The sequence below is a fragment of the Apium graveolens genome, chromosome 4, assembly GCF_009905375.1.
Source record: "Apium graveolens cultivar Ventura chromosome 4, ASM990537v1, whole genome shotgun sequence".
Lineage (NCBI taxonomy): Eukaryota > Viridiplantae > Streptophyta > Magnoliopsida > Apiales > Apiaceae > Apium > Apium graveolens.
The window spans coordinates 299390928-299463016 of NC_133650.1; the positions used below are offsets into that span (position 1 = coordinate 299390928).

At 34.0% G+C, this 72089-nt stretch overlaps 2 protein-coding genes across 7 annotated transcripts; both read left to right on the top strand.

Moving 5' to 3' along the window:
• Positions 1–15752: 15752 nt before the first annotated feature.
• On the top strand, positions 15753–23518 carry LOC141721352 (uncharacterized). Of its 6 annotated transcripts, none has more exons than XM_074524266.1 (12): positions 15753–16030; positions 16931–17266; positions 17568–17704; positions 18644–18757; positions 18860–18928; positions 19199–19366; positions 19996–20131; positions 20585–20748; positions 20826–20952; positions 21107–21187; positions 21397–21483; positions 21848–23518. In XM_074524266.1, the coding sequence occupies exons 2-12, from the start codon at positions 16964–16966 to the stop codon at positions 23147–23149; spliced, it is 2688 nt and encodes an 895-aa protein (XP_074380367.1). In that variant the 5' UTR covers positions 15753–16030; positions 16931–16963; the 3' UTR covers positions 23150–23518. The 6 variants fall into 6 exon arrangements, with proteins under 6 accessions (XP_074380367.1, XP_074380366.1, XP_074380368.1 ...); XM_074524265.1 differs by having other exon boundaries at positions 15754–16030; positions 19987–20131; XM_074524267.1 differs by lacking the exon at positions 19199–19366 and having other exon boundaries at positions 15754–16030; positions 19987–20131.
• A 1378-nt stretch (positions 23519–24896) lies between these two features.
• Positions 24897–30879, top strand: LOC141717248 (uncharacterized). The gene is made up of 15 exons (XM_074519340.1): positions 24897–25083; positions 25301–25395; positions 25536–25649; positions 26136–26240; positions 26537–26608; positions 27641–27753; positions 27943–28083; positions 28592–28660; positions 28804–28891; positions 29042–29113; positions 29203–29303; positions 29648–29765; positions 30134–30193; positions 30298–30408; positions 30567–30879. Exons 1-15 carry the CDS (start codon positions 24963–24965, stop codon positions 30675–30677), a joined length of 1491 nt encoding a protein of 496 aa, XP_074375441.1. The 5' UTR covers positions 24897–24962; the 3' UTR covers positions 30678–30879.
• Positions 30880–72089: the final 41210 nt, after the last annotated feature.

The following is a 72089-nucleotide window of genomic DNA, read 5'->3' on the forward strand; positions in this document are numbered from 1 at the left end:
ATGAAAAGGATAATCTTGCTCTGACTTCAGGAAAAGTTCTTAAAAGAACCTCTGACATGGCTCAAGTTGTTCAGAGTCAAGAAATTGTAAGTTCTGATATTCAGAAGAAGCAAGTAACCTCTGACATAGCTCAAGTTAACTTGATATCAGAAGATAGACCAAAGACACTCTTACCAGGATTCACTAAAGCAAAACAGACTCAATCTTTGAAGACTACTGCAAGTGGTTTTGAAGCAAGAGTAGTTACTGGAAAGGAAGCAAGAGATAAAAATGGATTGGGAAGTGCTGATGAAAGAAGAATACATAACACTACCAATGATCCAACTTCCTTGAGTGAACCAGGTATTGGAGCAACTCCTGAGAGATTGAATCAACTGGAATCTGTACAGATGGTTTACCATACCTACTTGAAAGAATACATCTTGTTGTATTTCATGACAGATGGTAGGGTTTATCATATAAGACAAAATGCCATTCCATTGAAGTATTTTGAAGAATTGGAGCATGTACTATTCTTACTTCAAGTGGATGACAGAATAACAGGAACTGCTACAAACTATTTGAAAGAACAGATTCAGAGACAGAAAAGACTTTATTCTGTTAAGTCTGACAGCACATACGTTCCAAAGTACAAAGATCACAATGGTGATATAGTTGAAATGAAGCCCAACACTGCTAAGATTATAACTACCTTTCTGGGGTACAGGGCTGTTGAATTCAATCTTGAGTCTGATAAAGCTTATTTGATCAGACTGGATCAGTATATAAGAAAAGCAAAGATCAATGATCTCAGAGCTGCAATCTTTCAAATTGGTGAAGATACTGCAGAGCTTAAAGATGCCAAAAGGAGAATTATTGATGAACTCAGATATGCCGAGAGATGTTTGTTGAAGAATTATCTCAGAACAACTCCTGACATCAGAGAGATCAGATGATGAAGCCAAGTCGAAGATCTACAACTGCTTAAATTCTGATATTTGTACAGACTGAAGTTGTTATCAGAAGTTGAATATTGGTAAAGCTTTAAGGACTGTAAGTTGTAGTTATCTAGTCTAATTCTCATGCATTTGTACTTAATATTTTTGACATTATCAAATATATGTTAAACTTGTATATTATGCTAATTTACAAGTTGGGGGAGATTGTTAGATATATTTGATAATGTCATGGCTAATATAATTTATGTTTAGATTTCAGATCTTACTTAACAGGACAAATCAGTACTTAACCGTTGATCAGTACTTATACTGGAAGTCAGGACTTAAGGATATCAGTACTTATATTATCAGGAGATAATCATCAGAAGTTAGATATCAGAACTTAAGTGCTGAAGGACGATCAGATAAGGACAGTAGCTGATTAAAGGAAAGAAGATCAAGATAAACATAAGAAGAGATATGCATGAAGAAGGAGTTCCGTGAAGAATGGAATACTTGGAAGAAAAGATATCTGATTGATATATTTTAGGAAGCAGAATTATATTTCATATCAATTAGCGATTATCTTGTAACTGTGTAGTATATAAACACAGACATAGGGTTTACACTATAAGTGTTATCATATTCGAGAAGATTATTCATTGTAACCCTAGCAGCTCTCGTGATATTTGTTCATCACTGAGAGGTAACAGTTCCATACTGTAACAGAGTTTATTGTTTCAATAAAGTTTGTTTTCTGTTACTTAAGATATTAAAGTTCGATTTGATCGTATTATACACTGTATTCACCCCCTCTACAGTGTGTGTGACCTAACAGGTTAAATACAATCATTTTAAAAAAAACAATTGGAAAAGGTAAGTTTGATTAAAAGAAATTGTAAAAAGATGAATTTAATTTTTATCATATAAAATAAGAAATACATGTAGATTACATTTAAGTATAAATATTAAATGCGTTTTGTTTAATTTTGTAAAAGGGAAAAATTACGTATTTTCTTTTAAAAAATTTAGAGTACATGAATTTTACAAAAAAAAAATAGGAAGAAATATATTAATAATAATTATTATTATTATTATTCAAAATTGAAAAATAAACCATTTAAATAAATTTAATAGTATTATTACAAAAAAAATATAAAGTATTTTTTTCAAAGTCATTACTAAAACCGAAAAATTATGAAATATTGTCACAAACACGACAAGATGCAAACTGTGACTGATTGTCCTTTAAGAAATTTAGAGTATATTAATCCTATAAAATATAAAAATGAGGAAGAAATATCATATAAAACATAAAAACAAGAAAGAAATATAATAATAATAATAAAACTATTACAATTTAAAATTGACAAATCTAATAAAATATATTATATACTATATGTATTTCATCTACTCTAATATTCCATTGTAATACGTAATAATTTGAATAACAAACACAATAGATAATTAATTAAGAAATTAAACTATAATTACACATTCATAAATGATATAAAATAATATTAAAATATTTTATATATAATACAGGTAACAATTATCTTAATAAAAATAAATCTAAGTAAAAATTAACAAATTATATATTAATTAGTTTAAAGTAGATCATTTGTTTAAAAAAATGGAATATATAAGTTCAATTAAAAATATTTATAGAAAGATAATTTTAATTTTATCATATAAAATAAGAAACACATTTAGATTATATTTAGGTACTAATCTTACAGGTTTTGTTTTGAGTTTGTAAAAAAGGAAAGTGACGGAATATGCTTAAAAAATTAAGAGCACATGAATTTTATAAAACATAAAAATTAGGAAAAAATATAATAATAATCATAAAAACTATTATAATTCAAAACTAAAAAATAAACTAACAAAAAAAATTAATAGTACAATCACAAAAAAAATGTAAAGTTTGTCAAAATCATTACAATAAACAATTTGATTTAAAATATTTGTGAATAGATAATTTTTATTTTTTTTATAAAATAAGGAACACATTTAAATTATATTTAGGTATAACTATTACACGTGTTTTGCTTTATTTTGTAACAAGAAATATTACAGTTTGTTTTTTAAAAAAAAAATTGGAGCACATTAATGGCAAAATTACAGTTTGTCTTTTGAAAATTGAGAGCACATGAATCCTATAAAAACATAAAAATTAGGAAGAAATATATTATTAATAATAAAATTATTACAATTCAAAATTAAAATAACAATCTAATAAAATATATTTAAAAGTACTATGACAATTAAGTTAAAATATTTTTTTCAAAATCATTATTAAAACCGAAAAATTATAAAATATTATTACAAACGCCGCAAGATTCAAATCTAAACAACTTTCTAATTTTTGATCAAACTCCATTAAGAAAAATATATATAAATAAATAAATAAATATGTAAACATATTATTTGATATGATTAAAATATTTTATTTACAAATTTATAATGTGAAAAAAATCAAACAATGAAAAAAATAAATTATAACATATATGTTATATTTAGGTTATCCATGTCAAATATAATAATACAATAATAATTAAATATATAAGTACAAAAAGTACAATATTTTGAAAAATACATTATTCATGAAGAACAAAAAACTTATTTAGGAAAAAAAATTATTTTATTAAAAATTAGGTAAATAAAGAATAAATATGCATCCCGTGCGTGAAGAAAAGACATAAGCTTACACAACAACAAACACACCTATAATTACACAACACTCACTACACATAATAATAATTTTAATGGCATTTAGCAATTGATAAAATTTAAATCTAATAACATTTCGACTCAATAATACAACAAAAATTTACATAAAGCAAAAATGAATTCAAACAAAAAAATTGTAAAATAAGAAATTAAAGGTAAGATGTTAAAATGTTGTAATAAGTTAAAATCTAAAGTAAAACTAAAACACATTACAAATTTGTATATTAAATGTTATAATAAGTTAAAATTTAAAATAAAACTAAAACACATTACAAATTTGTCATTGAAAATACACCTAAATGGGTGAATAGGTGATTCTGGCTAACTAGGATTTCCTTTAAATTTTACCCCATAAGATTTTATAAACAATTCAATAATCTGACAATGATAGTAATGAAGACTAAATGCAATGCAGAAAAATAAATAGAACACACAAGAATTTTAGTCAGGTTCGACCCCTAAGCCTATATGGTCTACGTCCTGGTCCCTTACCAACTTGGTAAGAGAATATATTATTGATCAATGAAAGTTACAACTACAAGATACAACAACATATCTCCCTTTATCCCACTTGCTGATAATGGCTTGCTGAAACCAATTTAAGAACCTGCTCTCTAAGTACTATACTACTGCTTAGTACAAACTTCTCTAGCAAGTACCACTAAACCCTTGTTTCCCTTAGCCAACTTATCCAGCAACTAATCAATACAATTTGAACAATACAAATCAATGATAAAAATTACAACTCAAACTATAGACTCTCTCTAAGATAAACACGTGTATATAATTAGAGCTCGAGAGTGTTTTAGAAACAATAAAGGTCAGGAGTTGTATGTGTTCTTGCTTACAAATCGTCAGTCATAAAACTGCAAGAAACCACATATATAACCACACATTAACGTTTGAAACATTCTCAATAAATTACAACGCCTAGAATCCAATTCTACTATTTAAGATCGTTGGGATGGTTTCCAACGTTCATGTGTACGTTAGATAGAAGAGAAACAAAGATGAACAACGTTCAGAAAACATCTCTTCTATATTGTAGAGTATAAAACATTTTAACAGAAAATAGAAGATAAAATTTGATAGAAAAACAAACTCCTATAATTTAGGAAATCAATTTGAATAAGTTAAAATGAATTATACTTGAGCTCTATACATATAATGCACGTATATTTATTAAAGAAGTCCTTACAACTGATATAAAAGAAGTTCCCATTAAATCTCCATGAAATTCGACTTCCTTGTTGAATCTAGACTGTGCATCTTAGCTTGCTGTTATTCTGAAAATCATGATCATAGCTTGCTGAAATAGATCAGTGTCTTATGATAGCTTGCTGTCAAGATACTTAAATGACAAAGTCATTATGCTTAGATTACCTGCAAACAAGCTTAAATAACAGTATGATAGCTTGTTGTGTTGATCATCAAAACTAAGGGATTTACAATCTCCCCCTTTTTGATGATTACACACATCTAGGAGAATTTATAAAACTCCCCCCTAAATCTATGCATATCTCAAAATATAAATTAACACTTAAGATATCACAATCAGTATAATAAATGACTTAACAGATTCCCAAAATCAGTAGTAACAGCATATGCATAAACAAGTCTTAAAAACAAAAACAACCACCAACAAGTTAACCAAACCACATAAACAGATAATCATCAAATCAAGTACCAGATGCAACAAGTCTTAAAAACCACAGAAAATTAAATAAAAACTAAGTCAAGTTCATAAATTGATTACTTAAAAGAAATTCTCCTAAGTTCTCCCCCTTATATCATCAAAAGCAGATTAGTCTTCCTGAGCAGAATTGACAGCTGCATCTTCTTTTGGTGAAAGGAACGCATCTTACTTCTCCTGTTGTTCCAAATCTTCAGCAGTATCCACAAGATCATCCAAGCCAGTGTCTAAATCTGCATTTGACTGAGAAGCTGAAGGTTTCTGAGCAGACATGAAGTTCAGCAAAATATCCCTTAAGCCCTTAACCTCTGTCTTGAGCTGGTTGATTTGTTCAGTGGTGGCAGCAACATGTCCAAACAACAAGGTATTATCATCTTGAATACCTTTTAGCAGCTGCATCATCTCAGCAGTTGGAGTAAAGTTTGAAGGCTCATCTACAGCAGGAGACTCAGGAACAATGGGGCAAAATCCTAACTAACTCTCCATTGTCAATTTGTAAATTAGACCGAGCTAACACTTTAGCATCCAAAACTTCCTTAACACTCACCTTAACAACACTCTTAAGTTCAATCTTAAAGAATTCAAACACCTTGGTAAGCATCAAATCATAAGGGAGTCCAATTCAGATATCATATTCTTGAGAACCAAATGAGACAAATCAAAAGCCCTACCAGCTAGGATCATAGAAACCAGGGTTACATCTTGATAACTAAAAGTTGATTTATTCCCACCCCTAGGACAAACATTAGCCCTATAGATTTTAAACAACAAATGTGCCATAGGAATTACTTGAGTGGTGGAAGGGGGCTGAGGGTTTTCTTCAACAGTAGCATCAGATCCTAACAGCAACTTAAATTGATCCATCACAGAAAAATCAGGAAATGACACATATCCTTTTCCAGTAAAAATATCAACCTTAGAGGGATTTTCAAACTTGATGATTGAACTTAAAATTAGAGGGTTAAGCCTATTTTTCTTGTCATGCACAGTAGTAATACAGTTTCCATTCTTATCTTCAATCAAATTAGCATAGAATTCTCGGATTAAATCGGGATAGTAGACTTTAGGCATTTCGACAATAAAAGATTCCATACCCAAATTCTGAAACAAAATTAAAGGACCGGAGTTTTGAAAAATCTTACCAACAATCGGGATTCCAGGTATAATAGGACGCACATCCAAAGCATTTTCAGTGAATCGTTTTTGAAGATCAGGAGAATCAAATGCTAATGATTGCTTAAGCTTCTTCAAATCAGGAGTGTGAGAGACTTCTCCATCACTCTCGTGACCCAAATCAACCACTGTCGTATCTATCTTGGAGGAAGTACGCTTGCCCAGTATTTCAGAGTTTCTAGTAGCACGAACCATTTTGATGAACTGAACCGGTGATTTTGAGAGAAGATGTTTGATCGGAGCGGCGGTAGTTAGAGAAAGCTGAGAAGCGGTGTGTAATAAAACCCTAACCCGTGCTATTTTAATGTTATTTAGGGAAGAGTTTAGGATAAAGATTAAAAACAAATTATAGTTATCCAAAAATCTAACAAGATTAAAAACAAATTATAGTTATCCTAAAATCTAACACTTATCAATATAACAATTTTTATATCTATCTAATTAACCACACTCAACACTTTAATCTCTTAACAAATAAATCAATACATCATGCAGATAGTTAAACATAAATAAACAGATAATGACATATAAAAAATTAAATTAAACAAAAAAATGTCATTTAGATAATCATCATAGTAAGCTAACATGAAAAATGATAGTAAGCCAACATTACCAAGTTTCCAATGATAGCTTTCCATTATATACTGCACATGCCAAGTTCCCTTCGAATGGTAGAAAATCTTTCTTCGCCAATGGGTTTTGTAAAAATATCTGCCAATTGATATTCAGTAGGCACAAAAACTAATTCGATCTTACCTTTGGCAGCATTATCTCTCAAGAAATGATGACGAACATCAATATGTTTTGTTCTTGAGTGATTCACCGGATTCTTTGATATGTTGATGGTGCTAGTGTTGTCACAATAGATTTGAACTCTGTCACACTTGATTCCAAAATCTCGTAGAGTCTGAATCATCCACAAAATTTGAGAGCAACAGCTACCAGCTGCTAAATACTCACCTTCTGCTGTGGATAATGCAACTGAAGTTTGTTTCTTACTTTGCCAAGATACGAGACTTTGTCCTAAGTATGTACAAACACCATTTGTACTCTTTCTATCAGTTTGACATCGTGCATAGTCAGCATCACTATACCCCACAAGATCAAATGTGCTTGTAATAGGATAAAATAACCCAAGAATAATAATCCCACTTAAATATCGAAATATTCTTTTAACTACATTTAAGTGTGATTCCTTAGGTTTAGCTTGAAAACAAGCATAAACACATACACTATACATGATATCAGGCCGAGAAGCAGTAAGATATAAAAGATTACCAATCATACCTCTATACTTCTTGCTATCAATATCTTTACCTTTCTCATCCGATGTCAGCTTGTTGTTTTGGTTCATTGGAGTAGATTTCGGCTTGACATTGTCAGAACCAAACCTGGTCAGCAAATTCTTGACATATTTTGATTGATGCACATAAATTCCATCTTTAGATTATTTAATTTGGATCCCCAAAAAATAATTGAGCTCACCCATCATGCTCATGTCAAATTCACTGCACATACACGTAGAAAACCACTCACACATAGAATCATTAGTGGATCCAAAGATTATATCATCTACATATATCTGAACAATCAAAATATCATTACCATTTTGCCTTATAAATAAAGTAGGATCGATTTTACCTCGAATGAAGCCATTTTTTATCAAAAACTTATTAAGCCTCTTGTACCAAGCCCTTGGTGCTTGCTTTAAGCCATATAATGCCTTCTTGAGCTTGTAGACATAGTCCGGATGTTGTTCATGTTCAAAACTAGGGGGTTGCTTGACATAAACTTCCTCTTCCAGAAATCCATTAAGAAAAGCACTTTTAACGTCCATTTGATGTAGCTTGATCTTCTTGTAGCATGCATAAGCAAGAAGCATCCTAATTGATTCCAATCTAGCTACTGGAGCATAAGTTTGATCAAAGTCAATGCCTTCTTGTTGATTATACCCTTGTGCCACAAGCCTTGCTTTATTTCGAGTAACGGTACCAAATTCATCCACTTTATTCCTGAAAATCCATTTTGTACCAATGACTGAAGCATTCTTTGGTAGCTTGAAAAGTTCCCAAACATCACATCGTTCGAATTGATTGAGTTCTTCTTGCACAATCGTGATCCAATTTTCATCTTCAAGTGCTTCTTTGACATTCTTGGGTTCCTCTTGTGCTAGAAATGCAGCATAAGCACAAAAATTTGTAGTGCCTTTTCTTGTCTTGAGTCCATCAGTAATATCTCCAATAACCTGTTCTGGAGGATGATTCTTCACTGTCCGTGTAGCTTTTGGCAATGAATGCCTTGAGATATCTTAATGAGAGGTCTTCCTTATCTTAGATGGAGGAGCTAAGTCTTCACCATCATAGATTGGCATTTTATCCTTTACTCTATTTCCTCTAGGACCATCAAGAGTCATCTTTGCCATCTTTACAATTGCATCATCAACTAGAGTAGACGTTTCTGCTTGCTGATTTCCAGAGCCAGTTTCAATTTTAGCTTGCTTTTTTCCAGAATCAGTCTTTGTTTCAGCTTGTTGTTTTGGAGTAGCCTTCTCTGTTTCAGCTTGATGTTGTCCAGCTTCACCTGCATCATCTTCCTCGTCACTTGGAAGATCATTGTTAGGTTCTTGAAAAGTAACATCTATAGATTCTTCAACAATATGCTTAGACAAATTATAAACTCTATAGGTTTTACTATTCATAGAATAACAAAAAAAATAGCTTCATAAGATTTAGCATCGAATTTGCCATAATTGCCAATTTTCTTGAGCACAAAACATTTTGAGCCAAAGATTCTTAGGTAACTGATGTTGGGCCTCTTTTTCTTTAGTAATTCATATGGAGTCTTGCCCAAAATAGGTCTTATCAATACTCTATTAAGAACACAGCATGCTGTGTTGACTGCTTCTGCCCAAAAACTTCTATGTAGCTTGCTTTCTTGCAATAATGTCCTTGATGTCTCTTGCAATGACCTATTCTTGCGTTCCACCACACCATTTTGTTGTGGAGTCCTTGGAGCCGAGAATTCATATGATATTCCTCTTTCTTCATAATAAGTAACAAATTCTTTTTGGAATTCACCACCTCGATCCTCCTTATACCTACAAGCTTTGTATTGAGCTTATTCTCAAGTAATTTAATTAGTTTCTCGAACTCATTAAAAGCAACATCTTTAGTTATAAGAAACAATACCCATATAAAACGAGAATAATCATCAACAATTACAAAACCATATTGCTTACCTCTAATACTTTTATAAGCTTCTGGACCAAATAAGTCTAAATGCAAAATTTCTAAGGGTTTAGAAGTAGATACCATCTTCTTTGCTTTTTTGAGTACTTCTAATTTGCTTGCCTAATTGGCATGCCGAACACACCTCAGTCTTGACATACTTGATTTTGGGTAAACCTCTTACTAACTTCTTCTTTGAAAGCTTGTTATGCAAGTCCATGTGAGCATGACCCAATCTTCTATGCCAAACATAAGGATCTGTGTCTATTGCAGCAAGACAACAAGCTATTTTCTGCAACTCAAAGTCCAAAATATATATATATATTTCCTTCCCTTCTAGCAACTAGGGGGACTTTGTTAGTACTAATAGTAATAATACACTTCTCAAGACCAAAATCAACCTTATGACCATTATCATATAACTGACTTATACTAAGCAAATTATATTTTAGGCACTTAACATATTGAACTTTATCAATTGAAATGTGTTTATTACCTATTTTACCTTTTCCAAGGATTTGAAGAGTTTTGCTATCACCAATAGTCACTCTTCCACCCTTTTTCATCTGAAGACTCAAGAATTGTGCTTTGTCTCCACTCATATGTCTAGTACACCCGCTATCCAAGATCCATTGAGTTGATTTGACTCGAGCGGCAAGACACATCTACAAAACAAATAAAACAACTCAACCTTTTGGTACCCAAAGTTTGTTGGGTCCGACATGGTTAGCAGATAAAACATATAAAACATATAAAACATGTAAATCATATTTCTTTATCCATTTTTGGATAAATCTAGGTGATTTAACTCTGCCAGCCTGATGATAGTAAGCTGTCTTTGTTCTGCCATTCTGACCATAGTAAGCTGTTTTCTGTTTGTTTCCTCCATGGTATGATTTCTGTCCATTCTGGACTATGCAATGTTTTTTAAGATGCCCTTTCTTTCCACATCTGTTGCATATCTTCTAAGGCATAGCATAATCATAGGGTATTCCATGTTTTCCTTCATATCTTAGAGCTTTGTCCTTCTTGTTTGCATTCATTCCAATTTCTTCTCTGACCAATGGAATATTTGTGTTATTCATCATTGATTTGAGACTTTCTTCTCCTTGAACAAAAGTTCCCATGCCCCTTTTCAGATCCTCAACTTCCTTTGTGAGCAGATCAATCTTTTCAGCTTGCTGACTTATGATTTCAGCTTGCTGAGATGGTTCTTCTGCTTGATTTGAAGGTGTTGCATCTATTGATTCTCTGACTTTGAACAGCTCCAAACATTCATCCCTTGCTTCAATCTCCTTCTTTAATTCCGTGATCTCCATTATTTGAGTCTTGTTTTTTTTGAGGAGAATTTTGTTAAAGTTTTCCACATGACTGACTTTAGCTTGAAGATCCTTGATTTCAGCCTCTTTGTCAGCTTGTGTAGGTACCTTTTTGTCAATCCAAGTATCCACTTTGCTCATCAAATCTTGAACCATATTCTTGAGATAATTATTCATCTCTTTTAGCTTGCTATTTTCAGCTTTAAGAGAATAATATTCTCCCATAGATACATTCTCACATTCCTGCATGGTTAGTGGTTCCAAAATAATATTTTCAGAAGATAAATTATATTTACAAGAGTTTACCTCACTCTGATCTTCTTCTAAATCACTTTCTAGGTAGCCACTTTCTGAATTTCCTCAAACAGAATCATCATCAAGTCCAACTAGGGCAAGATTAACCATGTCTCCACTTGAATCATCACTAGAAACCGAGTCATCATCACTCCAAGTCATTAGAGCTTTAGCTTTCTTCTTATCCTTGAAGACAATTTGCTGTTTTGACTTCAATTTGTAGCAGTCCCGCTTATAATGGCATGGCTTTCCACATTCAAAGCATGTCTGATCTTTAGAATCTTTGTTGACCTTTTTGTTGTTGGAAAATCTGCCTTTATCTCTTTTCAACTTGTTCTTCTTCTCGATCATCTTTCTGATATTCCTGGATATTAAAGCTAGTTCTTCATCTGATTCATTTTCAGATTCCAGTATGCTGTCATTAGTGTGAAGAGCTAACTGCTTCATTTGAGCAACTGGAGTTTGCATAGAACTTAATTGGCTTTCCTTGATTTTGCTTTCAAATTGTTCTAATTCTGCAAAAACAGCCAATTGATCCATAGTATCTATAGTTGGAGAGGATTCCAAAGTGGTTACCTTTGGTTCATAGATAAATGGCACAACACTATGTATCTTAATGTTAATTTCCTCTTGAGGGATATGTTTGCCAAGTTGCTTTAACACATTCAGATTTATCTGGAATCTAGCTTGACTTTCTCGAATAGTTTCTCCATCTCGAAACTTGAAATTTCCGAACTCATTCATTAGTTTGCTCAATTTCACCTTCTTTAAGCTCTTGGATCCTTCGTGATACCATTCCAGAGTATCCCATATCTCTTTAGCTGATTTGCATGAAGAGACTTTATCACATTCACTAGGACATAATCCATTCATGAGAGAATTCCCAGCCTTTCCATTGAAACTGTATTTGAGTAATTCAGCCTCCGTGAGATCATCAATGTCTTTCACTTTGCCTTCTTTGTCCTTGAATTCAAATGGGCCCTTCTGAACAACTTTCAAAGCTAGTGGCTCCCTGGATAGATATACTTCCATGCGACCTTTCCACCAGTTGTAGTTTTTTGTACCAAGCAAAAGAGGTGCTCGGTAGTCTGAGGTTCATTCGGGATATTTGTCAGCCATTTTGATCGAATACTATTCCTGTTACAGAAAGATTAGTATACCAAAGCTCTGATACCAACTGAAAATACACCTAGAGGGGGGGTGAATAGGTGATTATGGCTAACTAAGATTACTTTTAAATTTTATCCGATAATAGCTTACTGAGATTTTATAAACAGTTCAATAATCTGACAATGATAGTAAGCTGAGATGACTAAATGCAATGAAGAAAATAATGTGCAGAAAAGTAAATAGAACACACAAGAATTTTAGCCAGGTTCGACCCCTAAGCCCCTATGGTCTACGTCCTGGTCACTTACCAACTTGGCAAGAGAATATATTATTGATCAATGAAAGTTACAACTACAAGATACAACAATAGATCTCCCTTTATCCCACTTGCTGATAATGACTTGCTGAAACCCTGTTTAAGAACCTGCTCTCTCAGTACTATACTACCCCGTAGTACAAACTCCTCTAGCAAGTACCACTAAACCCTTGTTTCCCTTAGCCAACTTATCCAGCAACTAATCAATACAATTTGAACAATACAAATCAATGATAAAAATTACAACTCAAACTATAGACTCTCTCTAAGATAAACACGTGTATATAATTAGAGCTCGAGAGTGTTTTAGAAACAATAAAGTTCAGGAGTTGTATGTGTTCTTGCTTACAAATCGTCAGTCATAAAAACTGCAAGAAACCACATATATAACCACACATTAACGTTTGAAACATTCTCAACAAATTACAACGCCTAGAATCCAATTCTACTGTTTAAGATCGTTGGGATGGTTTCCAACGTTCATGTGTACGTTAGATAGAAGAGAAACAAAGATGAACAACGTTCTAGAAAACATCTCTTCTATATTGTAGAGTATAAAACATTTTAACAGAAAATAGAAGATAGAGTTTGATAGAAAAACAAACTCCTATAATTTAGGAAATCAATTTGAATAAGTTAAAACGAATTATATTTGAGCTCTATATATATAATGCACGTATATTTATGAGATAAGTCCTTACAACTGATATAAAATAAGTTCTTATAAATTCTCCATGAAATTCGACTTTCTTGTTGAATCTGGACTGTGCATCTTAGCTTACTGTTAATTTTGAAAATCGTGATCATAGCTTGCTGAAATAGATCACTGTCTTATGATAGCTTGCTGTCAAGATACTTAAATGACACAGTCATTATGCTTAGATTACCTGCAAACAATTGCAATTACTTGCAAACAAGCTTAAATAACAGTATGACAACTTGCTGTGTTGATCATCAAAACTAAGGGATTTACAGTCATTTCATAAATATTTGAAGTAAATATATTTTAAAGTAATATTAAATTAGAATTGAAAACATTATTAATTTTTACACCCTACATGAATTGAACGAGATTTGTAAATATTTTTTTGCAAGTTTACTCTGAAATCAAAAATTAGTTTTAAATAGTATAGTAAAGTTACCGAGTGAAAAAAAATATTACTAATTTTAAAACTAAAAAAAACATAAAATTTTGTAGAGACGACTAAATTAATTAATGAAGGTTAATGTTATTTTTTCAAATATCAATATCATAATTTTTTCAAATTTAAAAATATTAATTATAATAAAAATACACACATACGAAAATTTTTTAAATTAGTAATTTACTTTGAAAAAAAAAAACAAAGTTGGGAAGTAGCTTATGATACATATGTTAATAAACCTAAAATAAAGGTACAAATATATATGTTAATATTCAATACATTTCTGCATAATTAAATAATTTAGGAATAAGTAACAATAATTTTAAGTTTTTTTAAATGTATGTTTAGTTATTATTGTTCTTAATTGTATCAAATATAGTTCAAAAATATTTTTAATTTGAGAATCAATTTGCAAAAATAAATGAGATTCAAATACATTTCTAATTATACTTTCAAAAGTATAACTAGCAATTATTCTTTATAATTGTATTAAAAAAATTAAAAATATTATTAATTCGGAGATAATTTAGAAAAAATGTGAATGAAATTTAAAATATTATTTAACAATTTTTGCAAGAAATTGAAAAATATTTACATATAATATAATACATTCAGAGTGGCTGAAATAATGTGTGTCTATATATTTAATTTGAAAATTTTAAATTTAAAAAAATAGGAAATTTCATTAAAAACATGTATATAACAATATAAAAAACAAAAGGTTATATTAAAAAACTATGTATAAATATAATTTCAAAATTTTTACAAATAAATTTTTATAAAAAGTTATTCTACTATTAAAATTTTTAAACAATATGAATAAAGTTTTCCATTACACGAGGATGAAGCTAGTCCTATATTATATATAATTGGTGTAACGGAGTTAATATGTCAGGATTGTGTATTTTGGTTGTCATGACTAACAATTAAAATTATATTAAACTCAACCAGCCCTACTAATTTTTACAATAAACTCTAATTGTTTCTAATATAATTATAATGTGTAAGTATTGACAATAAAGAAAAATTAATTAAAGTTAAACTATTATAATATATCAAAATATTAATAGAAATAAAAATATATAATGCATAAATAAATATAAATTTCAGAAAAAAAATACTAAGATGTAAAGAATCAAATTAACTCGAAAACGAAAAAATGTAACATGTTTATACATAAAACATAATAACCATAACATAACCACTGCAAAACAAATATAAAAAACTTGAAAAAATATTATATATTACTTGACTTGACATGTTTAAAAATGTATTCTATACAATATAATTTAAAAAATATATAAATACAAGAAAATACTAATAACAAATATGTAAAAATAAATTTTAATACAATATTTTTTGGTAAAATAATAATCATCACATAGATATGTTATCAATTTTTTTTAAGGTGATTTTAAATTTTTAGTTACAAATTTCACTTACACATATATTTTCAATATTTATGCTAAAAAATTAAAAAAAAATAACAAATATAATGTAAAATTATACAAAAAGTAGATATCTAGATTTACTGAAATTAATATTTTACAAAAATATTGTTGTAAATAAATTAACAAATGTAAAAAACTTGAAAAATATTATATATTATTTGACATTGACATGTTTAAAACTATATTAACATTAGAACTGAATAAAATCAAATTATAAGATTAAATTAACAAATGTAGCATTTTTCAAAAGAAAATTAAAAATGATAAAATTATTATAAAATTACGTATTTATAAATTATCCTGTGATGGGTATAAATAAAGCTAGCTCTAGTTAAAATACGATGCGAACACAGACGACAAACAAACCCACGAGGCTAAAAACTCTTAAAATAAACCCAAAAACATAGGTCTGTTTTGTGTACCCGACCAGTACTACTAGCACCTCTTCCGCTTCTCTAAACAATAAAATTCATTCAGGATAATTCCAATTCCAAAACGCCTTCTATCTCTTTATCTCTCTCTCTCAAATCTCTCTCCCTGTTTTTCCTCAATTCTTCTCGTAACCTAATTTATATGTATTAATAATCTCTCCAATCCAATATATATCTAATGTTTCCGGCCGCTTTTTACCCCCAGGCATTGCTTATCACAGGTATATCTTTTAATTCAGATGTTATCTCTTTCTTTTTTTAAATTCTCTCTATTACAATCTTGGCACCCCACATTTTTAAATAATTATAATAAAATTAACCATTTGTAATTTGTTGTAATTGTTTTAAATTGGGAAATAGACTCCAATTGTTGCCTGATTGTGTTAATATAATCTATATAATCTGTCTCGTGTTATCATGTGCCAAAGTTGTTGTGGGATGAAATAAGCTGGTTGGGATGGGAGTAGTTTCGATTATTTTGTGTATTCTGACAATATAACATATTGAATTGGTATATGCTCAACTAGCTCCAACATTGTTTCGGAACGCCTTCCTAGAACGTTAATAGGACTATTAGTTTGATTTAAATAAATGCACTATGCCTCCTAGGATGTTAAATTTGTTCTTCTTTCGGAACAGGTTTAAATTAGGGCTCTTTAGTTTGATTTGAATAAATGCACTATGCCTCCTAGGACGTTAAATAGGACGCATAGTTTGATTTTAATAAGTACCTAAACTCTGCATCACCAGTCGTTGAAACTTGAAGGATTCTGTCTGTCGTTGAAACTTGAAGGATTCTGTCCCGGAGTCTTTAATTTTCTGCAATTCCCACCGTACACCTTGAAGAGGTGAATTGACGATTGTAGAAGAAAACTACATGTTATGATAGTATATATGGGAGTTGTGAGAAATTTACACTAGTCTTTGTTATACATTAGTTACTCCTTTTATGTCGCAACTTTCCGGTTGTAATTTTGCTAATATTTTTTTCAAGCGCTCCAGTTTGCTTATTGTAAGCTTTATAGATGTAAATTTTATGGTGTTCATATGCAGAAAAATAATTTGTTGATTAATATAGAAGAATGCATCTTATTTTTATTATTTAATTTTTCATTTTTTAGAGTGCTGCTTGTAATTTGGTTCGATATTTGGAAATGGCTGCTGGTCAGCAGAAGAAACGTTTAAATTCTGCGAATGGTGTTGGTTACACCCATCAGGAGCAAAATAACTTGAAACGGAAAAAAGTGGTATCAAGCCTCAAGACAAATATTATTCTTGAGTGGGATGACAAGGGGAAGAATGTTGTGGCTAAGAAGGAGCAGGTCGGCATTGCACAGAGAGATTTGTCACCTTTCGTTGATGCACTTCCTAGTTGCCACAGTATCTTGGCTGACGTAGTCAATATTCCTCAGGAAACTTTTGAAATAGAAAATTTGACGGAGGTGCTTTCCTATGAGGTAAGCATTACCTCATTTTGTGTCCATTATATTTAATTATAGAAGCACCCTATTTTACCCGTATTCTTTATTTTGCCTCGAGTACCCATGTTGGACACTCGGCAGTCGGACAGGGTGAGGAACTTGACTCTTCATTTTGGGCCAAGAACTTTGGGCCAAGAACATGTAAAGTTTTTAATATTCTTAAGCCCTATAGTTGGACAGGTATCCAAATTGGACACTTCCAGCCAAATCCGGGTGATATAGCAACCAAATATTGTCTCTTAATTTTTTATACTTAAGTTGGGATTTTCATAAATAGGTTTGGCAAACTCATCTATCTGATAAAGAGAGAGAATTGCTCGCTCAGTTTCTTCCAAAAGGACACGATGCTCAAGAGATTGTTCAAGACTTGCTTGAGGGGGATAACTTTCACTTTGGAAATCCATATTTAAAATGGCAAGTATCTATAATCAGTGTAGGACCTCATTGATATTGATATGCACATCTTTGTCAGGAGACACAAAAAGTTGACTTGCTGACATTGCATAATGGTTGTTGTTAATAACTTCAGTTTGCTTGATGCATTTTTTTGTTATTAGTTATGAACTGCTGGCATCTACTATATTTTTAAGAATAGGCAATTTTCACTACTGATTAATTAACTCTCATATATTGCTAGGCTTGTTATTCAATACTCTTTTAGCTATCAGCTTGGACATGTTCAATTTGGAATATCTTAATGCTTATCAATATTATTATTACATACAGATAGCACCTTTGGAGATTATCATTCTTTCCGGAGTTCTATATAAGTAGCTGCATTATTAGTAACACATGAAAATTTTAGTGTGCACGTGCATGCACCTAAAGCATGTAACAGGACACACATTGATAATATTTATGTAACTTCTCATATTCAATTGATCATATTTACACGATTAAACAAGCATATTAAATCAATTTATTGAAGAAACTAATTAATCTTATATTGAAATACAACTTGGAGAATGGAAGTATGTCAATATGCAAAATTATAAATTTGTGATGCGACAAGTTATTGCTGTGCTTTTGAAACATGATAGTTTTATTGATATTCAGCATGCTAGATTCAACTGAAATTGCATTTTATGATTATATTTTGATGTGTTTAGAGTTTACATTAAATTTTGAGTCACGGATGATGTCGTAATAAGGCTGGTAAAGCAAAGATTAAGAAGTGTTTTTTAGGGATTTTATTGATTTAACAATTTGTTTGGCCTCATAATTGTGTAAAATACTAACATGCTTGGAACTTTATAAACTATGAACTTTATCTAGAGATAGGCTTTGCTACTGAGCGTCTTTTGGTTCTTTTTTGGATTTTAAGCTGCTTCCTTTGCATTTTTAAATTTGCAGGGGTGCTTCTCTTTGTTCAGGTTATCTTCATCCTGATGTTGTTCTTAACAAGGAACGTTTTTTAAAAGCTAGTAAGAAAGCCTACTATTCAGAGCTACAAAGCTACCACTATGAGTATGTAAACTAAAGCTCCACCTCTTTGCTATTGCCCGACATTGTGTTCTGACTAATTCATAATTTACAAAGTTTTTAACTATGTTTTCTGTTTTGTTACAGCATGATCAGGGATCTACAAATTCTGAAAGAAAGATGGTCACAAAATGATATTGAGCATAATTTATGGAGGTGGATGAAGTCTATTTGCTAAAGAAGGATATGTTATATAATTTATGTTATTAAAGGATGTGCACATAACCATGTAATTAGGGTAAAATAATAGACTAATAAATTATGGTGTATAGCCTAGGCTAGAATTAGTTGATTATAATATTTGCCATGTGACGTGAAGTAGTTTAAGGAGTTCAGGGTTAGGTGGTTTAAAGAGTTCTATGTTTATTTTGTCGCTCTGGTTTTTATAGCCTAGGGAATATTAAACTAATTTAAAATTTTGGGCAGGTTGGGGAAACACGCTGAACAAAATTTGGTTGCTCATGCAAATAAATCAACATTTCATGATTTGGATGATAACCTCACATCTGAATCATGTTCATCTGCTGCTAATGATAAAACATGTAGTAGTGATGAATTGAATTTTAAATCACTGCATGAGAATTCCCAAAGGAGGTAATTAGATTCTTCCTCTTGAGCTTTATGGTTGCTCGTTGGTATATCTGCAATAGTGCTATTATTTTGTTTCAATCCATCTTCTGGGTTGGTGTATAATAGAGCCAAACTTATCAATTATTATGATGGAACTCTAAGCAAATTCTCTTCATTTTGCAAAAAATAATTTCTACATATTATGAAGTATAGTCAATTCTTGTAAATTTTATTTTCTACATAGAATAATAAGAAGTTAGTCGTGTTCTTTCCTGTAATTTTTTTCCTTATATTATGTTTTACGCAGAAGTGCCTGTTAAATGGATTGGTACATGTTAAACAGTCCCCGGTTTTAGAAAACACGACCCATATTGACTCAAGAAAACTCAATTCTACATGCATGTTTAACATTACTCCATTCAGATTTATTAATAACACATTTTGCTTTTCTATATTGTGAATAGTTGATATTAACAAATGAAACTAAATGTAAGTGACTTTTAATTATTTGATTGAGCCCGAGGGAGATATACTTTTTAAATGTCAAGTTGGTCGTACTCTTGGATGAACAGAGTATATGTGTACTTTATTTTTGTTTTACCGGTGGTACCTTCAGGAGTTTATTTGCTTTTCTTTGGTGATAGCATCTGCAGAAATGGTTTTATGGAGGATACATATGATAATGCATCTGATGGCGTCAAAGTAGTACCAAGACCCAGAATAGGGGGAAAATTACAGAATGCTAATCACCAGTGTGGTGATGGTGCCAAATATATGTCTTATATCAAGGTTATTCGTCTTATATTCCTTAAACTTTATATTTTAAAAAACAGTACTTTAAATACTTTTCATATCTGTCCAGTTATTTTAACCACCTGCAGAAAAAATTTGATGCAAGGTCAAGAGAGTAAAACGTGTTCTTTATCAGAAATAATGTTAGGCAACATTGATGTGAAAGAGATACAGTTGAATTCATGATGGTCTCAGCTTAATAGCTTATGTATCCTAATGGTGTGAATAGGAAACTAGGATTTATTAAAACTTTATAAGTACCAAATATATTCTAGCAAGTTTCCCTTTTAGTTTATCTTCCTTTCTACTTTTAGTTGGCATTCATATATGGTTAGCCAACTCTGACAGGAACCCACCTAAACTATTACTTAATGAGATGATTGATAGTTTCATTTTTTTTTTTTTTGCTGTAGACAAATCTGATCTATTCTCATTGTCTTTTTATTTCAGGTAAGCAAGGAGCAGCATCGACGTGTTAAGAATAGTATGAAGCATTTTAGCAATAGCATTCAGTCCAAGTCACTTAATCATGTTTTAGGTGACCTTCATACTTATTATATACAACCATACGGAGAGTTTGAGGAAGAAGAGCGGCAGAAGTTGCATGTGCACTGGTTAGGATTTTTTCAGAGGTTATCTCTTTTGATCACTTTGTTTCATAAAGGCTTGATGGTTTTATATGTTTGTACAGGTCGAAATTGGCAAACGTAGACATTGCTGCTGCTCACACAAACTTGAGAAGCAGGCAGATAAAAAAGCAGCAAGTGATACATGCTTTAGGGCGAGAAATGGTTGCAAAACTAAACTATTTGAAAGAGGTAAAATATCCAGCCCTAAATCTGACCCCTTTTTTTCTTAGTTTGAAATCAACTCTTTGAATAAATGATTAACAGCCTGTATTTTTTTTGGCTTTCTTGATTGTCTGCTTTTTCTGTATCTTATTGACATTTTTATTAAATTTTTTTTTATCAGAATGAGGAAAAGAAGACTTCTTGTTACTTAAGTGATCCCGTTGGTGAAGATTCAGATCCCGAACCGTCAACATCAACAGAGGTTTGTTGCTTTTCTTTTTTGAATCATGATAATGAGGTAGGTTTATTGTGTCTAATACTCCATGTACAGCAGTACTAGTCTGACTTATTAGGTGGCCAGAGTACTCGCAATTATATCAGCTCGATACACTAAACTTTGTTGCCTGACATATAAATCTTCACTATATTATGTAGACTAGTAAGTCAACTCATTTGTACCATTCTGGTCAGGATGAGGACAGTGAGATATCTAATAGCTTTCTTGAGGAGAATATGGATAATGCTGCAACAAATCATGAATCATCCTTATGTTTGGAGGTTTGTAATTTATTTTATTTTTTTAAATAAAATTAAATGTTCCTTTTTACACTGCCTTTTCTTTATTGATTAGTTATTTCCTTTGCATATTTGTTTAATGTTAAGTGAGCAACATAACTTAATCATTTGAAAGTCATCATTAGTAGTTTATGTTATCCCGGGGGTGGGGGTGAGTTAGGCTGGTTTAGAAATAACACAGAAGAATCAAAGAAGGATGTTATGTATATTCCCTGGTCTATGCCAATTGTCTTTTACAAAGTCAATATACTTGAGAAGAAGCTCGGAGAAGTAGACCTGACTCCTTAACTGTTGTATAGTTACTAATGGGATGTGATGTTCTTTGGTTCTTTCTTATTGTGGTCAGGTCGGAGAGCACAGAAATCCGGCTTGCATGATTCAGCAGCACACTGATATTGCAGCGGTAATTAATGGACCTGCCATGGATGATGAAACTGGATATGTTTCTACACCGACACAGAATCATCAGCTGCAGCATAATCCATTACCTGGGGGCAATCATGTCTTCAACCCAATGGACTTCGTTTCAGATGATATTCCTATAATGCCCGAACCAGGTGATCTACTTCCCAACGTATCAAAGTTCACAGAAAATGTAAGACCAATGGCTGTTCCTTGTAGTCAGGAAACTCCTCTCTCCGTTGCTTGTGATGTTTGGCCAGCAGTTAGCATGTCGAATGCTTACTATAACTCTACTCATGTGAGTCATGATTACGCTTCTGCCAACGAACTATCAAATGGGCATTCACAAATTTTAAAAGAGCATCCAACACAATTGTTAAATTTGAAATCTGACATGCATGAAGTAAACCTTGGGAAAGAGTTGTCAGGTAGACAATCAAATGATATTTTCTCCAGTTCTTACCCTAATCAAGTGCAAAATCAGCAATTTGAATTATTCTCCAAAGGTCTAGGCACTGTACAGTATCTTCATGAGCAGAAACCTAGGATGTTAGATGTTCAGCCTGTGGCAAATATGATGATTGATAATAGTCAACTGGTTGGAAATTTCACGGAGCAGCTGCATCCATCAATGGCGCTTGATCTCGGGCGGAATAGATTAATGGATCCTTTCATACATGAGAGCATACAGGAGAGCATGTATTTAAATGGCCTTAGGCATGCACTTCCGAGTAATGATCACTTCTCGAGCCCTCTTGCCTCACCGACCCTCAACATGCAGAGTTGGGGTGCCAACAGCGTACAGCATCCAGGACTGTCCCAGTCTCATCCTAATGGTGGAGAATTGTTGAGCCAGAATTGGGTATCTGTTGATAATAATGACTGTGGTAGTTGGTCTGGTCTAGAAGCCAATCTTTGCCAGAACCAGAACTTTGGTAATGGAAGTATTGCAGATCAGAGCCTCTTCAGTGTTCTATCTCAATGTAATAATATGAATCCTAGCACTGGTCTTCGTACTTCATTTCCCCCTCAAGAACGATTCACTCAATCTGTAAACCACAGTGGTGGGGTTATTCCTGCAACTAGCAATCTAATACCAGGCATGGTTAATCAACATATCTACTTGAATGGGCATGAAAATATCAATGGCCTAAAGGCCAATACCGGATGGACCGGCCTGCCACATCAAAATACTGCTTTACATGATTCACTAGGAAAGCCATACTTGAGGTACTGGAATCAATAAATTTGGTCGAATAAATAGTTTGCTAGTATATGGTAAATGGGATGAGAATGGATGCATAAGATCCATTCAATCTTTCAAAAAAATGTAGGAAGGGCTTTATGTGAAAGCGCTCTTAAACCGGAGAGGTAGGACTATGTACATAGATACAAAAGAGAAATTCTGCTGACATGTTTATATTTAGGTTCTATGAGGATTTTGGTTCAATAGTTAGACACATTTACTTTTGTTGGGTTTATTTTTTAAAACTTTTGACAGATTACCATAGATTACAGACGTCAATTGCTGCTGCATGGTTATGCGTCAACATCTTGGCTAGTTTGGTTTTGTAGCTTCATATCTTGAAGAACACAAAAGTTGATTTTGTTCTGTCATTTGGCCTCTCACTTCACTTCTGCAACATCTTTGAGTTATATGTAGGTGATCAAAGCAGACAAACTAACTTCAAACTAAACTGAACAGACACCCCTCCTGAGCAAATAAATCGAATCAAAATCGAGATGAAATGAATACAATATGAACCAACCCCTGACATTTTTTTTTTGAATAAGTAGGCTTATATACTTTACAAAATAAGTTCATGTTCTACGAAATCGTGAGCAAGAATCGTATCTAAGATGATAAGACCCAAGATGATAAGAGATAAACCCTTACCATTTAACTTTTCTCATTGCGCTTCAAGACTTGTTGTTTTTAAATACAAATGCCTTGCAAAACTATTTCGGGTGCATCTCTTGCGCAAATCACTATAGTCTACGGTCTCAATAGTACCATCAGTGGCGGATCCAAAAATTCAGTGATGATGTGTCACCGACTAATAATTTTTTGCGATATCAAATATTTGTGTAATTAGTATTTTATTTAAATTAAAATAATTATTTACAAAAATTTAGGTTTATCACATTTCTTATTTTTGTGCATAATTCTATTTTTTTTAATAAAATGAACATTTCTCCTTTTTCCACACTTATTTTCCCCCTTATTTTCATAAATAAAGTTTAAAATATTTGGAGCAAGTATATGTATTATAGTCATAGATAAAGTTGTTATAACCAAATTATTAAAAATCGTATTATTTATAAAATTATCTGACACTAGAACTTATTGTTTACTCAAAACACTTATATCTAAACAATATTAAAACTTTTATTATTTCTAATTATCAAGGATAACTAAATAGGAATATAATCAATTTTTAATAAGGGAAATAAGAAAACCGAGAACAAATAAAAAATCAACTATACCTAGAGGAGTTGATGGTTGGAGTGGCCTATTCTATATAACTAACATGTGGATTGAAGATGATATTAATATTAATAATTAGATCGAACAACGGATCAATTTCGGTTCAGGATAATTTTAGATATCGGATAATTTTAGTCTGCTATCCATCTCAAATTATAATTACGATATTATGTATTTTGAACCAACAAACAAGCCCAAGTTTCTCAGTGTCTTTCAAAACTTGTCCACGTGTAATACACGGTTATATTATTGATCAAATGAAGGTAAAATTGTATGCATTAATGCACTTGTTATGATGTAACACCTAAAATGTTACAGGAACTATAATATCATGGAGATAATGAAGGAAGGTGATTAATGAATAAGCAAGACATTAAACAAGAAACAGCCACGTTGGCGTGTATGTTTCATTTTCGTAAGATGCATTTTATGTAACAAGTTATAGCATTGTGTGCCCAAACAAAGCTTCATTCTTACATTTGGAATAATACTACATAGTTTTACATGCACATTGAAAGATATATATATGTTACGAGATAGGTTTTGTTGTGACAGAGGCATCTGATTAGAAATGAAATCGAATATGGAGGATAATGTCGAGGAGGAGAAGAAAGAGGTGATTAGGTTGGAGAGGGAATCTGTAATTCCGGTACTTAAGCCCCGGCTTATTATGACCTTGGCCAATCTCATTAGTATGTACATTTTCTCTCTTTCGCAATGTTTTACTCTGATTTCTTTTAATTATTTTCTGATTCTTTGCATTTGGGAATTGACATTCTTACTTGTTTTGTGATCTGCATTTTTTTAGGTCTTGAGGCGTGTTATGTGTATTTTATTATGAATAATAATTAATGATAATAAAAGATTGGCTTAATTAGTTTAAGGAATTCGGAATGTTGTTTACTGCAGAACATGGTGCTGACAGGGCTGAGTTTTTGAAGCTTTGCAAAAGAATCGAGTACACAGTTCGAGCATGGTACCTTCTGCAATTTGAGGATTTAATGGTATAATTCCTCTGTTTTTGTTAATTTCGATTGTTTATATTGTTTGTGTGCCTTAGTTTATTGCTACTAGTTTTTTTTTTAGTTAAACATGTGGAAATTATTAGTTCAAATATCAGTTCCAGTGTATATTGTGATTGCAGCAACTCTACTCTCTCTTTGATCCTGACAACAGAGCTCAGAAGTTGGAGCAACAGAGCCTATCTGAGGAAGAGATCGAGGTTCTTGAACAGAACTTCCTGGGCTATTTGTTTCAGGTAACTTTTGTTGACACACCAACACAAATTGGTGCTGGCATAACTATCTTGGGCAGCGAAATGATAGTTTTGAGTGCATCGTGCCTTTTTGGTTGGTCTCAGGCTGCTGTATTTATCTGCTGCAGCTCCTTTCTAATATAAACATCGGTATCTTGAATGTATAGAATTCATTAAGATAATTGATAGGATTTGCTTTTGGGTTCCGTTACATAAACTGAGGTTGCTGGTAAGATATAGAAACCTTGCAGGATTAAATGTACACATTATCTGCATATTAATTCCTATAATTCCTCTTTATAGATTACGTCAACTCTCTACCATAATCTCATCGCCTTTACTGTCGTTTTCCAAGTCTATGTTCTGCCACATAAAGAAGACAGATTTCAGACAGCGCATATTATTCTTCATTTGTTTATAACAAGATCTTGGAAATATGAAAATCTGTTTCAGACTATTTGTGTTGAATATTTTTTTTCGGTTGTGAAGGTCATGGATAAAAGCAACTTCAAGATAACTACTGATGAAGAGATTAGTATTGCACATGCAGGACAATATCTTCTTAATCTTCCAATAGCAGTTGATGAGTCAAAGGTTTGTAATACCCTCAAAATCTGAAGTACAATTGACAAATTTAAATTTTATCATTTAACCCTTCTAGTTGTTTTTGGTTAGCCGTGCAGATAGTTTCATTTGTTGTTATTATATAAAGTTTACATACATCTATGTCATGTTGAGTTTGTAAAGTATCAAAAATCACTTATTTAAGCAAGAGTTTACTCATGTGTCTGGATTAGGCGTTTGGATTTACTTACAATGAGTATCGTAGAAACATCAGCATTATTAAATCTTTCTGCTTTTTTTCTGTTTGGTGGTGGGGATACATGTAGCTGGACAAGAAGATTTTTGCGAGGTACTTTGCAGAACATCCACAAGAACACCTTCCCGATTTTGTTGATAAGGTAATTTACAGGACAAACCTGAATGTATATAAAGCTATTATTAATTTGTATTATCTTTACTTGGGTTATTTTACTTATGTTTGTTGTGTTAATGCATTTGTCATCATGAAGGTGAGTGAAAATCCATGACATCAAGGGTAATTGCTTCTACGTATCAGATTATAACCGGATATTACTGTTAGTTATTTTCCAGTAAATAACTGTTAATTACATTGTTAATTTTGAAGTGGTTACTTACCATTATATGGCCATAATAGGCAAAGATTAGGTCATTTAAAGACTGGTCCTGGAGTACGGAAATTTGAGATTCATCATTCTTGAAGCTAAACATCTTTGGCTAGTATGTGACCGATCTTTAACTGATTTTGAAGATCTACTATCCATCAATTTGCAAACTTTGACATTTCAAGCCTAGAGTAGTATAGTTGTTGGTGATCACTAATATTGGTTGATCAAAAAATCACAGTTGAATGTTACTTGCAAGTTGCAACCAATAAATTCAGTGAGAATCTCAAACTCTCTCCAGAATTTAATGACATATTTTCAATGAAATTCAGAAGATCATTCACACGGGATGAAGCACATTATATTTCAAGATGCCTTTTCTTATATCTTCCCTTCTTACCAAAAGTTTAAAAATCAGCTTTATAATATAGTTTCTAAGTTTTCTTTAACAATATCAAAGAGTTTACTTCATTGTAGCTTTAGCAATGTCAGTTTTATAGTTGTATCTTTGAAAAATTTGGAATAAGGTGTATTTATTTTGTTTTGAGTACAATTACATTTGCTTCTCCTAAATTTTGCTTATTGTAAATGTTAATATCTTCACCGAATATGTTTTCACCAAGTACAACATCTTCTAACACAACGAAGATTCTCATATGGTATCCTTGTACATGGTTATGTACATGCCTATCTTGAAGTATTAGCTGATCTAAATGCATATATACTTCGAGTAAGGGGTTACATTTGTCTTCAAAAAATGCCAGGCCTAAAATTGGTTCAGTTTACTAAATTTGCATATCTCTGCAGTACATAATCTTTCGACGTGGCAATGGAATTGATAAGACAACTGATTTTTTTTATATGGAAAAAGTGGACATGATCATTGCACGAATATGGGGATGGTTCATGAGAGCAACAAGGTACATAGTGTAGTTTGTCTCAGGAACTTAATGTCATACAAATTGTAAGTCGTTTCAGAAGTTCTGGTCCTTGTCAAAGAATCCTAGGTTGTTTTTTGTTGGCGTAGCAGCAGTTTGTATTTTTATGTCTGGACTAATTTGTCACAACAAGTGTTCATCTGCATCTAAGCTCTTTTTAATTAAGTACAGGCTAGACAGATTGAGAAAGTCTCCTAAACGTTACAAGAAACCCCGTCGCAAGAAACTCCCCAAAGAAGACGACGACATGCAGACTGAAGAAGAGCGAGCTGATTATGTTGAAAGAATCTGCCTTGAAAATATGGAAATCAGGTTTTGAAATTTTCATATCCTTATCTCCACTTTACTGCTATCTGACCATACCTGTACTGTATTTGGTTACTAGGATACTGGCATATTAGATGCTTCTGCTTCTGTAGCATATTCTTGTTATATGGTATGCATTCATAGATTGCATGGTATAATAGCCTATGGTTACATGTTTTAGGATATGTTATATTCTTTAAAGTATTGAGTTACTAGTTGATGTTCTGCACCATGTAAAAGAACTTAAAACAGAAAGATGTTGCAACAATGTAGTTTCCCTTTGTCTGAAACTTCTAGGACTGTCTGACGCAGTTTCACTTATGTACTATTATATATGTTCAGTAAAGAATTATTAATATTAAAAAGCAGTCATCTTTAAGTTTAGGTCTAAATCTGATGAACATTAAACCAGGGTTTTTACTTTGAATGAAAGGTTTTGTTTTTTAAAATGGCATGTTTTGAGTTCTTTATAGTATCTAATTATCAACAAATTTGGTGGTTCATTGTCCTTCAGTTTAAGCAATCTGGCGAACAAGATAACAATCCAGGAACCTACGTTTGATAAAATAATCGTTGTTTACAGGTAGAGGAATAAATGTTTCTAATATATAATTCCACGGTTATTTTTAATATTTGTGTGGTTTTCAATGTTTGAAAAGCCAGTACTGTACTAATTGTTATGCATGATGGTAAATATTAACATTTAAGTAGTTGATGACCATGTAGACCAGCAAGTACCCAAAGTAAAACAGAACGCGGAATATTTGTGAAGCACTTCAAACAAATCCCAATGGCTGATATGGAGATTGTCCTGGTGAGTTTGGCATATGATCTGTTTCCGCTACAGTTTTCTTTGCACAACCTGACTCGAAGGCCTCTTTCCCCCCCAAAAAGTATATCATATTCCCCATCAGAGCTCCTGTATGAATTATAGTTTTTTTTTGCATATTTTTGCTTTTAACAGCCAGAAAAGAAAAATCCAAGTTTGACTCCAATGGACTGGGTCTCATTCCTTGGTTCTGCTATAGTTGGTCTGGTGAGTTATCCATTTATGCTTGTGAGCTTACTACATGAATATTTTATCTTGTATATCTAGACGTTCTTACAATAGGGTCTGTATTTCAGGTAGCTGTAGTAGGTTCTTTGGAAATGCCTAAAGCTGACCTTTGGGTCATTTTTGCTATCCTCTCCACTGTGGTCGGTTACTGCGCTAAGATATACTTGACGTAAGTATCCTTTGCAGCTTTCTTTTTGTTTATATGGATCTAGTTAATTAGTTAAGCATTTATCTGTTATGTACGTGTCCAGTTGTTGCACTAAGACATGTTAGTGCTTTAGTATTAGACTGCAATAAGGTGGCGAAATGTGTGTACACTACCTTATGAATCAAGATGGAGTTAAATTTCATGCATTATACATTTATACTACACTAACATGCTACAATAAGACTGTATCCGCTTAGTTTGCAGTCATGAAGTTTTACCTTTGTCTTGAAAGTAACCTAAGTTTCATTTAGGTTTTTTTTTTTAATTAATCTTGCAATGTCCAATTGCCCATTTTATGGCTGTAGGTTTCAGGCAAATATGGCTGCATACCAGAACCTGATAACAAAATCTATGTATGACAAACAGCTTGATAGTGGAAAGGGCACTCTTCTTCACCTATGCGATGATGTGGTTCAGCAGGAAGTGAGTTTTTTTCTGGTCTCCTCCTTCTGTCGTGTATTCTTTTACTTTACTTCAAGATATGAGAGGGATGGTGTATGAGGGAAAATTAATGGTCTAAAGAAGCTTGTGGTGAAGTCCTTGCGCAGATTGCCACTCAGTGTGGTGCTAGACTTGCAACTGCTTAAAGGCCAATAATCGTGTTTGCACATATGTTACAAATCTAGAATGGTTTAATTCTGTCCTGTAGCAGAGATACCGGAACATTTCTCAGAAATTATGTATAGGTCTCGACTTTTATGATACATTCGTAGAGTTTTTATTGTGTTATCATACTTAAATGACTAAAATGTATTTTCATGAATAAGCCTGCTAATCTCATTAATCTGCAGGTGAAGGAAGTCATCATCTCTTACTTTATACTAATGGAACAAGGCAAAGCTACCCTTGAGGTGTACACAAGTTTTATTCTTTCATGAATCTGCTTTTACTAATAGCTAATGACCCTATATTATTTAGTGAGAACTAATAAATGACTTGGATGTAACATGTCAAGGATCTTGACATCCGATGTGAGGAACTGATTAAAGAAGAGTTTGGTGTGAGCTGTGATTTTGATGTAGACGATGCTGTCATAAAGCTGGAAAAGTTGGGCATTGTTTCTCGGGTAAGATTACCAGTTCAGAAAATTTGTTGGCTGGAAACTGTATTGATGTAAACAGACTTATATGATGGCTGTGATGCTAATTTGTTACTACAACATTTCACGTACATGACACACCCGCCTTCTCTCTTTTCACTCTTGCATTATCCTCTTGTGTTCAGGACACCATTGGAAGATTTTACTGTGTGTCACTCAAGCGTGCTAACGACATTATTGGGATGACAACTGAGGAGCTTGTGATAAAGGCAAAATTGGGTACAGATGCTACTTAAAGCTACAAAGAAGGTTACTCTGCTTCTCTTCTACGCCATCTAGGAGCAATTCAATTTCTGATTCAGTTCATCTTGCAAATATGTTGTTTTTGATTGTGATTGAAATAATTCTATCTAATCTATTCATGTAATCATGTCTGTGACTGTGTAGCTGCAGTTGAAATTTGTGACATTCATTGAAATTACATTTGAAGTCATTTCATTAGTGTTAGTTATTGATCACTTGTATCAGCACATACATCCCCGGGAAATCTATGTGGAATGTGTTATATTAGTCATTTCATTTTTGTTATGTATTGATGATCACTTGTACTGGAAGTTAGCACAATATCCCCAGAACGTACATCCCCGGGGAAATTATCTGGAATTTGTTTACCAATCTGATGTATACTTATGTAGCTAGTAAATCAGAAAGTTTATATATATGTGTGTTGGTTAACCTCCCCCAGAGCAGAGAACTACGAGTTTTTTTAAATGATTGAAAGAGGTTAAAATTATTTATGTTCTTAAGTTTAGTGATTTATGCTGTCATCTGCCAGATTCTGAATTGTTGCGAGCATTAGAGTTTAGACTCATGAATTATGCGTTGCTGGTGAGGTGTACATTGTGATGTTGCTGAATCAGTTAGGAGCCAAACGGTGTTTAAGCACAAAATGCAGGAGAGATTTGTTAGAAAATGATCACATAGCCTAAATCTCGGTGAGGGTGCATGCGAACTATATTTTCAGTAGCTCAGCCGTGTAGATTACTGACACCATTTGTCACACCTTAGTGATGAAACTTCAATCAAGGACATAACTGAGCTCACTAGCTATAAATACAACTCTTCATGCATTTGTCTAAATCAGGTCCTCAGAGTACTGTATCTGCTAGACAAACATAAGTCTGAAACTATGACCAACATCACACACAAATCACCGTTCGGAGTTCTTCTATTAGTTACTGCAACGCTACTTGCGGTGGTGGGACGCCATGCAGTCAGCGGACAGGTAGGCAATTTGCAGGCATGCTTCTTGAACTGCCGCCTAAGGGTGATATCCTGCGTCACTGGCTGTCGCATCGGTGCTGGCCCCTTCCCCATAAATATACGATACTGCATTGGACAATGTAGTTTAGAAAATTTCCAGTGTCTCCAAAGTTGCTCTAATCCACCAATATTACCCCCTCGAAGACCTATTTTACCACCAATCTTTCATAGACCACCCCATCGTCCAATTTTACCACCGATCTTTCATAGACCACCCCATCATCCAATTTTACCACCGATCTTTCATAGACCACCCCGTCCAATTTTACCACCAATTTTACCCCCAATAATACCGCCAATAATTCCACCAGTCACAACAATCTCACCTGAAGCACCACCACAATCGTCAAAATCGTCATCAAGCTTAATATTTAGACCACCACCATTGCCTGGTTCCTCAACACAAGGTCAAGATCCACTTTCTTCATCAGCAAAATCATCTGCATTCACATTGCCGCTGCCTGCAGCTCCAGAACAGGCCGATGATCATTTCGAAAAAGGCAACTAATAAGAAGCATTAAATAAAGCTTTTCTGTCCTTGCATGCGCTAGAGATATAAGTATATTCAGATAGTTTGGTTAATTGTCACGCTTAACGGCCTCTAAATAAATTAATCGGCCAACTTTTTATTTTGTTTATCTAGTTAAGTTTTATTAAGCTTTGTTGTAACGGCCAGATTTGGCCTTGTGTTGTTTATCTGCATAATAATTGTGTGTGATTGTTTTACATTTATGATTATTATTATATATCAAGTTTTAAGTTTTATGTGCGAAAATATATCAGACTATGCGAAATTTCAAAATCATTCCCAGCTTTTATATTTAAAATAAACTAAGTAATTTTTTTCTATGCAAAACAAATGATTGAAAGACTTATAAAGATGATTTTTATATGCACTAGTTTCCCGGTCATCATTGAAAGGGAATACAGCTATGGGAATGATTAATTGCGTTATCACTCACTTGCCGCAATAAAATCTTATGCTAGACCCACAATAAAATATTGTGACAGTTATATGTCAAGTTAATCGAGGATAATTTATCTTTTTATGCAAATAAATTATCGATATTTGATCCATATAATAATTATACAATTCATTTCATAAAAAATTCTACTAACAATAAAATTCTTGTAACAATTAAAACAACTAATAAAACTCGGAGAAATTTTATAGCTACATGGGTTCGAAGACTTATGAAGATGAAATATATTTAAGTTTGCTAAATAAAGTATGAAAGTTGTTAACTCTGTTTTTTTTTAATTATGCTGATATTCTTTCAGATCACTTGCGACTTGGAGAAGCCACTTGATAATATTCTATTGGAAATTTACATTTTTACCCTTTTTGTCAAGACATGTCCCCAATCATCACATTACAAATTTATCATATCCATAAAGTTGATTAATGTGGAGCAAGGTAATGATTTACCTCCCTGATCAACGATGTCAACTTCCTTCAGCATTCCATTCTCCGGACATTAGATGTACTTCATGCAAATTCTTACTTTGTCAAAGGTCATTCCATCTTTTAGTATTACCGGACTAAAAAATGATTCCACGAAAATTAATAATAAGAGACATGATATCATGTCAGGTCTGTCACCAATAAAGCACCAAATTTATGGATTCATAGATAACGGGAGATAACACCAAATATTATAAATATAAATGTAACTCACACACATGACCACACACTTTAATTTTCACATTTACTTTTACATTTACTCTCGCCACTTTAGCATTCATATCACTCGGACATAATAACTCTCAGATAACATGCATTTATTTTTCGATTATTATTTCTTATTATTATCCACCGCCAGTTACTTACTCTCACATCCGAGGTGCTTGACGGCTACTACCCCCGGCCGAGCATTATTTTGCAAATTCCACATCAACAGCTACCCCACATTTCCGTCAAAATATCAACGAAAGAGGGTAATTTCGATAGGGTGGAGTAAGGAGCATTATCATTTGGCGCTACAAGGTGGAATCTGTTTCTGTTAAAGACCCCCCATCATTTTCATAATATAAGTAACTTTTGGATACATACTTACATTGGTACAGATTAATGTGAATAAAAAAATAAAGCCAAAGCTTACACAACCACCCACTTAGTCCATCACCGCCTATTTGATCGCTGCCACATTTACGAAAAACTAACATACCCGAGTTACTCGCTACGGCAATGATATCATCATATCTCTACTTACACTATACTTCACAACAAACAACAACTATACACCCTCGAAAGTCTTTTGACATGCCACTCGCTTGCATTGACAAAATCATATATCATATAACCAAAAATCATACACACCTATTTGTACTAAATATAAAATTATTTTTTTATATACCTAAACAAAAATATTTTTTACCTTTGTTGCACCGACTTCATCTAAACATATATACAATATATATATGTTTATATATATATATTGTATATATATAAACATATATATATACAATATAAATATTGTTTACCTTTGTTGCACCGACTTCATCTAAACATATATACAATATATATATGTTTATATATGTTTATATACAATATATATATATATATATATATATATATAAACTCATACAAAATAGAGTCCCTAATGACAAACAAATGACAACAAGTGTTTTACGGTAAAAACCCACACACGGTATCGTTTTTTCTACCCAACAAAAATTTTACGGGCAACCCTAGACACCTATCAACTTTACCATAAAAATATATATTCATAAACTCATACGGAGTCTCATATGTCAGACATCTTTCACCTTGCATACATATTTACGCATAGTTACATAAAAGTAAGTCACGAAAAAATAAAACCCACATATCGTAATGCATATATATTTTGAGCTTCACGCGTGTACACACAATACAAACATCCAACCCCTAAATCATTCTTTTGTGACCCTGGAAACAAATATGCATGCATCTATAAAACCATAAACACCTTATATGATTTTCACATGTACATACTCAAGCACTGCAAGTAAACAAGCGAGTGGAGACACATAAATGGATTTTCAGCTACTAAGAAAATAAAATTAAAGTAAGAGTGTACATGTTAAGTAATAGCATGAGGAATATATTATACTCACGGATGACATGAACTTACTCGTCTTATTCTACTACATAGTCTCTCGCCGGTATTTCTGCACTGTTTGCGTAGTTTAGGGGTGTATGAAGAGATGCACTCTTTTGTTTCCTTTATACATCAATAAAGGTCACTCACACTTTTTAGTTGTTTTTTAGACATATATATATATATATATACACAAATTGTCACCCAGTTTCAAGTATTATTGCCATATGGTTTAAATCTTACTTTTACTTGAGTATGGTCAGGGAGGTATGGGTTGTTCGGCTCCGTATATATAATCTGATATATAGCCTCGTTGTTCTACTTCATACATAACCACACAGTACAACCGATGTACTTCATCGTGAAATTAGCCGTTAGTGTCCATTACCTACAAAACATTTAAAAATCTCATAACAGTAGTATTAATGTGTATTTTTAGAGTATCATTCGCAGGGAAGGACTAATATCAATACCAATTTCAAGTCTCCTATTTCTCACAAGTCAGAAGTGTGGAGAATAATTTGTGGATGTGTGTAATTAACAACTAATTAAACTAATAAATAGATAAAACTATATAATAACTATGAGAGAAAACAATCCAAGAATCAGGGTTCTTCAATGGCTATCATTAATGTCTAATTTGTGTCTCTTATTTTGTTAAAGACAATCCTTCTAATTATTATAAAATCATCTCCCAAGATAGATTATAGTGCCTATAATTATCCCTTGCACGTTATTCCATGGTCATACAAAGTACAATTATAAACTGTTAAGAACCAAGGATTTTTAGTCTCGCAATTTGCATATCAATCTCCCGATCTAATACCTAAATTATGTCAATCATATCATGTACTAGAATTACAACTCCTCTCCTGATTTATTATAACTCCTAAAGATTCAATTAGAAGTTAGTTACTTCTTTAATTGTATAAAGTGCTCAATGAAAGATTAAAAATAACAAGAAAATCACAATACAATCAAACAAACATATTAAGCCAATGAATACTACCCAACTCTTGGATAAAGGAATTAACTACTCATGAAAAGATAAACATAACATATATTAAGAACGCAAATCATGATTTTATGAATTGATGTACAAAGAATACAACTTTAAAGTTCCTTTGGAATCTGGACGAATCCCTTCGCTCCTTATCCTAATCTCGCTCTATATCTGCCTTCAGGGCTGTTCACGAACCGAGCCGATCCGAGTTTTGATCGAACAGAGTCGAGCTTTATTTTTTTTCTGACGAACCGAGCCGATCCGAGCTTTCCTACCGAACAAAATTGTGTTCGAGTTCGAGCTCATTAACTAACAAGCCGAACACGAGCTTGTTCGCGAACATAAACGAGTCGAGCCGAGCCGAGTCAGAAAAAAATCAGGTGAACCGCTATTTGACTGTGAAAATAACTTATCGAATACAAATTTTTTTTTGAAACTTTGGTTATATCACTAAAATATATTTGTCTTGACATCCATACGGTTGGATCGATGAAAAATATTTTTAAAAAAATCAAAACATTAATTCATGACAAAAAATATTTAGGATATATTATAATTTATTCGAGTTTTAATGAGCAAGCTCGAGCCAAGCTCGAGCCGAGCTCGAGCCAAGCTCGAGCCAAACAACCCAAAACTTGGCTCGAGCTCGTTTTACTTAACGAACACATTTTTCTGTTCGAGCTCGAGCTCGAGTTCGTTAACGAGCCGAACGAGCTCTTAACGAGCTGAGCCGAGCTTGTTCGCGAAAAGTTCTGTTCGTTAACATCCCTAGCTGCCTCTCTCCCTTCAGTCTCAAGAATTACAAAATATATCTACTATATTCTATTCTTTTTTTAAAACCCTAATACATATATTTATATATACTTTGATGAGCTTTTAAAAGTCATACAATGTAACTAAAAGAGAATTCAAAACAAGTTGGGAAAGCTAATTGATTACAATTTTCATCAGGTTCAGGCCCTGAACCTCAACCTCGGGTCCTGAGCTTTATCAAGTTTTCGCCACTGCTCTGCTCAGGCCCTGAGCCTCCAAACTCAGGACTTGAGATAGATGCTTTTTTTCACTGATTTCTTCAGGACCTGAGCCTTTTAGCTCAGGTCCTGAACTCCTCCAAATTCTTCTTTTATCATATACTCTTCTCTCATGCACCTTATTCTTCCATAATTTCTTATAAACATAAAAAATTAAGACTTAGCATCCATCCAAGTAAAATAACAACTAGTACTTATTATTTAGGACTTAAGAATCACAAAATAAGGTTAAAAGAAGTATAACATAGCATAAAATATCTATAAATTGGTCATGTATCAAGTAGTCAACTCTTACTATAGTACATTGTAGTAATACTTTTACCTCTCTTTTCACTAAGACATAACCATACCTCTGCAACTCACTTACATAATTTTTATTATATGTACTATGACTACTCTTCATATTTCCTGCAGTGAACAATTGATACACATACGTTTTCATAACAACCTACTATATTTTTAAATACCAAAACTCTTTAGTCTCATCACCTTTTTATTTTCAAACATCTTGTTTTTGTTTTTATTTCTCTCAGTCTAAGAGCCAGACATTTGTAAACTCCGAGGTAGTCCAAAATTAAAATTCACTTTATAATTTTTTTACCCATTTTATTTTCACATGTACAAAAAAATGGCCAAACACGAGTTCAATAATTTTACACAAGTTATATCTAGTCTTTATTATTTAATTATTTTATTAAATGTTTATATCATAAAATATATATTTTACTACTTTATGTCACATGATCTACTAAAGTATTTAATCCCTCCCTCAAAACATATACAGAAATTGAAATTTTTATTTCTCATCATGGTGGTGCCAAATTCAAATTTTCGGGGACACAAAAATTTATCTACTGCCACAAACATTTACACAAATTTCATATTTCACTTCTAAAGTCGTCATTAGCGGGCAGTACCCTCTAGCACCGCCCGAGGGGACACAAAAAATTATCTAATGCCTCCAAACACTTACATAAATTTCATATTTCACTTCTAAAATCGTCAGTAGCGGGCAGTTCACGCTAGCACCGCCTGGGAGCACCAAATTGGAACTTGGCCAAAAAAAATTGTGAGGCACAAAAAATTACCTACTTCCTACATAAACATCTACCACCCTTAAAATACCTAAACAAATTTCAACTTTTATATATATGATCCTCACTAGTGGGCACAACACGCTAGTAATATCCGGGGGAAACACAACTCAAAATAAAATTCACACTAACAAATGTAGAAGAAAATCATATTTCATTTCTTAAAAAAAGGTTACAAACAAAGAGGACTAATGAAGGACATACCCCTCAGTTCTCATTACGATATAAATTAAAAGTTCTACAACAAGAAAAAAATTACAATACAGGGAGGACTAATGAAGGACAGACACCTCAAGGCCTCTTAAGAACACAAATTAAAAGACTTACTGCTAGAGTTTAAGAACCATCTTCATCATCAGACTCCTCATGTTCCACCTCCTTCTCCACTTCTTGCAGCTTCATCATAACAACTCCTCGCTTTGCAGTCTCCCACAGTCTCAACCGATCAATCTTGTCCATATAGAAGTCATGCAACTTGTTCTTCTCCCCAACTAACTCCTCGATGGCGCGAGGCACTCAAAGGTTCATCAACCCATATATCGTAAGGAACTTTTTAGTTGCACAATATCTGAATCTCCGACTAGCAGTGCTCCCAGCCCAGATAATTTTCACAACCACAACTTGTCCCAACAACAAGTAGTTCTTCATCCATCCATGATTAATTTCACAAGTACTGCACAAGTAAGCAAAGAGAGGCATGAAGCCGTTTATAAACTTGATTTTGGTAATAAATTAGTATATTATAATAATATATTATTTTTTACATTAAATTTAATAAAATATAAAATTATTTTTAGAGAAAAAACTTGTAAGTATTATAATTTGTTTATTGTGAATTTATGTGTCCAATGTTGGTTGTTGAGACATTGTCCGAAACATAAAATAATTTATATTGTTATGTAAAAATTTTGAAATTTAGATATAACAAGTAAACTTTGATTGATTTTCTTTAATGAAACGAGTAAGTTTTAGGGAATTTCTGAAAAATACAACATTTTATAAATTATATACGATTTTACCAATAAATTTGATATTACAAAATAGCTTGCATCTAATTTAAATTATATAACTGTTTTAGTTTGCATTTAAGGTTACATTCTTCGGTGGATGTTAGCTTGCAAATATAATTACAAATTTACAGAACGTATTTTCGCATTTTTAAAAAAATTCAACTTACAAAGATGGTTGTAAAATGATTTCAAAGTTGCAAAACTTATTTTTACACGTAGTTTTAAAAAGTGATTGTATTTTTTGTAACTTTTTTTTTCAAAATTTGAATATTTTTAAAAACACCCCTAAATTTTATTTACTTGTCATCCAAAGAGCAATATGTTAGATATATTTGAGATGTCATCATGTCTAATATGATTCATGTTTAGTTTTCAGATCTTAACAAACATGACATATTAGGACTTACTGGAAGTCAGAACTTAATATCAGAACTTAAGGTCATATCAGAACTTAAGTGGGGGAAGACTTTCATATAAGGAAGGAAGCTGATTTACAGTATAAGATCGAGACTAAAATAAAAGAAGATATGTATGAAAAAAGTTAGAGGACTAGAAGACTTGTAGAAGATATCTGATTGATATATTTTAGGAGACAGAATTATATTCCATATCAATTAGAAGTTATCTTGTAACTATGTACTATATAAACACAGACTTAGGGTTTACACTATATGTTTTATCATTATCGAGAAGATTATACATTTTAACCTAGCAGCTCTTAGTGATATTTGTTCATTACTGAGAGAGAACAACAGTTCTTATTGTAACATAGTTTATTTAATATACTTGATCTTTGTTACGTACTTGTGTTAAATCGATTTGATTGTATAAACACTGTATTCAAACCCCTTCTACAGTGTTGTGTGACCTAAAAATTGGTATCAGAGCTTATCTGTTAACACACATAAAGTAAAGATCCAAACAATCATGTTTGAAGAAGCACAAACTCTAATCAAGCCTACCAAAACTGAAGAAACTCAAAAGACTCAAACCCACAGTCGATATGAGACTATTAGGGTTCCCATACTGAGACCTTCTAAGTTTCCCATATGAAAAGTGAAGATGGCTATATTTTCTGGAAGCTACAGATCCAGAATACCTTGACAGAATTAATGAAGGACCACATAAGCCTACCAAGCTCTCTGTTATAGCTGTTGATCAACCAGCAAAGACCATACCAAAGGAAAAAGGCGAGTACACAGCTGAAAACATCTCATCTATTGCCAAGGATGCAAGGGTAAAGCATTTGCTGTATAGTGCCATTGATAATGTCATGTCAAACAGCGTAATTAATTGCAAAACTGCAAAGGAGATATGGGATATTTTGGAGACAAGATGCCAGGGAACTGATGTAATCAAGAAGAATAGGAGGACAATACTCACTCAAGAGTATGAGCACTTTGAGTCAAAAGCTGATGAGTCATTAACTGACTTATATGACAGGTTTGTCAAACTCTTGAATGATCTGTCACTAGTGGACAAGGAATATGATCTTGAAGATTCAAATCTTAAATTCCTTTTAGCTCTTCCTGAAAATTGGGATTTGAAGTCTACTACCATAAGAGACAACTATGACCTTAATGAAACTACTCTTGATGAAATTTATGGTATGCTCAAGACTTATGAACTTAAGATGGATCAAAGGAGCAAGAGGCATGGAAGGAAGTCAAGGACAGTTGCTCTTAAAGCTGAGGAGGAATCTCCTAAAGTTGTTGCCTCAAAAAGGGGCAAATGAAAGGCTCTCATCATAAAGTCTGATTCAGAGTCATCATATTCTGATGATGATGATTCAAAAACTGAAAGTTTACCTGAAATAGATGTTGATGAAGAGATGATCAAATTGTGTGCTCTTATGGTAAAGGGTATCACAAAGATAGCCTACAGGAAATTCAAAAAAGTCAAGAAGTTTTCCAGGAAAAGTGGAAGTTTTCCAGGAAAGGTTTCAGAAAGTCTGAAGGCAAAGGAGGAAAGTCTGACAGAGGAGACAACTCAAATGTCAAATGCTACAACTGTGGTGAAAGAGGCCACATATCTCCTGACTGCAAGAAAGGAAAAAGTGACAAAGGGAAGACACTTGTCACAAAGAAGAAAAGCTAGACAGACACTTCAGATTCTGAACATGAGGTGAACTATGCCCTGATGGCAAATGCTGACAGCAGCCCTGAAACTGCTGAATTGAAGGTACCTCAAACAACTTATGTCTTTCATACTGATGATATTACTGAGTTGAGATTGTATCTTAAAACCATGTTCATTAGTTATAGAGATCAGATTTTAACATGTGAAAGATTAACATCTGAAAATCTTGCTTATAGTAAAAGAGAAATGATTATTTAGAAAAGGAGTTAGTTTTTCTTCATCAAACTAAGAAAGAAAAAGATGATGCTTTATATGTTAGAGATGAAGTGTTAAAATTGAATAAATCTCTAAAACCTGACTTAGAAAAGGAAAGAGAGATTATCAGAACTTGGACTAACTCTGGCAGAACAACTCAGAATTTATTAAGTAGTGGAAACTGGAAAGAGGGCTTAGGTTATGGAGATGATAAAAGTGAAAAAGGAACTGAACAAATTGAGCCAATTGTTGTTAAACAGACTACTAAGCCAAAGGTAAATCCTGTTAAGTTTGTAGCAAAAACTGTAAAGTCTGATTCTGAAAAGATGAAAGAATCTATGACAGAAGTTAAGGAAAAGACAACTTCTGGCAAATTAGAACAGGATAAACCAGTTGAAGTAAACATAGGCTTAATGACAAAGAAGCAGCTTAATCATAAGCTGAAATAGATTAAAAATGTCAACAAGGTAAGGGAAACTAGGAAAAATAGGAATGGAAAGGAAGGTGTGAATAAAAACAATAATTATATGTCTGTTCATAATGCTCCTAGAAAGAAATGTTATAACTGTGGAAACTCTATCCATCTTACTTCTTTTTGCAGGAAAAATAAAGATACAAACTATTTACCTCCTAGATAAGGAGTTAAGAGTCAATCTGTTAGGTTTAAGCCACAAAATCCTTGTTTTCATTGTGGTAGTTAATGGAATTCCATTTATACTTATAAGGATCATCATAGTTTGTATTGTGATTATTATCAAATAAAACCTTCTTGAAGAAATTTACTTTAATTCCTTCTAGTGTAAAGTCTGATATAAACTCTGATAAACAGCAAGTTAGCATAAACTCTGAAATTAAATCCGCTGCAAATGCTAACAAACTTAAAAAGACCAAAGGATCTGAGCAAGTCTGGGTCCTTAAAACTAACCATCTGTGGTCTTTGTGATTGCAGGGCAACAGGAAAAACATCCTAGTGCTGGACAGTGGATGTTCAGGACATATGAATGGAAATAAAGCCCTGCTATCAGACTTTGTGGAGAAAGCTGGCCCATGAGTTTCTTATGGAGATGGCAATATAGGAAAAACTCTGGGATATGGCAATATCAATCTTGGGAATGTCATCATTAAAACAGTAGCTCTTATCTCAGGACTTAAACACAATCTGCTAAGTGTGAGTCAAATCTGTGACAGAGGTTATCATGTGGATTTCTTTGAAGAACACTGTGAAGTTGTAAGCAATTCTACAGGCAAAGTGGTTCTGAAAGGTTACAGGCATGGTAACATTTATGAAGCCAGACTTTCAACAAGTTCTGATGGTTCTGCAATCTGTCTGTTAAGTAGAGCATCAATTGAAGAAAGCTGGAATTGGCACAAAAGACGCTCTCATTTGAATTTCAAAAGAAAGATCTTGTGAGAGGACTGCCAAAATCAGTATTTGCTCCTGATGGCCTTTGTGATTCATGTCAAAAGGCAAAACAAAGAAAATCTTTATTCAAGAGCAAAACTGAATTTTCAATTCTTGAGCTATATCATCTACTGCATGTTGATCTATTTGGTCCAGTCAATGTCATGTCTATTGCAAAGAAGAAATATGTTATGGTTATAGTGGATGAGTTCACAAGATACACTTGGGTGTATTTCTTGTACAAGAAAAATGAAACTACATCTACTCTACCTGATCATGTCAGACAGCTGGATAAGTTGGTCAAAGATTCTGTTAAAATTATAAGAAGTGATAATGGCACTGAGTTCAAGAATTCAATCATGGAAGAGTTCTGCAAAGAGCATGGAATCAAACATGAATTTTCTGCACCTGGAACTCCACAGCAAAATGGAGTTGTAGAAAGAAAGAACAAGACTCTTATTGAAGCTGCACGAACTATGCTTGATGAAGCAAAGCTACCAACCTATTTTTGGGTTGAAACTGTGCAGACTGCTTGTTTTACACGGAATGCTACACTCATAAACAAGCATGGAAAAACATCATATGAGATGGTGAAGAAAAAGAAGCCAAATCTAAAATACTTTCATGTATTTGGTTGTAAGTATTTTTGTTCTTAAGACTCATCCTGAACAGCTGTCAAAATTTGATCTAAAAGCTGATGAAGGAATTTTTGTTGGATATCCACTTTCCACAAAAGCCTTTAGAGTCTACAATTTAAGAACAAGGGTTGTCATGGAATCTATCAATGTATCTTTTGATGATAAGAAGATTACTGGACTTGAAGATTTCATTGATCATGATCAGCTGAGATTTGAAAATGAAGATTTAAACTCTGATATTGTAAATTCTGATGACTTAAACTCTGATCCTGTAAGTTCTGACGGGTTAAGTTCTGATGTCATTGAAACTGTGGTAACAACTCCAAAGGAAAATGCACATATCCAGGGGGAGCAAGCTGAAGATTCTACCACAACACAAGACTCTCAAGAAGTATCAGAACCTGTCACTGGCTCTTCAAGTTCTGATTCATCAATTTCTGATGAGCCAAATTCTGATAATTCTGGAAAATCTGATTCTTCAAATCCTGAAGAATCTAACTCAAATTTTGAAGTCTCATAGAGCATAACTACAGGGGGAGCATCAGAAAATGCTGATAGAGACAGCATGAATCATGGGGGAGGATCCAGTTCTAGAAATCAACTTCCATCTGCAAGGAAGTGGACCAAATCACATACACCTGACTTAATAATTGGAGATCCTGAAGCAGGTGTCAGAACTAGAACTGCAACATTAAATGAATATCTCTATCATTCTTTTCTATCTCAGACTGAACCAAAGAAAGTGGAAGAAGCTCTTCAAGATGCTGATTGGGTGCAAGCAATGCAGGAAGAGTTAAATGAATTTGAAAGAAATAAACTCTGGACCCTAGTGCCAAGACCAAAGAATAGATCCATTGTTGGCACAAAATGGGTGTTCAGAAATAAAACTGACAGTGATGGCATAATTACAAGGAAAAAAGTAAGGCTGGTTGCTAAGGGTTACTCTCAACATGAGGGTATTGATTATGATAAAACATTTCCACCAGTTGCTAGATTGGAAACCATAAGAATCTTTTTGGCTTATGCTGCTCACAAAAAGTTTAAAGTCTTTCAAATGGATGTGAAAAGTGATTTTCTCAATGGAGATTGGAAGAAAGGTATATGTTGAACAACCTCCAGGATTTGAAGATCCAAAATTTCCAAATCATGTCTACAGATTAGACAAAGCACTTTATGACCTTAAGCAAGCTCCAAGAATATGGTATGAGACTTTAACTCAATTTCTTCTGGAAAGTTGTAACACCCCCAAATCCGGGGTCGGGGATCTGGGTTTTCACGAGTTTCATTTCCCTTAATAACACCCAGTCTTAATAAACAATCAACTACTCCGTACTGTGACCCCATAATAAACACACACACCGAAGTTATAGTCTCAGAGATGAATATCCAAAAATAACACGAGTCATTTTATTCCACAATTATTTGCCATTACACCTTAAAAGGATTTCTGAATAAATTTACATTTGCCTTGCCATTATTACAATTCATAAATATACATAAGTCTGGTACATCAAAAGTTGAAAACCTAGTCTATTGGTAGATCCTACCTCAGCTACAACGACATCAACGCCTACAGGAAACTGCGGAACGTTTCCTATTCGCTCACGAATTGGGAGCTTGATCCTGTTCATCTTGTCTATCTGTTGTTGTGTGATGAAATAAGAAAGCAAGGGTGAGCAACACGCCCACCGAAATAATATGTATAATGATTAACAATATATGAGAATTCTCATAGTACTCATGAAAGTCTTGGTCAAGAAGAAATGAACCAAGTTTGATCTCTTAACGCGACCAAGTCGCAAAATATTCAGTATATATGTAAATATACTTTTCAAAATCTTGGAAGTCCTCTTCCATGCATAATAAACACAGAGTTCCAGTTTATAACTGTATAAAAATATCGTTGCAAGGTGATCTCATATATCTAACCTTGTCTCAACGTTTTTCTGAAAATCTTTGACATGTATAAGATAATCATTTACTAGATATAATTTTAAAAGATGAAGTTAAAAGATACTCCAATATACTTATATCTTTTCCGAATACTACTTGAACTACCACCATTCAAGTTATAATTAGTTTCAAAAGTTCATCACATAGATGAGACTACAAGACAAGATTTGAATAGATTCAATCTTTATAATATCATTCAAAAGAAATGAAGTTACGAGATACTTCATTAAGTCACGATATATATATCCATATATATCTCTCATACATTTCCTGAAAACCTCTGTCATGTAAAGTATGAACAGAGTTTGTAACATCCAATGAATTTTGGAAAGGAAAAGAATTTTGGCATAAACCAGATATCTTGTTGATCAGGCAAAGATACCAATAAGTAACATTTTCTACTGTAGATGGATGAATTCCTCGCCGATCATCACCCAGGCCGTATTAGGACCTCGCGCTAGACCGTTACCCGGCCACTCACGCGTGGATGGACTGTCACCCAGCCTCTTACACCTTCATAGACCGTACCCCGGCCTGTCGCTTATGCCGACTCAATTAGATGGACTTACTTCCCGAATATTGGGCAAGTAATCAAATTGTTTTCTCAAAACAGCAACCTCGTTGCGAATATAAAATGCACCACAGAGCCGGATCCCTAAGATTTTTGAGTGAATATTCAAGTCTCCTTCGAAAGGAAGATCTTAAATCTGGAAACGAGTTTTTGGGATCCGCTCTAACTTTTAAAATCATTTTGAAGACTCGAAAACATTTTTAAGAATGTTTGGAGTAATGCTGATTTAATGAAATAAATCAGTCCCGATATATTAGAAAATATCTGAATATTATTATTTAAATAATATTCCCATAAGGATAATCCTTATAAAAATAATTGAAGTAAAAGTTTTAAAACTCATACTTGAAATGAATAATAAATAACCAAAGATATACTTATACGAAAGTACGACATTTATTTGAATAATCGAAAATAAGTTTGATTATCGAAACATTATTCTTTAATAAAATAAAAAATATTATTTAATAAAAGAAGCGGAGTCATAAGTCCTCGAATGAATATTCAAAATAATATTCATTAAATAAAATAAACCGAGTCATAAGTCCTCGAATGAATATTCAAAGTAATATTCATTAAATAAAATAAACCGAGTCATAAGTCCTCGAATGAATATTCAAAGTAATATTCATTAAATAAAATAAACCGAGTCGTAAGTCCTCGAATGAATATTCAAAGTAATATTCATTAATAAAAATAAAGTTATCGAATAAACCTTATTCGATTAATAGTTTTGAAAACTATATCTATATATATATATATAAATATATATATATATATATTATACTCGGGAACATCGACTCCCGATTTAGAAAAATGTTCACCTTTGGGTCCCCTATACTAAGGGTATACGCAACTACTGCTTATCTCTAGCATAGGTATTATGCAACTTATAAGCATTGGAATCAACAATTAGATATTAAGATTATGAAACAGACATGCGAATATACCATATCAGCATGCTCCAATATATCGCAAAATTTGCTAATAGTAATCATGCACTTATCACAAGATAATGCATATACATATATTTACATCACAATAACAGTATAACGGGTAGAAAACTTGCCTGAGTGTTCCCGGATAGACTTAAGCTTAGAGTGGGTCCGATAACCTATGAACAACAACATAAGTCGGAATTAAACCCCGGTCGCTTAAGAAACTAGACTTTAACCAATTGAACCTTAACGTTCGCTTATGGTCACTTCTACGCTTAATGAATCACATAAGTCGTTCGAGTACCCTTGGCTCCACCATTTTTAATAAATTAACCATTAAGAATTTTAAGGCGATTCTTTTGCGAGTACCCTACCAACTGCCTAATCCACTTTACATAATTGATTCATACTCCAATTAGTCATTTAAGGACCTTAACCAAGGTTTCAAAGTAAGGCGAGGGGTAGTGGTTCGGTCGCGAAACGCCGTTACTTAAAACGGTTGTTTCTCCTAAACCGTACATCGGATTCAAGCGAACCACATATCAAAACGAAGCTCGTAACATGAACTATCTAATCATGGCAATGGTCAAAACCTAACAGTGAGTTCACAGGTCCTGATGTTAAGAACAGAACAGTTAAGGAAAATCGGGCATTATGACGTTTATGTTTACGTGATTTCCAATTTAATTAACACTCTAAATTATCATCAATTCACTCACAACCACCAATACAACAATATTAAACCATCATACTATAAACTCAGTCCCCAACTCCAAATTTTACCAATTTATCCAACCAATCAAAGACCCAATACCAATCAAAGACCCAATATTCAAAACCAATACAAATCCACCAAAACTACTTATAATCAAAGATCAAGCCTTAATACTAACAATGCTTCAATAAAACTTAATGGAATCATAAAATCAAAGCTAGGGTTTGAAGTTGATACCTTCCTTGGTAGGTGTTAAGTTGCTAGGAAGCCTTAGGGAGCCTCAATCTAACCTCCTACAAGCTTGATCTTTCCAAAGAAATCAAGAACACAAAGTTTGGTTTTGAAGTTTCTAAAAGTCAGATTGAAAGAACTGTCAAAACGAGGGTCTTACCATACTTATTTTGAAGAGACTTGTGAACAAGAGTTGTAGGCCATCTCAATGCCTTTCCAAAGAGCTATAGAACATACTATTTTAGTGAGTATTGAAGGAGATATGGTAGTTTGAAGTTGCTGCTCTGGTTTTGGCCGAGAGCTTTTGTTCTTGGAAAGCAAAAGTCAACTTCTAATTTGTGCTTTGTGATTTGTTTTGCCTTGGATTGGTTGTTTTGTTTTTGTTTTGATTAATTAACCTTTTAACCATGGTAAATTTTGTGTGGTTTATAATCAACCAACACTTCCTTCCCTTTTGGGTCATGCTTATGTCATCTGTTTATGTCATCTTGTTACACTTGTCTTCCTCTTGTTGGTGTGATGATATCATCGTCCATTAACCTCTTTGATTAACCCCTAATTACTTGGCTAATGACCGCTGATCTGTTATACGGTTCGCTTAACTTTCATTCTCATTTATTGTTTGAGGGATCATACCCGGGATCTTATTACTTGGGTTCCCCTAAACCTTTCTCAATATTTTATATTCCTTTTATGATCCTCTCTTATAATCCTTGAATTAAATCCTTTTAATCATGTTACCTTATACTCAATTCTTTCGGTATCTGGTGGATTTTCGGGAAAAATCAAAGTGTTCGAATTTGGATTCTGACGATCTTTACATACACTTATTTACTTTATGGAATACTAATACGATCTTAGAATTTCTATAACAGTACTCCTATATAGCGTGGTCTGATAATTTTTCTTAATCAGCATCATCAGCAAAAGTTACTATTCATCCGTGTTTCAAAAATTCCAAAAATTGGGGTTATTACAGTCTCCCCTCCTTAAAAGGATTCCGTCTCGGAATCATATAAAAATGAATAGGGATACTTTCTTAGCATTGCACTTTCTAACTCTCAAGTCAATTTTCCCACATTGTGGTTCTACCATCAAACTCTGACTAGTTTGATAACCCTTCTCCTAAGCACTTGTTCCTTTTCAATCTATAACCTTTCCCGGTTGCTCCATATAGGTTACGTTTGGTTGCATGCCTATGCGCTCATATGTTAACTTCCCAATATGACTTAATATGTCCAAGGGTCCAACAATTCGTGGGCCTAGCTTTCCTTTCTTTCCGGACCACATCCCTCATTTTCAAGGGAATACCTATAACAGCACTAGGTCCCCTACTTCCTACTCTTTTTCATTTCGTGTCAAATCAATATACTTCTTATATCCATTTTGGGCTATTACCAGCCGTCCTCTGATTAGATCTATTATATCCTTGGTCCTTTGGACTACTGCGGGTCCGAGCATCTTGCGCTCTACAACTTCATCCTAACATAAGGGAGATCGACATTGTCTTCCCTCAAGGATCTCATAAGGCGATATCTCAATACTGACATATGATCTATTATCGTGAGAAAACTCAATCCGTGTTAAGTGATCGTTCCAATTTCTCTCAAGTCTATTGCACAGACTCTCATCATAGCTTCTAGCATAATAGCTTTTGCTTCTCAATACCCATTCTTTTCCAGTTCGTAGTCATTACTATCTTCCGTACATAATACTATACTGGTTACACTTTTGCTCGTTAGCATTCTATAACCTTTTAATAATTGTGTCAACCTTAGTATCACGAACGCGTTAGATTCGGAATACCACCGCACTGATACTACTCCTTCCTAGCTGCTTCTATCTTTGAAAGCTTGATCCATCGCATAAAAGTAAAAGAATTTATTGAGAGATCACTATGATCATGAACACTTGTTATATCACATAGTTAGTACAGAAGGTGGCCAACCTTTAGTACTTGACAAGCAATTAAACAACATGTGGTATCCTACTAGGCTTCCATCACATAGATAGATAGTCATTCGGTAATACATCCCCTTCTGGAAGGGTTGTTCTTCTCAGCTTACATGAAATGAAAAGGAAAGAGAAGAACGAATTGAAGAGAATCGTATATATATAAAAATACTGCCACAAAATATCTGGCTTGGAATCTACCTCTGAACTATAGAGGTTTGTCATAGGAGAACAAAACATATACGTATATATATCAACATCAAGTATTATAGCATCGCATTTCACATGCCTAAATATTTTTGCTATCCTGTATGCTCTTGTACGAGCTTATACACAATCACCTTTGAAACTCCCTCGACATCGAAATCGAATCTGGGATTTCATTCTAGACATCATCGTTATTAGAATTCTATGCGTGCACCGTAACCTTCCTCGTATAGTAATACGACTCTCTATTGATAAGAAGGAATAAGTATTCAATAGGTAGATAATCGAATTAATTAGCCTATCAATGATAACTTATACACCACCACGACTCGATTAGTGGTACTTAATCTCAACATTCATTACCATACAACTCTCGCGGTTGTAATCGGCTCATTATTCAAAGAATCGTTGATGCATTACTATAGTCCACCACGGACCTACGGTAGTCATTCGTTTTCCTTGGAATCTTAATAGCTAACCAAACGGAGTCCATACCTGTCGTATCGAATTCTTCAAAGGAGTTAACATAATCACCATTCATAATTCATGAAGAACACTCCAGCTCCTGACGTACTTTCATGACATGAAGCAGATAAAATTGCAGAAGAGTTTCAATCAAAGCAATGATAGCAGGTTAATACCATTATTAACCATATGTCTTTATTGGGAGACATGCATCTCAAAGGTTCATTTAGTCATTTCGTAACATGGTCTTGGCTTATCTCAAGATAGTACCTTCTAAGATAGATAGCCCGCTCATGGCGATTAGACGAATTAAACCTTTACCAAACTACTATTACGGTTGGGTATTGCAAAGTCATCAGAAGGAATGTCAATCTTCCAAACCATAATACAACCTTCACGGCTTCAACCATCATCACTGTATTCCTCTGGCACGAGCGCCTATAATTATCCTCTTACATTTAAAGTGTCAGCCACCTCTTTGGCCTTTCCTGATAGTAAAATTTCCTTACAATCAATGTCATTTTAACCACCTCCAACTAAATTTTCTACCTCATTTCAATCACTGCTTATGTAAAAATGCTTTTCTTAAGTCCTGGTGAGAAAAGAAAAAAAAATCACCATTTTTCCATAAGTCATTGCCTTAGTCTTTAGATGTGAACATTGTCACGACTGACTCTCGATCATACTTAGGATGTCTCTTATCTTGGGTCCTTCTCATTTTCACCAATCTCGACCTTCATTGGGTCGATCTATACTTCTTATGGTTTAACACATGCCCACCTGACATTATTATAATTACGCCATTTTTCCTTTATCAAATTTCTATTCTTGAGAACTTCGAATAATATCTTTCTCCTTATAAAACCTCTAAGGTTATCCTTGAATCGTTCCTCCTGTATTCCCTAGATACAGGGCATATCAAAATACCATTTACTAATACTAGAACCATTGTCTATTTACTTCTGAAAAATTTCTCCACTGATCTTTAAAGGTTGTTGTTACTTTAGTCCTTCATTCCATACTACCCAAACTCATAATGTCCCTATTAAGGGTGAAATGCCAACCTTTATGCATTCCCCTAGGGTTCATCTCAAGTTATCGAAGTTATATCCTTAATTCCACCTTTAAAAAGGTACTTGCATTCTTCCATGGATAAATCAAGTCATATATCCTTGATAGATTATCTTATTCAATCATTCTCACCTCGATAGTCTATACCAATTTCACGATAGCATCCTTATTCAAAATAAATTCAATCCATATAGCCTCCAAAAAATAACAACGGTTATCCACTTTTCTTGCCTGATTTGGTAATGATAACGGGGATGTTCTAGAAGATATTGGTCGTGTTCAACGTGAACTTCTTCTTAATAAATCCTTATTTACTTTTGTTATTTATCTCAACAGTCATCTCAATGTTGGGATATCTTTCATACTTGGCGTTTTCCTTTCTGGGTATCATGCCCCCGGTCTTACACTTCACTTTCTTGAAGGTCACTTCCTTCATCCAATTTTCCTAATTTCTTACTTTCTTGCCTCCTCAGTCTATCCGCGTCTCCTTGTTTATCCTTTGGACTATCTCAAGGTTTCCTCGAATCCTCCCAACTTAAAGGGGATAAAATATATGTATATTTCATGCCTTCATCCATCAGCTTTAACTCATGGTGAATCACTCTCATCCTGACGCTTACATACTTTTCTATTTCTATTGCTACGAGTCTTTAGGGTTTCCTCATATCTAACTCCCTTATCATTCCTTCAACTCTATTGCCTTTATATTCCTTTCCACTTCAGTTTCTTTTTATTTTCTTTTCTATTACAATCATTTCATGAACCCACTACTTATTGACTTCAAACATCACATCGTTCTGGGATTATTGTCATCAGAACGAATCTTGACAACTTTTACAACTTAGCTTCATAATTCATCATACTCGTCCGCCTTTGTTCTAGCTCTAAAGCTTTTACAGTATCTCCATAATCTTGGGAATTACTTTCTCGAAAACAATTGACTGAACTTTAATCAGTTTATCATAACCTCTGGCTCCGTGCCTTTTTTGGTCTTTCACCAGCGGGTGGCCTCTCTCTTAGGAAGGTAAGTGACAAAAACAGTCTTTTGTGATTCGTCCATCATTTAGAATCTCAAATGATTCCTATATTTTCTTTAGCCAGGCTCTTACCTCGACTGGGTCAACCTGTTTCTTGGAACTCTGAGAGCTTAGCGACTTAAAGGTCCTGAAAGAATTTCCCACCGCACTGTTTCCTCAGGGTGGTGGTTGGGGATAATAGTCTAAATTCTGTCTAGAAAGGTCCATAAATTGTCGTATAGGAGTACCGTCTCGGGTCTCCTTTCCTTACTCGACTTCTGTTTCCTTAGTCTGAACGTTCCCTCCTACTCCCCATAATTGGGGTCATCCTACATGTTTTAAATCCTCATTTTCCACTTCATTATGTTATGGGTTCCTTCTATCTTGATGGCGACCTCCCTGACTATCACTTTCAGGGTTTGCTATAAATCTTATTCCTCAAACTAGCTTTCATCTAAGATCTCATCTTTAAGCTCTTGAACATTTGGAACCCAAATTCTGTAGGAATACCTCATTATTCCCTTATCATCTTTCACGGTATTAATCTCTTATCTATTTGTTGGCTCTCTACCTTCATTCATCACTTTTTCTGGCACAATATCTTCTTTTCCAATAATTCGGGTTGTATTGCAATCTCAAACAGCTTTTCGGTACCGGCTCCGGTTACCTTCACTTCTATTTCCATTTTCTCAAAATCTCTTATAAACTCTCCCAAAGACATTATCATCTTGAGTCTCTCCTTTTTACTAAGGGCATCAGCCACCACATTGGCTTTCCCCGAATGATAAAGAATCTCTCAATCATAATTCTTGATTAGCTCTAACCACCTCCTCTGGCGCATGTTGAGCTCTTTCTGCGTGAAAATGCACTAGAGCACTTATGGCTTGTGTAAATCTCGCACTTCTCTCCATACAAGTAGTGCCTCCAATATTTAGGGCAAAACTATTACCACGAGCCCAAGCTCACGGGTGGGGATATCGAATTTTATATTCCCTTAATTATCTTGACGCGTACGCGATTACCTTGTTGTGCTGTATAAGAGCACCCTAATTCCTTATGCGAAGCGTCAATACAATTCACAAAATCTCCTTTTTCCATCCGGCAATGCCAACATAGGAGCCGTCACCAACCTTTGCTTTAGTTCTTAAAAGCTTTTCTCACATTTCTCTGTCCATTCAAACTTCTCAGTCTTACGAGTAAGCCGCGTTAAAGGGGCAACTATCTTTACAAACTTGAACGAACCTCCGGTAGTGACCGGCCAATCCTACCTCTGGTAGTTTCCCTAACCATGGTCATCAATTCCTCAGTGGTCCTTTATTCATTCTTGTCAGGATCCTCCACGGGATCCTCCTCAGCAACAATCCCTTCTAGGATAACATCCTCAACCGCTACATCCTCAATAAGAACATCATCCGGTCCTGCATTAGGAAGCTGTATCGGATCCACAATCCGATCTCCAATTAGTAATAAAACATCATCGCGCTGTTGCTCCTCAACCTCAGGGTTCGAAGTCCCGCTACCATATACGATAACGAACTACGCTTCTATCACGATATTTATAAGGGTTCCCATAAGGGTTTTAACTGTCAGTACTACGTTAGGTAGTCCGACTATGAACTTGGCAAGAGTCCTTATTATCTTAGTGAACTTATTATTTTAACGTCACATCATCTCTGATGTTTATAACGCTTAGCTCTGATACCATTTCTGTAACACCCCCAAATCCGGGGTCGGGGATCCGGGTTGTCACGAGTTCCATTTCCCTTAATAACACCCAATCTTAATAAATAATCAACTACTCCGTACTGTGACCCCACAATAAACACACACACCACAAGTTATAGTTTCAGAGATGAATATCCAAAAATAACACGAGTCATTTTATTCCACAATTATTTGCCATTACACCTTAAAAGGGTTTCTGAATAAATTTACATTTTCCTTTCCATTATTACAATTCATAAATATACATAAGTCTGGTACATCAAAAGTTGAAAGCCTAGCCAATTGGTAGATCCTACCTCAGCTACAACGGCATCAACGCCTACAGGAAACTGGGGAACGTTTCCTATTCGCTCGCGAATTGGGAGCTTGATCCTGTTCATCTTGTTTATCTGTTATTGTGTGATGAAAGAAGAAAGCAAGGGTGAGCAACACGCCCACCGAAATAATATGTATAATAATTAACAATATATGAGCATTCTCATAGTACTCATGAAAGTCTTGGTCAAGAAGAAATGAACCAAGTTTGATCTGTTAACGCGACCAAGTCACAAAATATTCAGTATATATGTACATATACTTTTCAAAATCTTGGAAGTCCTCTTCCATGCATAATAAACACAGAGTTCCAGTTTATAACTGTATAAAAATATCGTTGCAAGGTGATATCATATATCTAACCTTGTCTCAACGTCTTTCTGAAAATCTTTGACATGCATAAGATAATCATTTACTAGATATAATTTTAAAAGATGAAGTTAAAAGATACTCCAATATACTTATATCTTTTCCGAATACTACTTGAACTACCACCGTTCAAGTTATGATTAGTTTCAAAAGTTCATCACATAGATGAGACTACAAGACAAGATTTGAATATATTCAATCTTTATAATATCATTCAAAAGAAATGAAGTTACGAGATACTTCATTAAGTCACGATATATATATCCATATATATCTCTCATACATTTCCTGAAAACCTCTGTCATGTAAAGTATGAACAGAGTTTGTAACATCCAATGAATTTTAGAAAGGAAAAGAATTTTGGCCTAAACCCGATATCTTGTTGATCAGGCAAATATACCAATAAGTAACCTTTTCTACTGTAGATGGATGAATTCATCGCCGGTCATCACCCAGGCCGCATTAGGACCTCGCGCTAGACCGTTACCCGGCCACTCATGCGTGGATGGACTGTCACCCAGCCTCTTACACCTTCATAGACCGTACCCCGGCCTGTCGCTTATGCCGACTCAATTAGATGGACTTACTTCCCGAACATTGGGCAAGTAATCAAATTGTTTTCTCAAAACAACAACCTCGTTGTGAATATAAAATACACCACAGAGCCGGATCCCTAAGATTTTTGAGCGAATATTCAAGTCTCCTTCGAAATGAAGATCTTAAATCTGGAAATGAGTTTTTGGGATCCGCTATAACTTTTAAAATCATTTTGAAGACTCGAAAACATTTTTAAGAATGTTTGGAGTAATGCTGATTTAATGAAATAAATCAGTCCCGATATATTAGAAAATATATGAATATTATTATTTAAATAATATTCCCATAAGGATAATCCTTATAAAAATAATTGAAGTAAAAGTTTTAAAACTCATACTTGAAATGAATAATAAATAACCAAAGATATACTTATACGAAAGTACGATCTTTATTTGAATAATCGAAAATAAGTTTGATTATCGAAACATTATTCTTTAATAAAATAAAGAATATTATTTAATTAAAGAAGCGGAGTCATAAGTCCTCGAATGAATATTCAAAATAATATTCATTAAATAAAATAAACGAGTCATAAGTCCTCGAATGAATATTCAAAGTAATATTCATTAAATAAAATAAACCGAGTCATAAGTCCTCGAATGAATATTCAAAGTAATATCCATTAAATAAAATAAACCGAGTCATAAGTCCTCGAAAGAATATTCAAAGTAATATTCATTAATAATAATAAAGTTATCGAATAAACCTTATTCGATTAATAGTTTGAAAACTATATCTATATATATATAAATAAATATATATATATATATATATTATACTCGGGAACATCGACTCCCGGTTTAGAAAAATGTTCATCTTTGGGTCCCCTATACTAAGTGTATACGCAACTACTGCTTATCTCTAGCATAGGTATTATGCAACTTATAAGCATTTGAATCAACAATTAGATATCAAGATTACGAAACAGACATGCATATATACCATATCAGCATGCTCTAATATATCGCAAAATTTGCTAATAACAATCATGCACTTATCACAAGATAATGCATATACATATATTTACATCACAACAACAGTATAACGGGTAGAAAACTTGCCTGAGTGTTCCCGGATAGACTTAAGCTTAGAGTGGGTCTGATAACCTATGAACAACAACATAAGTCGGAATTAAACCCCGGTCGCTTAAGAAACTAGACTTTAACCAATTGAACCTTAACGTTCGCTTATGGTCACTTCTACGCTTAACGAATCACATAAGTCGTTCGAGTACCCTTGGCTCCACCATTTTTAATAAATTAACCATTAACAATTTTAAGGCGATTCTTTTGCGAGTACCCTACCAACTGCCTAATCCACTTTACATAATTGATTCATACTCCAATTAGTCATTTAAGGACCTTAACCAAGGTTTCAAAGTAAGGCGAGGGGTAATGGTTCGGTCGCGAAACGCCGTTACTTAAAACGGTCGTTTCTCTTAAACCGTACATCGGATTAAAGCGAACCACATATCAAAATGAAGCTAGTAACATGAAAAATCTAATCATGGAAATGGTCAAAACCTAACAGTGAGTTCACAGGTCCTGATGTTAAGAACAGAACAGTTAAGGAAAATCGGTCATTATGACGTTTATGTTTACGCGATTTCCAATTTAATTAACACTCTAAATTATCATCAATTCACTCACAACCACCAATACAATAATATTCAACCATCATACTACAAACTCAGTCCCCAACTCCAAATTTTACCAATTTATCCAACCAATCAAAGACCCAATATTCAAAACCAATACAAATCCACCAAAACTACTTATAATCAAAGATCAAGCCTTAATACTAACAATGCTTCAATAAAACTTAATGAAATCATAAAATAAAAGCTAGGGTTTGAAGTCGATACCTTCCTTGGTAGGTGTTAAGTTGCTAGGAAGCCTTGGGGAGCCTTAATCTAACCTCCTACAAGCTTGATCTTTCCAAAGAAATCAAGAACACAAAGTTTGGTTTTGAAGTTTCTAAAAGTCAGATTGAAAGAACTGTCAAAACGAAGGTCTTACCATGCTTATTTGGAAGAGACTTGTGAACAAGAGTTGTAGGACATCTCAATATCTTCCCAAAGATCTATATAACATACTATTTGAGTGAGTATTGAAGGAGATATGGTAGTTTGAAGTTGCTTCTCTGGTTTTGGCCGAGAGCTTTTATTCTTGGAAAGCAAAAGTCAACTTCTAATTTGTGTTTTGTGATTTGTTTTACCTTGGATTGGTTGTTTTGTTTTTGTTTTGATTAATTAACCTTTTAACCATGGTAAATTTTGTGTGGTTTATAATCAACCAACACTTCCTTCCCTTTTTGGTCATGCTTATGTCATCTGCTTATGTCATCTTGTTACACTTGTCTTCCTCTTGTTGGTGTGATGATATCATCGTCCATTAACCTCTTTGATTAACCCCTAATTACTTGGCTAATGACCACTGATCTGTTATACGGTTCGCTTAACTTTCATTCTCGTTTATTGTTTGAGGGATCATACCCGAGATCTTATTACTTGGGTTCCCCTAAACCTTTCTCAATATTTTATATTCCTTTTATGATCCTCTCTTATAATCCTTGAATTAAATCCTTTTAATCATGTTACCTTATACTCAATTCTTTCGGTATCTGGTGGATTTTCGGGAAAAATCAAAGTGTTTGAATTTGGATTCTGACGATCTTTACATACACTTATTTACTTTATGGAATACTAATACGATCTTAGAATTTCCATAACAGTACTCCTATATAGCGTGGTCTGATAATTTTCTTTAATCAGCATCATCAGCAAAAGTTACTATTCATCCGTGTTTCAAAAATTCCAAAAATTGGGGTTATTACAAAAGTGGATTTCACAGAGGTACAACTGATAAAACTATGTTCTACCTCAACCATGGAAAGGACTTACTTTTGTACAGATATATGTTGATGATATCATATTTGGTTCTACAAATGCTAAGCTCTGTGAAAGATTTGCAATGCTAATGCAGTCAAGATATCAAATGAGTATGATGGGAGAACTTAGCTATTTTCTGGGATTTCAAGTCAAGCAAAATGAAGAAGGTACTTTTATCAATCAATCCAAGTACACCAGAAATATACTGAAGAAATTTGGAATGCAAGACTGTTCAACTGCATCCACTCACATAGCCACTACAACCAAGTTAGATAAAGATATTGGTTCATCCGTAGATATTACTAACTACAGAGGTATGATTGGCTCACTACTCTATTTAATTGCTAGTAGACCTGATATCATGTATGCTACATGTCTTTGTGCAAGATTTCAGGCTGATCCAAGATAACCTCATTTAATAGCTGTGAAAAGAATTTTCAAGTACCTCAAGGGTATAGTTGATCTAGGATTGTGGTATCCTAGAGAATCAGATTTTAAGCTAATAGGTTACTCAGATACAGATTTTGCAGGATGCAAAATAGACAGGAAAAGCACTAATGGAAGCTGCCAATTTCTTGGAGGCAGATTGGTTTCTTGGTTTAGCAAGAAACATATATCAATTTCCACATCAACTGCAGAAGCAGAATATATTGCTGCAGGAAGCTGTTGTGCACAGATTTTTTGGATGAAGAATCAGTTACTGGATTATGGGTTAGAATTTTCTAAAATACCTATTTACTGTGATAATCAAAGTGTTATTGCTATGACAGGTAATCCAGTTCAACACTCAATGATAAAGCACATCAGCATTAGGTACCATTTCATAAGGGAACATGTGATGGAAGGTACAGTGGAATTGTATTTTGTTCCAACAGATCAACAACCAGCAGATATCTTCACAAAACCACTATATGAAGCTACTTTTACAAGACTGGTAAATGAACTTGAAATGGTTTCAGGTTCTTTCTCTAAATCTGCTTATTTTTTTTGTTCTCATGCATCAGACTTTATGATCAGTGTTTACAGATTGTCTTATCTTCATGTAATCTGTACTTAAATTGAAATACATTAAATGCTGATTGTTATCTGATGTGGATCTATATACTCTGATAGTGATTTGAATGTTCTGTGACTATTCAATCCAATGAGGATTACTGTGCTAGATGTTGACCTAATAGTCTTTAACATACTAGAAATCCCATGTTTGAATTAGTTGTTTATGTCGAAATTCATTAACACAAGAAAATTCTGATTTTGAGCTTAGTCAAATTTACTTTGTGTATCTTATTACTAAGTCACAAACTAGATTCTTGCTTCTTATCTATCAAATTCTGATGTCAGTAAATCTTAAGGATAAACTAAATGCTGATAAGCCTCACTTATCTAAAGAAAAGAAAATTAAAGTCAGGTACTCCTTTGAGATCTAGAGTAAATATGTGGAAGGGAAGACCCAAGTGCATTGTTGGTATTAAGTAATATGCATTAGAAAAGCAAATAATTTTTTCTTTGTGACTTTTCACATTCTCTGATTACTGGAGAAATACTCTGAAAATAGCATAAATTCTGATAGAAGTTGTGACTCACTTACACTGAGAAGCCACCGTAAAAAGGAATTTCAAAAGATGCATAAAATGAGCACAAACAGTTGAGGTGGACTTTTACATAAATTCATTCTATAGTAGACTTCATTATTAATGACAGATTTTAAGCACTTTTCTTAGTTATGCCTTATTTCTAAGATGTACCGAAGTTTATCAGACTTTAATCTTTATCTGATATTTTGCTAATGCACACACTATCACTCCATATGAATGATGAAAATTAATGTTGTGATCAAGTTATTTCAGATGAATAGTTAAGTGTCATTTGCATAAATTCTGAGGACAAGTTCTGATGGAAGTTCTGATGATTAAACTCTGAATATAATTAGGTGAGATAAAAACAGCCATAATCATTTGGGTTAGTGGTAAACATGCTTGTCTTGAAAAACTGCATGTGCACAGTAATTATTACTTATTTCCCGTGACCACTAACTCCTGCTTTAACTATTGACTGTTCACATATTGCCAGGTGTAAACTGTCTGTCATACTTCATGTGGGTTGTATAAATAAGAAAGTTAAAAGATTTTACAATCTTTTACTTACTTCTTTCATTCTCTTATCTCTCTTATTTTCTCTCACCCACTAATATTCTCTGAAGCTCTTTTTCATACAGGCATTTTATCAAACACCTTGCAAACACTTTTTTTCTCACTTGATTTTTAACAGAAATGGCACCAAAAGATTTGATTTTCAATGGAGCTAAATTTGTTCCTAACAATTACTTAGCTATTCTGAGCAAGGATGAAGCCCCAACAGATTTTCATTTCATCCAGGATTTCCTTGCTCACAGTGAGATAGGCTATGCTTTGACTCAACCTGAATCTATCTCAGGGACTCAAGTGCTGGAATTCTGGAGGTCAGGTATGTATGATGATGGTGGAGAAAATGGGTCCCCTAGTCTGATTTTCACAACTGGGAAGGATGAACATGTGGTGACTGTGGCCACAGTTCGACAAGCACTCCACCTACAAGAAAACTGCAATTATTCAACAGTTGAGGAGCCAGCTCTTCAACAAATGATGGCCAGTCTGGGGTATGAAAAGATATTGGCAAAGCTGGGCCAGTTGAAAAGACCGAACATAAGGAGGGAATGGAGTTTCTTCTTCGACTGCATCACAAGAACCTTTACAAACAAGTGTTCAAATTTTGATACCATTCCTATCCTAAGTCAGCAAATTGGGTATGCTCTAATTACTCAATCTCATTTTGACTATGCTAGTGTTGTACTAGGTTTTATTGGTGATAAAATGACAAAAGACAGAAACATAGTCTATTTTGCTAGATTCTGTCAGCTATTATACAGTTTTTGTTGCTCTGATGCACCACAACTTGCCAGTGAGTTGATATCACCATTTAAGCTACCTAAGAGAGTGTTCACTGACTTATTATCCACTGATAATTAGAAAAATGTTTTGAGACCCCTCCAAATTCCAATTTCAGTCAAACAGTTTTTAGTAAACTCTGATCCAGCCACATACACCTCCATATATACTGATGTCCAACCAACCCAACCTCCATCAGCACCTACCACCACTACACAAACACCTCAAACTTCTCAACCTCAACCAACTCAACCCTCCATCAGGACATATTTCAAACCAACACAATCATCTCAACCTCAACCATCAACACATACCATCAGACCTTCATCTTCCAGGCCAAAAAGGGCTCAATCTGTTCCCAAATCTCCAATAAAGAGAAGAAGGATGCTTCTAAGGGATGAGTCTGATGATGAGGAGGAAGCTGAAAGAGATATGTCCTAAGTCCAATCATGTATGAGGATTTAGGAATAACTTTTATGTAATCTGTTTTGATTTCATTGATATTAATAAAAAACTTGTTTTGTTTTTATTGCGGGCTCTATCTATTTTAAGTGTTTAAATAAGATATATGTTAGGTTACACACACACTGTAGAGGGGGTGAATACAGTGTAAAGTACAATCAAATCGAACTTTAATAACTCAAGTAACAGAAAACAAACTTTATTGAAACAATAAACTCTGTTACAGTATGAAACTGTTACCTCTCAGTGATGAACAAATATCACGAGAGCTGCTAGGGTTACAATGAATAATCTTCTCGAATATGATAACACTTATAGTATAAACCCTATGTCTGTGTTTATATACTACACAGTTACAAGATAATCGCTAATTGATATGGAATATAATTCTGTTTCCTAAAATATATCAATCAGATATCTTTTCTTCCAAGTATTTTATTCTTCATAGAATTCCTTCTTCATGCATATCTCTTCTTATGTTTATCTCGATCTTCTTTCCTTTAATCAGCTGTTGTCCTTATCTGAACGTCCTTCAATACTTAAGTTCTGATATCCATCTTCTGATGATTATCTCCTGATAATACAAGTACTGATATCCTTAAGTCCTGACTTCCAGTAAGTACTGATTTATCCTGTTTAAGTAAGATCTGAAAACTAAACATAAATCATATTAGCCATGACATTATCAAATATATCTAACAATCTCCCCCAACTTGTAAATTAGCATAATATACAAGTTTAATAGATATTTGATGATGTCAAAAACATTAAGTACAAATGCATGAGAATTAGACTAGATAACTACAACTTACAGTCCTTAAAGCTTTACCAATCTTTAACTTCTGATAACAGCTTCAGTCTGTACAAATATCAGAATTTAATCAGTTGTAGATCTTGACTTGGCTTCATCTTCTGATCTTTCTGATGTCAGGAGTTGTTCTGAGATAGTTCTTCAACAAACATTTCTCAGCATATCTAAGTTCATCAATCATCCTCCTTTTAGCATCTTTAAGCTCTGCAGTATCTTCACCAATTTGAAAGATTGCATCCCTGAGATCATTAATCTTAGCTTTTCTTATATCCTGATCTAGTCTGATCAAATATGCCTTATCAGACTCAAGATTGAATTCCACAGCCGTGTAACCCAGAAAGGTAGTTATAATCTTAGCAGTATTGGGCTTCATTTCAACTATATCACCCTTGTGATCTCTGTACTTTGGAAGATATGTGCTGTCAGACTTAACAGAATAAAGCCTTTTCTGTCTCTGAATCTGATCCTTCAAATAGTTTGCAGCACTTTCTGTTAATCTGTCATTCACTTGAAGTAAGAATAGTACATGCTCCAGTTCTTCAAAATACTTCAATGGAATGGCATTTTGCCTTATATGATAAACCCTACCATCTGTCATGAAGTACAACAAGATGTGTTCTTTCAAATAGGCATGGTAAACCATTTGTACGGATTCCAGTTGATTCAATCTCTCAGGAGTTGCTCCAATACCTGGTTCACTCAAGGAAGTTGGATCATTGGTAGTGTTATGTATTCTTCTTTCATCAGCACTTCCCAATCCAGTTATATCTCTTGATTCCTTTCCAGTAACTACTCTTGCTTCAAAACCACTTGCAGCAGTCTTCAAAGATTGAGTCTGTTTTGCTTTAGTGAATCCTGGTAGGAGTGTCTTTGATTTATCTTCTGATATCAAGTTAACTTGAGCTATGTCAGAGGTTACTTGCTACTTCAAAATATCAGAACTTACTGTCTCTTGACTCTGAACAACTTGAGCCATGTCAGAGGTTGTCTTAAAAACTTTTCTTGAAGTCAGAGCAAGGTCATCCTTTTCATCAGTGATTTCTTTATTCTCAGGAGGCACATAAACCTTGATAGGTTCACCAACTTTTTCTTTACCCTTGGATCTTGGATCTATCTGCGGTTGTGATTTAGCCAATGTTGCTTCAGTATTTGTCCTTTCTTTTATCACAATGCCTTTGAGTTTTGGAAGTGTCTTTTTACCAGAAGCTTCAGATTTAGATGTGACTTTCTCTGATTTAAGTCTAGCTTCTTCTTCCATTAAACTCTCCAAGTCCATTCCTGGATTTAAAGAAACTCTGAGACTGTTGCTTCTCTTGTGTCTTCTCAATGTAAGCAACTCTGTCAAAGGTAGGTTTAAAGAAACTTTTCTTTTCAAGTTTCTTAACTGTTTCTTGTTTGAGCAATTCTTCCTGAATTTTATGTAACTCTACATGAGTTTTTGAATGGAGACCTTGAAGATGTCTAGTACTCAATGCAGTGACTCTAAGCTGTGTTTTGAAATCATCAGTAATTAACATCTCATCAGCTTTAGTCAAGTGCTCAGCAAGATGCTTTGCAGATGGAGCACAGGTAACTGAGTTCCATTCCTTAGTCCACTCCTGTCCTGCAGGAGTTTCACTCCAAGGCACTGTTGCTTCTCTTGTAACAAACTTCTTAACAAGTTCAGATTTAAGAACAGTTTATTGAGGAGCATGTCCTGAAGGACCTGCTTCATCAGCATCTGCAGTTAGAGCAGCATCACCAGTATCTCCAGCATTTGCAGCATCAGAACTTACAGAATCAGTATCTTCTGATAAAACAACAGTATGAGTAGCAATGGAGGCTTCAGGATCATCCTCTAATTGCTGATCTGGTTCCAAGTTCTGATCAACAGCCATATCCTGATGCTCACCTATATTCTGATCATCAGCATCTAGATGCAGAGAAGGTGTAGTAGATAATTCTGGAGTTTGAACAGCATCAGTAACAGGTGTAGTTGATGGATTAGTTGTCGTTGGAGCTTCTAAGTAAAGTACTTCAGGCACAACCAAGTTCTGGATATCAATATCAGTATTTGTGCCTGAATTAACAGGAGATACAGTCCTAGAAGACACAGATGGTGTGTTGGCCTTTTCAGTAAAAATTTCCTTAGTTGAAGGTAATGGAGAAGCAGAGGCCTTAGCAGAAACTGTGAGATCAGAGATTCCTGATCTCCTTCCTTAGCTGCTGCTTCCTCATCATCTGAAACTAGCCTTTTTGCCCTCTGTTTCTTTTATCTCTTTGAAGATACGGATTCCTTGGGAGTTTCATCAACAGTCATTCTTCTAAGCCTTTTGAGAAGCCTAGATCCCCCAATTGCAGAATCCTTCTGAGAAGGAACTTTCTCAGCTTCTTTGACAACAGGTTCTGATGTAGAAACATGTTCCTCAATGTCAGATTCATCTCTCAAAACAATCCTCCTTCTCTTCTGAGGTGTTTGGGGAACTGTCTTTGTCCTCTTAGCCTTGGAAGATAAAGGCTTCATAGGAGGTGCTGAGGATGAAGGTTGAACTGTCTATGAAGTGGAGAGATATGATTTGAGATATTGTCTGAGGGTAGGTTGAGTGGTATGAGTGGTATGTGCTGATGATTGTTGTGGTGTTTGAGATGTGGTGGTTGGTTGGACATCAGGATAAACAGATCTGTAGGTATCAGGATCATCATTTACTAAGATCTGTTTTACAGATTGAGGAATCTGTAAGGATATAACCACCTTTTTCTTAACATCAGCATTTACCAAATCATTAAAGGCTCGTTTTGCAATTTTGAAAGATGGAGTTAAGTCAGTGGTAGGTTGGGGGTTATCAGCACAACAATGATTAAAAATAAGCTGACAAAATCTAGCAAAGTAGACAACATTCCTATCTTCTGTCATCCTATCCCCAATAAAACCTATCACAGCAGTTGCAAAATCAAAGTGAGTTTGGTTAATGATAGCATACCCGATGTGCTGACTCATTATAGGAATAGCATCAAAGTTTGAACATTTATTCCCAAAAGCTTTAGTTATGCAGTCAAAGAAGAAGCTCCATTCCTTTCTGATATGAGCCTGTTTCAACTGCCCAAGCTTTGCCAAACTCTGCTCATACCCCAAACTAGCCATGAACTCTTTAAGAGCTGATTCCTCCGGGGTTGAAAAAGTACATCTTTCTGGTAGATGTAGGGCCTTGCAAATTATACCAGGAGTTACCCCATATGTAGAATCACCCACTTCAAAAACAATACTAGGAGTACCATTTTGACCACCATTATCAAAGTTTCCAGTCCTCCAAAATGTCAGAACTTGTTGGCTCGAAAAGGTTGAAGGTTGGGTCAATGCATACCCGATTTCACTGTGTGTAAGAAGATCTTGCACAAAATACAACTCAGACGGAGCTTCAGCATTATCAAGAATTGCAGCATAGTTATTTGGAACAAATTTAGCTCCATCAATGATCAAATCCTTAGGTGCCATGAAAATAATCGAGATTTAAGAGTGCCTATTAGGTGTTTGATAAAATGTCTAAATGAAAAACCAACGTCAGGAGTAGAAAGTGAGTAAAAGCAAATAGAGAGATAAAGTATAAAAGTGAATAAAAGATTAGAAAATCCTCTCTCTGTCTTACTTATACTTTAAAAAAAATATAACTGTTGGACACCTGTCAGACATGCAGTAATAATGAATAGTTAATGGGCACGGGAAAACAGTAAATATTACTTACCCACTTGCAGTTTTTCAAGGAAAAATCGTTCCACTTACCCAGTAATTCCATTAATCAAGGTAAATCAGTTTTAATTCAAAATTGAAACTGTTTCCACTTATTCAATTATTTTTCACTGCAACACCAATATTCTGAAAAAAAAATCGAGTGAGAATGACCAAAATAAATCAAGGGAACAAGTACTGATAACGTAAAATCAGAACTTAATTTAAATTTAAATTGTAATGGTCATCAGAATATGAATATTTATCAGGATTTATCAATGCATTTCAGAACATCTCAGAGACAAGAACTTGCAAAAAAAGAATTTCATTAATATATTAAGAGAATACATTCATGAAATTTAAATTATATTAGAACTTTTACAAGATTGTCCTAAGCTGCTAAACCTAACATCAACAGCCTTAGTCCTAGCTCAAGAAGTAGGGCAAGGCTGACGATGAAGAAAAACAGGAAGAAGAAAATAAATCATTTCTTCTTCCTACTCTCGACAAACAGAATAGCGAGTCGTATGATTCGCTCTTGCTGGCGGAGAGCTTCCAGCCTTTCCTCCTCCAATCGCTCCAGATGGCGATGGTAATCCATGTAGAAGAACAGGAGGTGGGTGAGTACCTCCTGGGGAACTGAGTCCCATATCTCATCAGGAATGGCAGTGACGTGCCATTCATGCTGCCAGGCTTCACAGCTCAGCTCCATGTTAAATGTTTCATAGTTCAAAAATATATTGTAATTGACCATGGTGTTTTTGATATAAAGAGTATGAAGGTGAGTTTGTGATAAAAAGTTGATGTGAAGGCTGATGTGAAGTGGTTGTTTTTATAGGCAAAAGAATGCCAGGAGACGCAAAGAAATTTAATGCTGGCAGGTAGAATTAATGCTACCTCATCTCCCTAGACTGGGAAGACGAAAAACAGTCATTAGAAGTGTAAGTCAGGGTTAATGCGCACAAGTAACAAGTAAAAATTACTGTACGTGTATGTGAACCACTATCCCTAATGATATGGACTGTTAATATTCTACCCAAACTTGTTTAGATTTAAAATGAGACTGTTTTTAGATTTTATCCACAGATAAGTCAAGTAAAGGATCAGAATTTAATATCAGAACTTAGACTTATATCAGAACTTAATAGTTATCAGAACATAATTTCTTAACTCAAAAAATGAATGCCTATCTTAGTAAGTCCTCACACAAATTCTGATATAGATTCTTCAGAACTTAATCATCAGAACGTGCAACCAGAACTTGTCCTCAGAATTTGTGTAATGTGACACGGAAACTGTTCATCTAAAATAACATAGATCACCACAGTAATTTTCATCATTCATATGGAGTGTTTAGTGTGTGCATTAAGCTAAATATCAGACAAAGAGTAAAGTCTGATTCACTTCGGTACATCTTAGAAATAAGGCATAACTAAAACTTTACTAAAAACCTATCATTATTCTGAAACCTACTATTGAATGAGTTCATGCTTGAGTCCACCTCAACTATTTTGTGCTAATTTTGTGCATCTTTTTAAATTCTATTTTACAGTGGTTTCTCAGTGTAAGTGAGTCACGACTGCTTATCAGAATTTATGCTATTATCAGAGTATTTCTCCAGTAATCATAGAGTCTGAAAAGTCACCAAGAAAATATTTTGCTTTTCTGATGCATATTTACTTAATACCAGCAATGCACTTGGGTCGTTCCTTCCACATTTATACTCTAGATCTCAAAGGAGTACCTGAATATTAATCCTTGAATCTTTTCTTTTTCTTTTGATAAGAGAGGTTTATCAGCACTATTCAACAGATTTACTAGCGTCGGAACTTAACAGATGAGAAGCATTATTCTAGTTTGTGACTTAGTAATAAGATAGACAAAGTAAACTCAACTAAGCTCAATATCAGAATTTGCTTGTGTCAATAGATTTCCACAGAAATAATTACTTCTGACATGGGATCCCTAGTTTATTGAAGACTACTAGGTCAGCATCTAGCACAGGTATCCTCGTAGGATTGAGTAGTTACATTAACAGACATATCACTATCAGAGTTTAGAAACTTATATCAGACAACAGTCAGTACTTAAGCAAATTTTCAATTAAGCACAGAATACACAAAGAGAGTAATTTCTGTAAATACTGATCGTAAAGTCTGATGCATCAGAACAAAACTAAGCATATTTAGAGAAAGAACCCGAAACCATTCCAAGTTCATTTACCAATCTTGTAAAAGTAGCTTCACACAATGGTTTTGTGAAGATATCTGCTAGTTGTTGATCTGTTGGAACAAAGTGCAATTCCACTGTACCTTCATCCACATGTTCCCTTATGAAGTGGTACCTGATGTTGATGTGCTTTGTCATAGAGTGTTGAACTGGATTACCTGTCATAGCAATAGCACTTTGATTATCACGGTAAATAGGGATTTTGAAATATGTTAACCCATAATCCAGTAACTGATTCTTCATCCAAAGAATCTGTGCACAACAGCTTCCTGCAGCAATATACTCTGCTTCTGCAGTTGATGTGGAAATTGACTTTTGTTTCTTGCTAAACCAAGAAACCAATCTGCCTCCAAGAAATTGGCAGCTTCCACTTGTGCTTTTCCTGTCAATTTTGCAACCTGCAAAATCTGCATCTGAGTAACCTATTAGTTTAAAATCTGATTCTCTGGGATACCATAATCCCATATCAGCTGTTCCCTTAAGATACTTGAAAATTTTTTTCACAGCTGTTAAGTGAGGTTCTCTTGGATCTGCTTGAAATCTTGCACAAAGACAGGTAGCATACATGATATCAGGTCTACTAGCAGTTAGATAGAGTAGAGAGCCAATCATACCTCTGTAATCAGTAATATCTACTGATTTACCAGTATCCTTGTCCAGTTTTGTTGCAGTGGCCATGGGAGTGGATGCACTTGAACAATCTTGCATTCCAAATTTCTTCAGCAAGTTTCTGGTGTACTTAGTTTGACAAATAAAAGTGCCTTCTTCATTCTGCTTAACTTGAAGGCCCAGAAAATAGCTAAGTTCCCCCATCATACTCATCTGATACCTTGACTGCATCAGTTTGGCAAACTTTTTGTAAATTCTGTCATTTGTAGACCCAAAAATGATATCATCAACATAAATCTGGACCAGAAGTAAGTCCTTTCCATGGTTGAGGTAGAACAGTGTTTTGTCTATTGTTCCTCTGTTAAATCCACTTTCCAGAAGAAACTGAGCTAAAGTCTCATACCATGCTCTAGGAGCTTGCTTAAGTCCATAAAGTGCTTTATCAAGCCTGTAGACATAATCTGGATATTTGGAATCTACAAAGCCTAGAGGTTGTTCAACATATACTTCTTCCTCCAATTCTCCATTGAGAAAAGCACTTTTCACATCCATTTGAAAGACAGTAAAGTTTTTGTGAGCAGCATAAGCCAAAAATATCCTTATGGCTTCTAACCTAGCAGCTGGTGCAAATGTTTCATCATAATCAATTCCCTCATGTTAAGAATATCCTTTCGCAACCAGCCTTGCCTTATTCCTTGTAATTATGCCATCACTGTCAGTTTTGTTTCTGAATACCCACTTTGTACCAACAACAGATCTATTATTTGGTCTTGGTACTAGGGTCCAGACTTTGTTTCTTTCAAATTCATTTAACTTTTCCTGTTCTAGTTCTGACACCTGCATCAGGATTTCCAAATATCAAATTAGGTGTATGTGATTTAGTCCACTTCCTTGCAGATGGAAGGTTTTCTCTAGAACTGGATGCTCCCCCATGATCCATGCTGTCTTCATTTTCATTTTCTGATGCTCCCCCTGAAACTATGCTCTCTGAGTTGGATTCTTCAGTATTTAGATTTTCAGAACTTGGCTTATCAGAACTTGACGAATCAGAACTTGAAGAGCCAGATGTATGTTCTGATGCTTCTTGAGATGTGGTAAGATCTTGAGTATGCTCCCCTGCATAGGTGCATCTTCCTTTGGCGTAGTCACCACAGTTTCAATAACATCAGAGTTTAATCCATCAGAGTTTGCAGTATCAGGACTTAGATTGTCAGGATTTTCAGTATCAGAATTTAAGTGTTCATTTTCAAATCTCAGCTGATCATGATTAATAAAATCTTCAAGTCCAGTAATCTTCTTATCATCAAAAGAGACATTGATAGATTCTGTGACCACTCTTGTTCTCAAATTATAGACTCTGAAGGCTTTTGTGGAAAGTGGATATCCAACAAAGATTCCTTCATCAGCTTTTAGATCAAATTTGGATAGCTGTTCAGGATGACTCTTGAGAACAAAACACTTGCATCCAAATACATGAAAATACTTCAGATTTGGCTTCTCTTTCTTCACCATCTCATATGGTGTTTTTCCATGCTTGTTAATGAGTGTTGCATTTTGAGTAAAACAAGCAGTCTGCACAGCTTCAGCCCAGAAATAGGTTGGAAGCTTTGCTTCTTCAAGCATTGTACGTGCAGCTTCAATGAGAGTTTTATTCTTTCTTTCAACAACTCCATTTTGCTGTGGAGTTCCAGGAGCAGAGAATTCCTGCTTGATTCCATGATTTTTACATAACTCTTCCATTATCAGATTCTTGAACTCAGTGCCATTATCACTCCTTATTGTCTTCACAGAATCTTTGACCAATTTATCCAGTTGTTTGACATGATCAATCAAGATAGATGCAGTTTCACTTTTTGTGTGCAAGAAATACACCTATGTGTATCTGGTGAACTCATCCACTATGACCATAGCATATTTCTTCTTTGCAATAGACATGACATTTACTGGACCAAATAGATCAACATGTAGTAGGTGATAAGGCTCAAGAATTGATGATTCAGTCTTGCTCTTGAATGAAGATTTTCTTTGTTTGGCCTTCTGACAAGAATCACAAAGGCCATCAGGAGCAAATACTGACTTTGGCAGTCATCTCACAAGATCTTTCTTGACCAACTCATTTATATTGTTAAAATTTAAATGTGAGAGTTTCTTGTGCCAATTCCAGCTTTCTTCAATTGATGCTCTACTCATCAGACAGATTGCAGAACCATCAGTACTTGTTGAAAGTTTAGCTTCATAAATGTTACCACGCCTGTATCCTTTCAGAACAACTTTGCCTTTAGATTTGCTCACAACTTCACAGTGTTCTTCAAAGAAATCAACATGATAACCTCTGTCACAGATTTGACTTATACTCAGCAGATTGTGTTTAAGTCCTGAGACCAGAGCTACTTCTTTAATGATGACATTCTCAAGATTGATATTGCCATATCCCAATGTTTTTCCAATATTGCCATCTCCATAAGAAACACTTGGGCCAACTTTCTCCACAAAGTCTGATAGCAGGGCTTTATTTGCAGTCATATGTCCTGAACATCCACTGTCCAGAACCAGGATGTTTTTCCTGTTGCCCTGCAATCACAAAGACCACTAATGATTAGTTTTAAGGACCCAGACTTGCTTGGATACTTTGGCTTTATCAAGTTTATTAACATTTGCAGCGGATTTAGCATCAGAGTTTATGTTAATATTTTTCTTATCGGAACTTATACTATCAGACTTTGAATCAGAATTTACACTAGAAGGAACAATGGAAACTTTCTTTAAAGAAGGTTTTATTTGATAATAATCATAGTACAAACTATGATATTCCTTACAAGTATAAATGGAATGCCATAAACTACCACAATGAAAACAAGGATTTTGTGGCTTATATCTAACAGACTAACTCTTAACTCCTGACTTTGAAGGTAAGGAGTTTATGTTCTTATTCTTCCTGCAAAAAGAGGCCAGATGGTTAGAACTTCCACAGTTATGACACGTTTTCCTAGGAGCTTTAGGAACAGGCTTATAATCATTGCTTTTATTCACACCTTC

What these genes read in the sequence shown, in the direction of transcription:
- LOC141721352 (XM_074524265.1), top strand. Translation starts at nt 16,964, where the DNA reads ATGGCTGCTGGTCAGCAGAAGAAACGTTTAAATTCTGCGAATGGTGTT. An exon ending in AATATATGTCTTATATCAAG is followed by an intron (nt 20,132 to 20,584) that starts GTTATTCGTCTT and finishes TTTTTATTTCAG; the next exon opens with GTAAGCAAGGAGCAGCATCG. An exon ending in CAGAAGTTGCATGTGCACTG is followed by an intron (nt 20,749 to 20,825) that starts GTTAGGATTTTT and finishes ATGTTTGTACAG; the next exon opens with GTCGAAATTGGCAAACGTAG.
- LOC141717248 (XM_074519340.1), top strand. Translation starts at nt 24,963, where the DNA reads ATGAAATCGAATATGGAGGATAATGTCGAGGAGGAGAAGAAAGAGGTG. An exon ending in CTGATATGGAGATTGTCCTG is followed by an intron (nt 28,892 to 29,041) that starts GTGAGTTTGGCA and finishes TGCTTTTAACAG; the next exon opens with CCAGAAAAGAAAAATCCAAG. An exon ending in GTTCTGCTATAGTTGGTCTG is followed by an intron (nt 29,114 to 29,202) that starts GTGAGTTATCCA and finishes TCTGTATTTCAG; the next exon opens with GTAGCTGTAGTAGGTTCTTT.